Genomic DNA, 72,089 nt, shown 5'->3' with positions numbered 1-72,089 from the left:
TTTATATAACCCGACATTTAAACGTTTTCTGTAAAACATTTTGTGTATGCTGGGCAGTAGATTATCGTAAAATGTTTTTTAATGATATGAAAACGTTTTATACCTATATACTCTTTATATAACCCGACATTTAAACGTTTTCTGACAACCTTTTATAAACTTTTGCGAATGATGTCGAAAACGTTTTGTGTTTGCTGGGAAGGCTTTTACATCAGTACCTCACTTCAAAAGCTGTCCATGCCTACAACATCCCGTAGATTCATAATTTGCAATGGGGCAATTTCTCCTCCAGTCCTGCACACCCACTTTCTCCAGCAGTGGACTTAAATCTATTATTTTTTTATTCTGGTGGTATTTCATGGTGTGAGTAATTAAAATCTCCTTTTAATCGCTTTTTCAAAAAAAATCAAGATAAAATTTTGTATTGTATGTAATATTTGGTATATTGTATAAATGGAAAAAATCATACTGTCCTTTCTCAAAATAATAATACTAATTTGCAACGTTGGGCAAACAATACAATTTTTGAGCACAATTTGGTGAAGAAAATATAAAAATAAATCTATTGTGGCATAAAGAAAAGTGCTTCATATGCAATAATTTTTTAACCTTCTGATGTCATAACAAGCATATTCTAGGCCACGTGTTTGTTATCAATATAATCTTCTTTATGCTATCTATGTCCGGTATCAAGACCAGTTATCATAGGATGGGGAGAGTATATAAACCCGTGGAAAGTCGCTTACCATCACTTTCTCTTCTACCACTCTTGAGGTAAATACAACCAAGAAGACACCAATAACATGAATAGACATACGGCCAGTTTGCTACACTTTGTAACTTGTAATTAATTAAAGGATCTGTTTTCAGTAAATTAAAACTTGTAACATGCTTTTATCTTAAACTGCTTGTAAAATAAAAAGTTTTCATAATATGTAAATTTCGTTAATATGCTTGAGGTTCTTTTTTTCAGTTTCAGAAAGAACCCAAGGAATCTATAACCATGCGTGTGTTCATCTTAGCTTGCTTAGTGGCTGCTGCCACAGCCATTGCTCCTCTGCATAAGGTTCAAGAAAGGATTCCAGGCAAATACATCGTTGTACTGAAGGTAAGACAGCTGGTGTAACTCAAGAATCCTTTACAATGCATTATGTTCTGTGTCACAAAATCATTTTTGTATTTTAAAAGGGCATTTCGTGATCCACAGCATCATCCCCCCCCCCCCACTTTTCTCAACTAAAAAAAGGTGAGATTTTTATATCACTGATAAACATAATGTTTATGTACAAAACGTTTCTTGCCGATTAATTCGTTTAGCAAAGATATCGTGAAATTTGAATTTCGTTCTGGTATACCAGAACGAATTACAACACATTGTCTATGCAGCAGTGTAATACACATAATCATGCATAACTCGCAAACGCAAAATCGGAATCAACTGACATTTTGGGAATAAGTTTTTTCATGGAAATATACTGAAAAATGTCATAAAAAGAGGATGCTAGGATCGCGAAATACTCCTTTAATTAAGAGGTTTACATTTTATGCCTATATCATTGAGTTAATCATTTTTGTTTATGTTCAGATTCAGGAAAGGTTGTTTCCTTGTTATTTCAAAGTATTACTATACGGTAACTGTTATTAGCCCTTTATCGGAAAGCCATATTAGCTGATTAGGAGTGATATTTAGAAATAAGTAGTTTAGGTAACAAATTCAAATTCAGCTTCGTATTTTGATTATGCGTATTTTAATGAAGAGGAACATTTGCAAAATTTAATTTAACTTCCACGTTTTTATTGTATGACTTTTTAGGATGGTGTCAACATGGAGTCTGCTGCCTTCAGTCTCAACACAGTGCGTGCCCGTGTCCAGAATCGATTCAAGGCTTTCAACATGCTGGCTGTCGACATGGATGCTGAAATTCTTGAGAAGGTAATGTAGTTTTCTAATACTTTTGTGCTAGCGACTCAAAGTGTATGTTTGAAAAATAAAGTTTATTTTATCTACAGACTGTTAGTTTCAATTTTATACAAGAGCTATATTGAAGATTATTTTTAAACCAACACTTACCCAAAGTTGAACTTGTAAAAACACTTCTTTAATTCTGTAAACAGGTACGTGGCTTGAAAGATGTCCTATTTGTTGAAGAAGATGGTTTGATGAGAGTACAACAAGGTGCTACCTGGGGTCTTGACCGTGTAGATCAGAGAGCTCTCCCATTGGATGGTGTCTATGCTTCAGATAGTAAGTCGGAATATTCATAATTATATTGGGGGTCAATGTTGGGATGGGCGAAAGGACTCAGATAAGATATCAGGGTATCTTGGTAAAGAGATGTAATAATGGGCTATTCCAGTTAAAATCCACACACCCCAATGAAAGGCATGACCTCAATCCCCCATGGAGTCACTCATTCAGTGAACTCCATTGGAAATTTACACTCCTTGTGGGAAGATTGAGTTTATCCTTTTCATAGGGGGTGTATGGATTTTAACTGGAATAGCCCAATGCAGTTTCAGCAAAATGTCAAATATTAACTTGACCTATGAGCTGGTAATAGACACTGTCTGTCCAATAATTAGTTTTTGCAGGAAAGAAATTGATTTTTAAAGGGAAAGGAAGATTCTAATGAGGTTTGTATGTGTCCATATGGGGTAACCAGAGGGGTTGAGGGCAGATATTCTAATGTAAAATTGGGACCACAAAATTGAACAGTTCTATTAAATACGGGCTGTTTGGATGATCTTTTTTATTTTTTATTTGCACGAGGGAGAGAGATAGAGTACCATCTATCCACTATAATTTTTTGAGATGGACAAGGGTGATGGTGACCCGGGGGATGGTGAATCTCAAAGAGACAGGTAGATTCTAAAAGAGTGTGTGTGCATGTGAGGGTGTTTGTGTCGATGGGGGCGTGTGCTGCTTGTGTACTAGGGAGAAAGAGATGAAAGTTTATGGAAACTATGCACCTACTTTTGGTTGAAACTAATAATGTATTATCCTTATTTCACCTAGATGATGGTACTGGAGTGAATGTATACGTCATTGATACCGGTGTCAGCCCAGATCATGTTGACTTTGGTGGTGTTGGTGGACGTTGTGAGATGGCCTATGATGTTGTTGGAGGAATTGTAAGTATATCGCATTTCATTATGAAAGATCGATGACGTCCTATAAACGAAACTAGTTTCATTTAGGGGGGAGGGGGTAAAAATACTCGATTACGTTTGTACAAAAACATCGGTCTGAAGAATGTGTCATTATTATTATTATATCAAAAATTTCAACATTTCATTATTACGTTTCTGGCAGGGAGGGGGGGGGGTCGGCTGAGAAACGAAACTAGTTACGTTTATAGGACGTCATCGATCTTTTGGTTTGTTCCCTTAGTAGAAAGATGGCCACTTACATGGAGCTTTCAACAGAGAATTTTACACTCCTTGATTGGTTTGGTAAATTATACATAATTATATGAACTTAGCCACCAGCATATAATGATAGAATTAAAGAACAAAAATCAGAACTGGACAGGATAAAAGATATGTGACTTAATCTCCAAAAGAATCTTGATCCTCAGTAAAAACAGCCTTTTGTAGTACACCAAGTTTGTGGTGATATATTTCATATTTCATATGATACTGTTAGTGATTGGTTTTTAAATTATACATATATGAACTTGACCAATATCCGCATAGAATGATGGAAGAAATAACATAAATCAGCATTGGAAAGGTTTGATGAAAAAAGATGAGATTCTTGATTTACAAGAAAGAGTGTCTCGATCTTCAGTAAAAACAACCATTTGTAGTACCACAAGTTTGTGGTGATATGAACTAGAAAGAGGATTTTCACTAGCAAGGATTTCACCATGTTCTTATCACATCTCATATTATAGGGTGGTGGTGTTGACTGCAATGGACATGGAACTCACTGCGCTGGTACCACTAGTGGCTCTACCTGGGGTGTAGCCAAGAACAGTATGGCATACGGTATCCGTGTGCTCAGCTGTCTAGGATCTGGATCTACCACTGGTGTTGTTGATGGTAAGTTTACTCCTGGGATAGTTGAGGGAATGAGAACTTGCTGTTCTTTGCTGCAGCTTTTGGGCTAAATATTTAGGGCTTTTTTAGATGATGAGGTTGTAGATATTAACAACAGAGCTTGAAATAACAGCTACCTTCCTACTATATTTATAAATACGTATTTAAACATACGCACGTGACCCATGGGCATGACATACCAAGACTAGCAAGCGTGACCAAATCATCATGCCATTGAACAGGATAGGAACTCTTTAAATAAACAGCATCAAATTTAAGTATTAATTGAATAGCAAAATTACTACATATGGGGGGATTCCGAATTTGTAATATATTATCAAATAACATTTTGAAAGTATTTGCTGACGGAAAAATATTTATCGACGGAAACATTTACAATGTAATATAAAGTTGAACAAAATAGATTTTGCTGCACAGTGTCGCTTTGTTTACCGCCTTTGCATTCAAATGTACAAATGTACAGGAAAACCACCCGCTATACTATGTAGAAGGTTACGTCGAGACTTACTGTCTACAAGCTGTTATATATGGCAGCGCGGCGGTTGTCACGTGCGTATTTATAAATACCTATTTATAAATATAGTCTAAGCATACTGAACATGCTGAATAAGAAGATATTTCTTCCAATATTTGACCAACACTACACGCCTAGGCAATCTGCTTTTGTAAGGAAAACAAAAATACTGTACTAGCTCAATTCTTCTCAAAATATCCCGTTACAAGTTTTGATAAATAACAGAACTGAAGAATTCGATGGAACAGAAGTAATCGTCAAAATGGTCCATTTTGGGACGACAAAAATATGAAACATAAATTCCTTCTTTTAACTGGATATTCTTTAAACAACATTGTGAATATGCCTAATATTCTTTTGAATGCTAGTTATAGTAATGTCACAAGGTTACCTTTTATGCGCAAAATAGTGCAGTGTGTCAGAAATCTGCCTGAATTGTATTAAAAATAATATTGAAAAAGAATGTCATTACTAAAAACAAGAGCTTGTAGACTTACTGATAGATATAGAGCTATATAGGCCAATATGAAGATATATTAATAAACCTGCGTAGGTGTGTGTGTGCTGCCTTGTAAAGCTTATTGAAAATAATGGTCTCATAATTCTGATTATGTGTTGATTATTTACAACTAATTACTTATGTCACAAAGCATGCATTATGTTATTTGAAATTGTCAAAATTCAAGTTTCTGTCTTTTAATAAAATCAATATAGTGTTGGAACCAAAGACAAAACAGCACATAGACTTACCTGGTTGTATAACTATTATCTTGTCTGTATTGGACTACATTGTTTTAATAATTGTATGAAAATGACAAATTGTTCAACTATCTTCTTGTACTATAGGAATGAACTGGGTAGCCACCAATGGTGTACGTCCAGCTGTTGCTTCTATGTCTCTCGGTGGTGGCTCTTCATCTGCCATGGATCGTGCCGTCGATACTATGCACAATGCCGGAGTTGTCGTATCTGTTGCCGCTGGTAACAGCAATGCCAATGCTTGCAACTACTCTCCTGCCGGAGCTGCTAATGTAAGATCAAAAACTGAATCAATATCCGGGATCAATATGTACATAATTATATTGTAAATAGAATAATGTACCGGACCACCCCCCCCCCCCCAAAGTGGGAAACTCATCTGCCATGATATCTGAGTTTTATCCATTATTATCTAAGTTGTACCACACCAGTCACCACTTACTCACAAGTAGGCCTGGATCGGTTGGATTACATGACACATGTTATATACTGAAAATAGCAACATTCAACATTTTCAAATGTCCAATGAACTTGACCCAGTGATATTAGGCTCAAAAGAAACTTAAATTGTATTTTGATTTCACTTATCACCTTTCAAATCCAATTTCCAATATTGTTTTTTTTAAAGCCAAAATAAATCATGCATAGGGTCAAATAAGTAGCCTCAAAGGGCTGTTTCTTGTGACATATTGGAAACGTAGGAGAAATCTGTAGAAAAGCACTCTTTCTTGCAAAATTATGATTGAAACTTAATTAAGCTGCAGAAACCAACATCATCCAATTGAGGGGGCAACAAGCCTGGTTGAGCTGGAACTAGGGGGCATGCCCCATGTGTCCGTACGATACAACCATGCATAAAGGAGCACCATTAGCTCTATGCTGCATGTTTTGGCCTACGATAGTCAAAAGCTTAATCAAATTACCATATTCCATCTCATTAACACATAGGAGCTAAACATGAAAAGGGGTGCTTATTACGAGCATTTACTGTGTTGAGAAAAGTTAAACTGAAACGTTTCTTTCCAAAATAATGTTGCAATTCATGATAGAGAAAGAAACTGTACTACAATAGCTTACAATAAACACCGTTGTTTCTAAGAGTGTACCTGAATATTAGTCCAATTGTATGCAAAAGAGTACACTGAAAAGGGAGCTTAAACTTAATGTAAGTTAGAAGGTCCTTTTAGGTGCTAATTAGGTCGAATATTGTATTTGCATAACACCATGAACACCTTACATCTATCATGGTACCTTATTTTTATTTCTCTGTTTATTTATGTTATTCTTGTTTCTTAATGTTCAATGTCATTTTATTTAATGCAGGCCATCACCGTTGGTGCCACTGACAGCAGCGATGCCCGTGCTTCTTTCTCCAACTATGGTGAATGTGTAGACATCTTTGCTCCAGGCGTAGACATCACTTCTGCTTGGATTGGTGAACCTGATGCAACCAACACCATCAGTGGAACCTCCATGGCCTGCCCACATGTTTCTGGTAAGCTTACAGATTACTTGAGTTTTAGCTCCCCCTCAATCTCATACCGTCTCCCCAGTAGCCTAAATGTGATGGAACCAATGCCATCAGTGGAACCGTCATGGCCTGCCCACATGTTTCTGGTAAGCTGACAGATCACTTGAGTTTTAGCTCCCCTCAATCTTATACCGTCTCCCCCCAGTAGCCTAAATGTGATGGAACCAATGTCATCGGTGGTACCGCCATGGCCTGCAAATAATTGTGTCCCTCTCATGAAAATGAACTATGAATCCAAGCTTTATGAATGTGTAAAAAAATAAGTTATGAAACGAGAGCTCTACTATATCAAAAGTGTTCCGACTGGTTTTTTTTATGACATCCTGTTATCCCTTTTAAAAACATGTTGCTAACTCTGTTTTACATCTATTTGTTCGAATCCATTAGGTGCTGCTGCTCTCATCCTCCAATCTAACCCAGATATGGCTCCAGCTGATGTCTGGGCCCAGATGGCTGCTGATGCTACCCCTGATGTTGTCTCTAATCCAGGACGCAGATCACCAAACACATTCCTGTATGTGAACTAAAGAACTTAACCGAACTAGACTGAAATGAATCGAAATGTACTATATGCTCAAAGCTAAAATATGTTTGAAAATAATTGAAGACATAATATATAAATATAAGTAAATAAGAACAATATGGACAGTTGTCAATGGGATTTTCTGCCAGAGTTTTGGAACCAGATTTGAATCTTCAAATTTACCTGCATGTATATAATGCACATAGGCTCTATGCTTGAAACATGGTTAAATCTAGTTGGGCATTATGAAGCTTTAGAGCACAGATATTATGTTTAGGTTTGAAAGACTAAATCTTGCTCCAAACACTGTACTAATGGATTCAGATGCAAGTTTTCTTATGGAAACTCCCGAAGTGACCGTCTAATATTTCCTGCAGTTCAGACTAAAAACAAATCAACACTAATCTCATGTATACTTTATGAACTGGAACTATTAGCAAAATAAAATGTATGTATTTGATGTTGATAAACTACATTATGAACCTCCAGTGTTTAATTATTAAGACTACTTGATTGTAAATCCTTCTTCTAAAAAGTAAAATTTACTCTTTGAAAAGAAGTAATTATCGTGAGTTGGACGGCATATTATAAAACACAAATTAAACGAACCCATAGACTCATGATAAACATGAGACTAAAAAAAACCTATTTTAGCCTCGGGTATTATATGCAATGTTGTACTAAAATGAGACAATATAATATATGACGCCTCGAGGTACAAACACAAAACGTCTTTAACACGTTTTAAACGGGTTATGCTTTTTTGATTTTGGTAAAAACGTTGTAATAAAATTAAATGTCCGGTTTTATATATGTCATGAAAACGTTTAAAAAACGTTTTGTATGAAAACACACTACAACAACATTCTTAAAATATTGTGAAAATGTTATTGTAAAATATTTTTTGCTAACATTTTTTGGCAAATATTTTGTCAACACTTACATAATGATAATATTATGCATATATTAAATATTTTAATTGTAAAAAAATCATCTGTCATTTGTAGCAAATCAACAAGTGGATTATCTCTGGTTTTTCGATGAGCCACGAACAAATATAATGTGCTGCGGAGCAGAGATAATGTGACGCAGTGGACCATGGATAATGAGTAAAGAACATAGTGCGTTTCTAAATTTAGAATTCTTTTCTACTTGACAAACACTATGTAAAAATGCAAAATATTAAGGCAAATTTCCAATCCCCCATGAATTTTACTTTTATGCACAATGCCCCAGAAAATCAAATTCACATGCACATCAAAATTCCAAAAAACAAACCAGGCAACTGTTTCATACAGTTATTTGGATTGTACTTTATGATGTAATGAGCTACTATAAACTAAACTACAGCAACAGGTTCCTTTAAATAAGTAATTGATATCTTTGCGGCCATTATCGTGGCCGTTGCTGTTGCCATTGACAATGTCATGGTCATTACGAGGGTTGTTATCAAGTAGTCATAGCAAAGAAACATAAACACTATTCTTTTAATAGTTCATGTTAATGATTAATGACAGAAGAAGCCCGCGTTAAGTAAAGAGCTAGTGAATCGAATATTAAATTCTATCAAAGCCTTAATAATACGATTTTGGTCACATTCTAATATGGTAATTCTTTGCCAAATATCATAAAATAGTATCAGTAACAATTGTCAAGAAAGTTTTCTGGTCATTTTAAGCCAAACTAATGAAGTAAAATGAAAGAAACTCCCTTACTATCTTCTTAGCCGTTTAATTGTGGTGTAATTTGGCTGAATCCAATTACGATTAGATGGGACATGTGTAAACGTTACAAATATGCCAAAAAACATCAAGTTAGAAAAAATTGACCTAACTCATTTGAAAAGATTGTACGTTAATATGGTTTATAGTAGCTCCAAAATAATAGAGCACTGAAAATATAATCTACTGATGATCAAGTGTGGATGACATGCTTGGTATAATATCCGCTTCTGATAAGAAACATAATTTGGTATGCTATCTACAGCTGATCATGTCGTGGATGACATACTCAGTATGTTACCTATACTGGCTACTGTTGATCAGGTGTGGATGCCTGTCACACTTGGTATGCTACATGTATCTACTGCTGATCAGGTATGGACGTCACTATGCTATATGGATGACATACTTAGTATGCTATCTACTGCTGATCGGGGTGTAGATGACATACTTGGTATGCTATCTACTGCTGATCGGGGTATGGATGATATACTTTGCATGCTATCTACTGCTGATTGGGGTGTGGATGATATACTTTGCATGCTATCTACTGCTGATCATGAATGAATGACATATAGTTTGCTATGGGCCTATATCTACTGCTGATTTGGGTGTGATTGACATGTATTTTGCTTGCCGCATTTTGCTTGTCTTAGTTACTCACTTAATATTTCTTCCTTCACGTTGGAGGACTTCATCAGCATTGACTGATCTGGTCATCTGACCCACTTTCCCAGGAAAGAAAGAAAGAAAACGTAATGCTTTGCAAAAAAGGTACTACATTATTCATGGTGTATTATGCACTGACCCATACCAACACTTTTACATTATTGATTCTTCTTTGAAAGATGGAAATTAATAATTTATTGATCGATTTTGTTTTGGCAAATTGTCAGCATATTACAAAAATACATTGATGTGCATAATAAATAGAGAAATTGCACAAAATATATGAAGTTATATAATTATATATAAGACTATTTTTAAAGTATACGTGTATAGGCTTATATTGCATTTAAAACAATGTTGATTCGGAATGAAAAGTGATGACAAATAATCAAGTAGCAAACACGAAACTAATGCAAATTTTACACAACAGAATTTAGATACTAAATTTATGTTTTATAGTTACTCTATCCATTGGTGTTGTTGATTTTTACTGTTTTTCTTCATACATTTCAGTTATTTCAAATGTTATTTTAAAATGAATTAGCTCATTTCAGTTGTCAATTCTTTATTCTCCCTCAGGCATGAAAGGTTGTCAAACAGCTTCATATGACCTTGAACGCCAAGTACAGCAACAAGTGCGTTTTCGATTAATTTTGTGAGAATATCAATTAACTAATGGACATCATCGATTATTCATCACGTTCAATGTCAAACTCGTTGCCATAGATTTTGTCATGTGATTGCAATAAACAAATAAAATACGTTGAAGACACTCTTTGGAACCAATCAGGATTAAAGCATCTCTGTAAATATGGTAACTAATAACTCACGTCTATAGTGGTAATGACCAAGCACCTAGGTTGTATAACGAAAGATAACACCCATATATAGGAGAGTACCAATACATCGAGTTCACATCTTGGAATACTAGATTTATCATGATAATGGTCATTAATTCCAAACTAAAACAAAATTAGCCTATAAATTTTGATAGCTTTATAACACTAGCTATGCCTATCGTTTATAGAATGAATACGGTGGCTAAGTGGTTACGGCCTTGGACTCATAATCTGAGAGCTTGCTCGACGTACGTGGGTTCGATTCCCCGTCCCACCACCGTGTTGCGCCCTTGGGCAAGGCGCTTTGCCTCGCTTGCCTCACCCCACCCAGGTGCAATGGGAAGCTGTTAGGGGTAGTCACAGTCGTTGTACTGATGGACCCTGCGCCACTTGTAGGCTGCAAACGTGGTTCCGACATATTCTAATGACGGCGGAATAAATGTAAAAGCGCTTAGAGGCTGTTTACGGCATAAAGCGCTATATAAATGTCTACATTTATTTTATTATTTATGGTTATAATTATAATGTATGGCGAGTGCATGGGATGACAGGATTCATATTTTCCCAGTTTTAGCCATATAACTAAAACAATGATGCATGTGTACCTCTTAATATAAATACATTGATCTTATAGGAAATAACACAAGGAAGCAAATAATCACATTTATATTTCTATATTTCTACTAATAGGTCTTGCGGTTCTTGAGTTAATGTCAATGATATATCAAAACGATAGTTTTGACGGTTTTCCCCCTCCCGAGAAAATCATGCACATGAGGCAGAAATGACATCCCGTATATCATGGAAATAGTAGATATTATCTACTATTTCCATGCGTATATCAAGTCTTGTGATTTCCTTTCTAGAACCCATACAATTCATCTTGTGTGTCAGCTTTATTTGTCTCAAAATTTAGGTTATGCTGCCCTAAGACCAGCATACCATGTATGTGTTCGAATTGAAAACAATAACAATCAAAAAATAATAACTGCCTGTGCCAACCGCAGATGAGGAATTATTTTGCTTGCTATGCAGACATCCTGACCGTAAATCCCCGATAAACATAACATTTTTTCAAAATGTATACTTTATTTTGATATAAAGATATAGATCCTCTTCTTGTTGATGATGACAATATTCTGTTCGCTCAAAGTTCCATTAATGTCCTGCGAAAAGTCACTGTTCAGCAAAGTCCACTGTACACATGCATTTATATATTCACTCGGTCGGACATCCGGGAACATTATCCCCTTTGCACAAGCGCTCGCATAGCAACCAGCTCGAGAAAGGGAAACTACACGTTCGCACACTGGTTTTACAAGGCTATTTCCAAGGGGGTGACACTAAATTCACGGTTGTTCTATTAGCAACGCAAAACCTATGAAAAATTCCGCTGGTTTACTATCTAGAAAGTGAGGCCAGTTATCGATCCGTTATGAATAATTCATGTTCGACCCCTTGGATCATGTTAATTGATATTGGCAAATAACAACGTTGTTAGTTTTGCGAACTTTGCCTGTTCAATGAGAGTATAGCGCGCCCCAATACATCTGGGCGCAAACCAGGCGAAAACGATCCAGTTTAATGAAATGGCGGACGGATATTCCCATCGGGCACCAGTGATATATTTTTTTCAAAGAAAGTCTACTAATTTGATATGAAATAACATTTTGCAATAGCAAAGTCAAAATTAGGACTTGCGGTCAATAATATGAAGGAAATACGTGACAGAGGCAAGGTGTGAAACACAAGTAGTATTTGAAGTTAAAATAACCTTTGATACCCGACCTGACCTTCCATAGCTTTCCATCATGGCGCCTTATTCGTTTTTATGTATTTCTATATGCTCTCAAGTAAAATAAAATACCAAACTGCACTAAGCAGACAGAATGTTACTTGGCTCCCAGCATGAATTATTGATTTTATACGGAGGTAAAGAAATACACAGTTGCCTGCAAGCCGTGCACCATACTCTAAATACTTCGGTAAATCTGAATAATGGTCACATGTAGACATATCACGTGTTCGGGAAATCACGTGGCAACATTTTAAGATTTCAGACTTGTTTACTAGTTAAATTGTCATTTGTACTATTGATTATTTATCTTTGTTAATTAATATTAATTAATATATCTTTTAAATGCTGATAAATCGTGGTTGGCTGCCCATATTATATGTTAAATTCAATGTTTTATGAATATAATCATATAATTCTACCACGCAGAGGGGGTCACACAGCATAATTTCACACTACACGATTTAGCTAGATTTGGAGCTCTGCATTTCAAATTCACGTCAATTTTAAAGTTTATACACTTAATATATTTAATATAATACTTATTTTTTTGTTACAACAAACTGGAACACGAAATATACTAGCTTATTACCTATACAGAAAGGGATTTATACACATTCACTCAGCAATTTGACATGCCTGGCGCATCAAGACATTCTCTGTCTGGATAACATGACTGTCGCCCTCAATACGTCTGGGCGCAAATTTAAATAACAATAGCTATTTACATATGAATGCGGCTTCATGCTAATTTCTAGCGCCGCTTCCAGGCCTATTCCGTGCTATTTCCCTGACGTCAGTCCGACCTAGAGAATCCTTTGCGTATAAAATCATCGCGCAGAAATGGTGCTGATTTCTCCAAATACTTAACCCCTTGCACAGATGAAGATCTCCAAAAATGATGTTCTTTCACCAATCACTCTCTTTCTCCAGGAAACAGGCTCATTGCTGTATTACAATAGCACATTATTGCTATACACACTGGTTCAAATGTACCTCTTTTTGAAGCACGGCCACCAACATATAGAGAGTCTACAATCTCTTTTCATATTCTGCCTAGAGCAAACTCAGTTGCTTTCACCTTTATACTCACCACAACCTATTAATAGACCATTCTGTCACATTCAGCTTATTTTAGCAAATGGGATTTTCCCAGTTAACATTAGGCAATGCACTTAGATACATCACTTCCTGGAGTGATTCCAATATGATGTCATATTTTGATCCCAATTGTGCAACACAATGAACATTCTAAATTCTATACTGTTGAACCGGTTATATGACATACTTGATAAGCTATATAATACTAACCAGGACGTAAACTTCGGATGCTATAATTGTCCATGGTACATTTGGTGGTCACTTCTTCGATGCAAATCGCGTCTTGTCCATACAGCCCTTTACGAACCAACAACACCGTGACAATGTTCTAACTCTCCATAAGTATACTCTTATTATCGCTGCTTCATTATATAAAATATAAGACGTGTACCTCGTTGTCAAGGCTATAGCGTAGGGAACAGATATTGTCTAATGTATCGATTTTAAAATGCTATAATACCACTAGCAGCTGCAACGTCTGCGTCTTATATTTTATTGTAAGGTGCTCGCGACCTAAAGCCTGTGAATACATACATTACTGAAACGGCTAATCTTTTTTTTTTTACAACAAAATTTAGCCTAGTTTCACCAGTAATATTTGGAGAGACTGTCAGGCAGCGGTATGTTCCTGAGCCTTTGAGGCTAGGCCTTATATTGGCCATTCGCGGGATTCTTTATCCCGGCATTATTAGTAAAGCTTCATGTAAATGATTATCACAAACCGAGTAACGATGAAGCATCTACACTTCATATATGTACTTGCTTTCACGGCAATTTACAATGACCTCGTCAACGCTCAAGATCCATATGATCCGAATGCAGAGACCCCAACAGAATACACGGGACGGACCATATCACTTCTACCCGAGCCTGGAAAAATCACAGAAGAAATAGCTTTCACGGATTTACTGGATATGGCTGGTAAAGCTGGTAATGCTGCAACTATAAGAGAATCTTTGTTGGAAGTTTGTAAGTTCGGAGAGCCTTATTTGGAAGAGTACGACTTTCTTCTACCTGAAGGGGCATTGGTCGACAAGTTTAAAGACGCAATCGCGACCATATGTGACGATGCTGAAGCTGCGCCTATGGACACCGTAAGCGATACCTGCAATGATCTTGTTGATACCATTACAAACACTAACTTCGAGGATTACGTTATAGATCCAAGTAGGTATGAACAAATGATCAAATTACCAGAATTGAATATCGATTTTGGTGAGGATGAGGATGATGAATGGATAAATGAATATGATGATATTCATGGAAATGTTACACAGAGCGCGAGCAAAAGGCGGAAAAGAAACGTGGGTGCAGAAAGCGACTACAAACACGGTACGATACAGACTATGTTTCAGTATTTTACTGATACAAGCAGGTACCCTGACGTTAGCGAAGTATGTTATTTCATTGAAGGCGCCGGAGATACACGACATGTTGTGGAGGAACTATTTTGGCCCAATCTTAAAAACGCGGCTAATGCCTTGGCGGGAGCAGCTGGAAACTATTGTTACGTGAGAAACGATGAAGAATGGGGCACCCCTCCATCAGTCGAAAGTCCTTTCCGTCGCTTTGGCCAGATGATAATTGATTTTATCCGAGAATTAAATGACGAAGGTCGCTCTGAAGTCGACATATGCAGCAACATCGTTTCAAGTATTAACGAAGCGAATTGGGAGCACTCTTTTGGACATTTAGCGGAAACGATGACTTCAAATTTCTTCAGTTGGGTGCTCGAGGATGAATATTTTTGCAGACGTGTTTTGTCAATTCTTGAAAATGCCGACGAAGACGTGTTTCAGTTCAACACTATAACTGGTTACGGCTCAGCAATCGAGCTTTGTGCCCATGTATACAACACAACACACAGTTCTGGAGTAATTGAAGATATTAGTATACCGGTCGAGATCGGTTGGGGAGATGATTCATTTGACCTGAAGTCTTTTATATCTGTATTTGGAGCAGCGTATGGAATGCAAAATTTTAAAGATGGTCTTAGTATTGTCTGCCAATACGCAAATGATGGACTGAGCAGCGTAATAACGGCCCTTGATTTCAACCAGCTATGTTCAGCACTCGCAAGTGGAAATAAAGATTTTGAAAACTATCTGCGGCGCTGCCAGGATGAAGAACAATATTGGATTGACTATTGGGAAAAACACGAACGGTTTCAAGAATTTAAAGAACATCAGACTTATTTTGTGAATGAAATGCTAATGAGTGGTGTAAGAATGCTTCTGGCAAAGTTGGATTCTGACAGTGAATTTTACGATCCTCGCAATATTAACCCATTCCAAGTGTGTCAAATGGTGAATGATAATTTATACACATCCATGGATGATGTAACTGATCGCTTTTTGGCACCAGGTGTTAGAAATGCTTTTCGTTGGGTGTCAGAAAACGTAAGATATCGATGTAATGAACGACAGTGGCGAGAAAACTGGTTAACCTCAGAATTCGTCGATGATCCAAATCTTCATTTCGACAGAACATTAATGCAAATCCTCATGTTCATGGGAAACCACGAAACCATCCCGGAAACCATGGACGACTTGTGTAGTGCACTCGATTTCCACGACCCGTGGAGAGAATGGAGGGCTGAGGAATCGAGTTCAAGTTCAAGGGGAGGAGATTTCCGGCAACATATCGACTCCGTAGTCAACACCTTCTTCGATATGTTCAATGATAAAGATGTATGCACCAGTGTTTTTCAATTACTAGAACAAGATAACACGATCGTGTTTTACAACGTGACAGGCTATGCTGCAGCAGATTTGTGCGATATTCTTGTACAAGCTCATCTTGGCACATTCGACTGGAATAGGTTGCATGTACTACTACTAGACTCATTTACAGAACTCGATTGGAATGCTCCTCCAGATCTTCCAGGGTGGGTCACGCCCTTCGCAGATTTCGGTTCTCTCTTTGCCGTTGCTGTCAATGCATGGAGCCAACCAAAAGTTATTGATGGCTTGGGTGTGTTTTGTGAACATTTAGGAACACCAGTTGGAGCTCTATTAGGTTTTGAAAGTGAATTTGTACAACTTTGCAATGCCTATATCAATAAGGACTTTTCCACTTGGACTGGTGATAGTCTGTCCGCGTGCGAGAAGGTTATTGTGCCTATAGTGAACGGAAGAGATTACCCGGTTAGCTTGAGACCTTTTCCCGAAGAGAAATTGTTTGAGAAAATACAAGGTTATATTGGCATACAATTTGATGATTCTACCACCCCTGAAGACATCTGCCAATTTGGTGCGGATTTTCTCAATGAAGATATCAGTGTATATGACTATTTCTATAATATCATCGAAGAAGTTTTCCTCTTTGTGGCCGATGAATATTTGGTAGCTCTCTGTCGCGATATTGATAATGTCTTAAATCTGGTAAACGATAACGACGAGTTCCCATTCGACATTATAAATGAATTAATCGGTTTCGTGACCGGTTTTGGAAGCATAAGTGGCGTCTGTAATGAAATGGTTGTTGCTTATGACGCGAACGCCTTGCAGGACTACCTCCAAACAATGACAAACAGCATGACGAGCATATTCAGCGATGTAACGAGATGTGAGAGTTTCTTCGATTTCAGCAATATTTGGTTCGAGGAAGTGATGGTCCAGGAAATTTTCACGGAGATCATCGCCCTGGCTGGATTTGATGATTCCAGTGATATGTGCCAGACCGTGGTGTTCTATTTGACCCAGGAGCAAGAAGTGGGTAAGTGTGATCATTGGAAACATTCGAGGTTATTTTCTGGTACATTTCTTCTTCTTCTTTTCTTGTACTGTTTTTTGTTGTTGTTGATACTGGGGGCAAAAAAGCAATAGTAAAAATATCCCTTTTTTACCTTTTCCCCATAATTGAATGTTAATGTTAATAAAAGAAACCACAACCGCGAAATGTGGATATTCAACTAGTATGCCCACCCAGCAGGGCTACAAAGAATCACTAACCGCGAAATATGGTTATCAGCAAGCTTAAACTATAAATTTGCTCCCGAAAGAGGGCATGGTCTGAAGAATGAGGGATATTATGGGGTAAGTAAAAAAAGTAGCCATTTAGGTTACAGTATTGCTTTTTTGCCCCAGTATCAACAAAAACATCAAGGCGACACGATTAGGGTTAGGGTTAGGGCAAGAAAGCAACAGTAATTTTAATGTAACATTGACTAAAATTAACCAATTTAGTTGTTTTTCCAAGTAAACGGCGTTTTACATTGTGACGGATCTTAGATACGTCACTCTGCAACACGCCGGGTAATGTATCAACATCCGTCAATTATGCAAACTTGAGCTTCAAATCTTGGTAATATTATACTACTCACTATCTAAAATACATTGGCCAATTTTCATAAAAATGACAAAATCAACATCCGTCACTGAGTAATGCACCCGGCGATATTTACATTTTCTTCTTCTTCTTCGCCTTCCCCTCCTCCTACTGCTAGCTGCTACTCCTGCTCCTGTTCCTGCCCCTCCTTCTATTGAAATATAACAAGAAAATAATGGATTGTGCATAATATTTTGCAGGAGAGCCAGAGTGTGATGGTGTCTTAGATTGCGCCGGCGAGTGCAATGGTGATGCAACTGAGGATTGTGCAGGCATTTGTAACGGAGGAAGCATAACAGATTGCGCCGGCGATTGCAAGGGTAATACAGTTGAAGATTGTGCAGGTATTTGCAACGGAGGAAGTAAAACAGATTGCGCCGGCGATTGCAATGGTAATGCAGTTGAAGATTGTGCAGGCATTTGTAACGGTGGAAGTGAAACAGATTGCAATGGTGTTTGTAAAGGTAAGGAAGAACAACTACTACCAGTAGTGAGGTATAAGCTGTCAGCTAGTCAGGTGATGTTTTAAATTCCGGGCCCTACATTAAAAAAATAACATCAGAAGTACCTTTTGGTGTTTAGCCAGTATTATATCCGGTATATCCGTGAGCCCAAATATATAATTTCTCGTTTTCGGGACATTTATAATCCGAAAATTATATTGACTCAGGTCACTTTCTGGAAAGCTGGACTTAACAAGGCCATTCATGTACCGTATAAATTGATTCGACGGGTCACATGTAGTGCCACTGGTTCCACCAGAAATTGGTACACCATAAATTATATATCAGGGATAAATAATTCCCAAGCATTCGAACTTATATGTTGTCAAAAAAGTTAGAATTTAAAAAGCGACTTGTGAAATGAAGGCCGTCATTATCTCATTCATTTGTCATGTCTATAGGTGAAGCATTCATTAATGATTGCAACGAATGTGTAGGCGGAGATACCAGAAGAGCAGATAACTTTGGAGCTGATAAGTGCGGCAACTGTCGAAGTGATCCCAACTATGAAGAACAATGGGACTGTCATGGAACATGTCTTGGAACGGCGATAGTTGATCAATGTGGTGAATGTGTTGGTAAGAAACATAATAGACCATCATAATTAGTTTTTCTTCATTTTTTTGTAAAAGAAAATATCACAAGCTCAAGGTACTTGTGCTTTGATGATGTGCGTATAATATGGCATGGCATTGGTCCGTCGGGCTCCAGCGATAAGTACAATAATGTTATATTTTGCCGATTATTATTCTTTAGGTGATACAACATGGGGTTACGCAATTCAAGATTTACAAGGTCAAAGTTTACACAGGGGTCAAAATTGCTTACATTTTTTGAAACCCATACCAAAATTAAGCGACTTATCGTTCCGGGGTTACATGCTAAAAGGTCAAAAGGTCTAAAAGGTTAAATTTGAAGAGCTGTAGGGGCTAAGTAGATAAAATGCTCCAATTTAGAACATTTGAAACCATTTTTATCAAAATTGAAGCAATTTTCTATTTTACCCCTTTTTACTCATAACTCCAAAAACGATAAGTCGTATGATGTGAAAAATATATATTTCCTGAATCCTCAATTATGACGTGAGGAATAATGTGGCAAAGGTCACAGTGGACACACACACACATACAAAAACATTTTGACCCCTGTTTAAACTTTTACCTCAGATATCTCGAATTGCCCAGAGGTGACAATTAATACCCCTCGGAATCTAATTTTGACTACCCATAGAACAAGGAAAAACACTTTAATTGGCAAAATCAATCTTCCTTGCTCTGCCATCGGACTATTAGCAGTTTCTCTAATAAGCTAAATTAGCTCGGCTTATATAATAAGCCTACTTAAAATATCCTTGATAGGCTTTTAGAGAGCCATTCTAGATCACACAGTGCATATATCACGTGCTGTATGGTATAAGAACCAGATCACTTTATCTGCTTCTGCAGATTTCGCACTGAACTTGTGACAAGGGTAGGCCTACGGCTATTTTAAGTGCAGTGAGATTAAAAATCCGTGCAGTGAGAATTAAAAATCCGAGTTTAAAATACTTCTATGCCATTCAGGTTTCAACCGGTCAAATACAACAAGTCTTGTGGTATAGCTGGTGGTTAGAATGATTAAACATCTCGTTTAATCCCAGCATTCCCGGTGATATGGAGCGTGCCCTGTCTACATTGACTCACTGTATCCATGAAATCAAAACCTGGATGTCATCAAACTGTCTGAAGCTGAACGATTCTAAAACGGAGTTCTTTGTTGCAGGGTCACCTTACAATCTTAAACACTTGCCCCAAATTGAACTCACAATTGGCACAGCCAAGATCAAGCCATCTGAGACTGTTCGAAACCTCGGCGTCATGTTCAATCCAACAATGACTCTTTCCAGCCATGTCAACTTCCTTCGCAGATCTATCAATTTCCAATTAAGAAATCTCTGGCGTATTCGTCAATTCATCGACCAGGACACTTGCCACCTTGCAGTTCTTGCGCTCATTTCATCTCGTCTAGACTATTGCAACGGACTCTTCACTTCATTATTCGGCAAAGACCTTACAAGACTACAACGCCTACAGAATAATGCTGCGAGACTGGTTTTTGCAGTTGGTCGCAGAACTGACGCTTCCAATCTCCTAGAGACCTTGCACTGGCTTCCAGTTCGCCAACGAGTACTGTTTAAAATCCTTCTGTACGTCTATAAGTCCATGCAACAACTGAGTCCCAACTACATTTCAGACTACTTTACCGTTTATGTTCCTCCTCGTACCTTGCGATCGTCTTCTGACACTAACCGGCTTGCTATTCCAAGACGCAGCCACAGAATGACTGGCGAAAACAGATTTCACATTGCAGCCGCTACGGCATGGAATACACTACCCGTGGACATAAAATCTGCTGCGACCATATCCGCGTTCAAGTCTATGCTAAAGACTCATTTGTTTTCTTGAACTGTTCTCTTGTTATTTGACTTTTTGTGTATATTTTTGTAAGCGCCATGGTATCTTTGTGAATGGCGCCATAAATGCCTGTAAATGTAAATGATTAAAATTAATCTATATTGGATTAAAGTTTGTATTGTCTTTTAACTTCACTCTGAATAAGGTGGGGACACTGGAATGAGCTTGACTGCAAACGACGGTCGTTTGGACTGCCGCGGTAGGTGTGACGGAGAGTGGATACAAGACACGTGTGATTACTGTGAACCTGCGCCTCTCTCTGATGTATCCTATCCATTCGGCAGCAAGTATAAGGATTGCACTCAATCATGTATCCCACCAGGTTCAGGTAGGTAGTTAACATTTATATTTTTAGGACAAATAATAAGTCTTAAATGCCATTCTGCCAAAATCCTTACAAGAAATAATACACGAATAAATAACAAATACGTATAGGCCCTAGAACTTGACAAGTTTGTTTAGTTGACATGTATATAATACCTTAATCGTTCTACGAAGAACCCAAAATGTTTCTGGAAGGCCAGAAAGAACCATTTTATAGATCTGAAAAAGGTTAAGGCGAAAAATACAAACATAATTTTGAGGTTCTTTCAATTTCCAAGAACCTCTTTCTCTTGACGGTACAGGACAAACAGAAGCACCATTTTATTGAATATTCTAAGAGTGTATTATTTATGACATTAAATAAAACTGTTTATAGTAGTTAATAATGTGCGCGAGTAGTGCGCGGCAAATGCTAAAATACAAAGGGGATGTACCGGGCCGGAGTCCAGTAGCCAGCGGAGGGGGGGGGGCTGAAAAAAAAATGAAAGAAAAAGTGCCCCTCTTACAAAAAATGAAAGAGAAAATCAGGAGGGCAAAGGAGAAGAAAAAGGGCAAGGAGCCCCTTTTCTAGCAAAATTCAGGGCCAAAATAGTGTAAAATACAATTTTTTCCGCGCTACGCGCGCACATTGTAACAATAAAGCCCTTTTTTAAGCCGGATAATGGGCGGAAATAGTGTAAAATACCATTTTTTTCACGCTACGCGCGCACATCATCCCAATAAGGCCCTTTTCGGGAACCTCGAAGACATACAGTCTCTATGTATTGTATGATGCAACTGCAAATTTTTTCGTCTGTGCCCCCAAAATTTGATTTTGCCCCCCCCCCCCGACCAAGAAAGCTGGCTACGCCCCTACCGGAGTCACCGAGCAACATGACCAAATCGTCCCACTGATCTGCTACTAAAACAAAAGAACATTACCGGGACAAATGCGAGCAAAACACGCGAAAAAAAATGTAATTTCAATGCTAAAATAAACAAAATTGACGACAATTATGTCCTAGTCGTGCCAAAGGAAGGTGCATATAGGCCTAGTTTGGCAATTTTGCTTTTATAATACTGAATGGGCCAAAATGGGATAAACTTATGCAAATCGTAAATGTTGTCACAACATTTTCCCTTCTATCTCAGGGGCGGATCCAGGAATTTTTGATAGAGGGGGCGCCTTTTGGTCGACGACGAAAAAATGGTGTTAAGGGGGTTACCCCCTCGAAAACTCAACGGTTTTGGCCCATTGTTTGCTGTTCATGGCCAAATTTGTTCATTGTTTTAATTTCTTTCATTTTTTGTATTTTTAAGTTAGGCTGGCGCCCTTTGCTAGTCAAAAAATAGAGGGGGCGCGCGCCGGCTGCGCCCCCCTAAATCCGCCCCTGTATCTCCCTTACTCTCTTTTTTCCTTTTTTTAATATAAATTATTGCACATTAAAGGTCAATATCTTTTTCAATTGTGTGTTGCCACTCTCAAGTAATGATACCATTTCATTTTTGATTTTATTATCATACGTGCATAGGACTCCCTCGTGCTTATGAAAATGATTGCGGTGAATGTGTGAATGATGCAGACACGGGACTAAATGTCTGTGGTCAGTGTGAGAGTGACCCGGATGCAGATGCAACATCTTGCGAAGGCTGTGATGGCGTTGCAAATAGGTAGGAATGTGAATGTCCGGCCACAGGGAATGTCTTAGCTTTTGTGTAGCAAAGGCGGGAGCAAAAGTAGGCATTATAGAAATAAATTTCCTATCCTTTATACGGACATGATGTTCGCAATCGTGATGTAACCATGGGGTGTATAACAGTCCATCTTGTTCCCTCCCCCCCGGCCTCCCCCAAGCATGTTGGCCGTCATAGTTTCACCTCGCCCTTCCTCCATTTACACTAGACCTACTAAATGCGCATGAGAATATGAGGAGCTAGGAGGTTTCTTACTAGGTGCAACAGCCAGACTGTCACATTGGCTGTATCAAACTGATGTACAGTATAGATAGGGAAAGCCAGGGAACCTACCAGCAGCTACAAGCATCATGTCGCAAACACAAACATTTTATTCTAAAACCTTATAAACATGTTTTGGTTGGTACGTTTTAATAACATAATGTCCGGTGAAAGGTCATGATAAAGTTTTTGAAACATTTCATTCACACAAGCATGTTATGCATTATCATACCACACTTGTGATGAAGTAGGGTCATCTACGGCCTGACAAACCACACCCGAAATTCGATTGTCCAATCAGATTTTGTGTCTGCAAACTAGACCACACCCACTGAATTAGTGCAATATGATGTGATCACAATGATATTTAGGCTAATAATCAGGTATTGATGAGTATGATGAAATCATGCAATTTTGTATCTTAAAACATGGAACTTGCATTAGGGTGCATGGCCAGCATTCTTTTTTAAACCATATACCACATAATAACCAACTCTGTTTTGAACATGATAGAGAATTTAATAAGTTACACACATTAAATACTTATTATGTACTATTAATATTCTTCATCTCTTATCTGTGTTAAATTCAAGTGGTAAAGAGTATGATGCCTGTGGTGTATGTGGAGGGGATGGTACCAATTGTGTTGGTGTCAGCAGAGTTCAACCAAACCTAATTCCAGATAAATTGATTGAGGTATCTATTCTTTACTTCTGTTTATATTAGATATCAATGCAGTATATATATATGTGACCATCCACCACAAAGTGGTAGTAAAGTCGGCTCTAGACCATTTTCTGTTTATTGCAGATGTTGAAAGAATGTACTTTCAGCTTTAAAATGACACCTCAACCAGCTTCATCGGACATCGGGAAGTGAAGTTATGGTTCATCAAAGGTCAAATATTTTACATAGAAATCCATATACTGTTTTGATTGTATCTCAAAATGGAAAATGCGGACTTTACGATCAGTTTGTGGTGAATGGGCACATATGTGATGCGATCAAGCAAAATCAGTCGGAACTCGGAGATATCAAATTTTCAGTTTCTTATAAGATAGTAAAAAGCATTTACAAAGCTGGATTTTGCAGAAAACCCCATTGAAATTGAACGACCAGTTCCAAAGATATGAGCAATTTAACTGTTTTCAAAACAATAAGAAACAAAAGGAAATAGTTCCTTTGTTTGGCTATATCTCAAAATCAATATTTCCGAGTTCCGACTGATTTTGCTTGATCGCATCACATATGTGTACATCCATATCAAAACGATGCACTTGTCGGCTGCTACATGTGTCTCATTTCAAATAATAGCTAAGAATAAATACCAGACTCAACTCAAGTGGAGGTCACTTCAAATCATCTCCAAGTCACATGGTTTATGAATACAGAGAACATTTCTTAACCATGTGACTTAGGGATGATTTGAAATGGCCTCCATTTCAGATAAGTCTCATTATTTATTCCTAGCTATTATTTGAAATGAGACACATGTAGCAGCCGACAAGTGCATCGTTTTGATATGGATGTACACATATATGCTAATAGCATAATGTAGTATTATAATGTAGATTATCGATGCCATGTCTACTGCTGATATTAGATGATAGCTTATTGATGTCACATTTACTGCTGATTAACTACCTGATATTTGTAGTAGATATGGCATTGATAAACTACTGTATACACTGAAATTTTTACGGTGGTTTTATTTTTGCGGATTTCGCGGAAATAAAAACTTGCGAAAACATGATAATTAAGCATTTTACTATATTATTCTATTGAGGAAATATCCATAACCGCGAATTTAACAACCCTTGAAATTGACAATGATACATGAAACTGAAAATATATTCCGGCGAAAAAATATTGGCGTATACAGTACCTGGTATTAGCAGTAGATATGGAATTAATAAACTACCTGATATCAGCTGTAGATATGGAATTGATAAACTACCTGATATCAGCTGTAGATATGGAATTGATAAACTACCTGATATTAGTAGTAGATATGGAATTGATAAACTACCTGATATCAGCTGTAGATATGGAATTGATAAACTACCTAATATCAGCAGTAGATATGGCACTGATAAACTACCTGATATCATCAGTAGATATGGAATTGATAAACTACCTGATATCAACAGTAGATATGGCATTGATAAACTACCTGATATCAGCAGTAGATATGGAATTGATAAACTAACTAATATAAGCAGTAGATATGGCATTAATAAACTGCTTGATATCAGCAGTTAATATGGAATTGATAAACTACCCGATATCAGCAGTAGATTTGGCATTGATAAACAACCTGATATCAGCTGTAGATAATGCAACAAACTGCCTGATATCAGCAGTAGATATGGCATTGATAAATTATCTGATATCAGCTGTAGATATGGCAATGATAAACTGTCTGATATCAGCAGTAGATATGGCATTGATAAACTACCTGATATCAGCAGTAGATATGGAATTGATAAACTACCTGATATCAGCTGTAGATATGGAATTGATAAACTACTTGATATCAGCTGTAGATATGGAATTGATAAACTACCTGATATTAGTAGTAGATATGGAATTGATAAACTACCTGATATCATCAGTAGATATATCATTGATAAACTACCTGATATCAGCAGTAGATATGGAATTGATAAACTACCTAATATCAGCAGTAGATATGGCATTGATAAACTACCTGATATCATCAGTAGATATGGAATTGATAAACTAACTAATATAAGCAGTAGATATGGCATTAATAAACTGCTTGATATCAGCAGTTAATATGGAATTGATAAACTACCCGATATCAGCAGTAGATTTGGCATTGATAAACAACCTGATATCAGCTGTAGATAATGCAACAAACTGCCTGATATCAGCAGTAGATATGGCATTGATAAATTATCTGATATCAGCTGTAGATATGGCAATGATAAACTGTCTGATATCAGCAGTAGATATGGCATTGATAAACTACCTGATATCAGCAGTAGATATGGCATTGATAAACTATCTGATATCAGCTGTAGATATGGCAATGATAAACTGCCTGATATCAGCAGTAGATATGGCATTGATAAACTATCTGATATCAGCTGTAGATATGGCAATGATAAACTGTCTGATATCAGCAGTAGATATGGCATTGATAAACTATCTGATATCAGCTGTTAGATATGGCAATGATAAACTGTCTGATATCAGCAGTAAATATGGCAATGATAAACTGTCTGATATCAGCTGTAGATATGGCAATGATAAACTGTCTGATATCAGCAGTAGATATGGCATTGATAAACTGCCTGATATCAGCAGTTAATATGGAATTGATAAACTACCTGATATCAGCAGTAGATTTGGCATTGATAAACAACCTGATATCAGCTGTAGATAATGCAACAAACTGCCTGATATCAGCAGTAGATATGGCATTGATAAAATATCTGATATCACCTGTAGATATGGCAATGATAAACTGTCTGATATCAGCAGTAGATATGGCATTGATAAACTACCTGATATCAGCTGTAGATATGGCAATGATAAACTGCCTGATATCAGCAGTAGATATGGCATTGAGTAACTACCTGATATCAGCAGTAGATATGGCATTGATAAACTACCTGATATCAGCTGTAGATATGGAATTGATAAATCACCTGATATCAGCTGTAGATATAGCATTGATAAACTACCTGATATCAGCAGTAGATATGGCATTGAGTAACTACCTGGTATCAGCTGTAGATATGGCATTGATAAACTACCTGATATCAGCAGTAGATATGGCATTGATAAACTACCTGATATCAGCTGTAGATATGGAATTGATAAACCACCTGATATCAGCTGTAGATATAGCATTGATAAACTACCTGATATCAGCAGTAGATATGGCATTGAGTAACTACCTGATATCAGCAGTAGATATGGAATTGATAAACCACCTGATATCAGCTGTAGATATGGCATTGATAAACTACTTGATATCATCTGTTTTTTTACATAAAACATTTACATAAAATACATTATCTCCTGACCTTTCAGCAGCTGCACCACAAACCATTTGCATCTGTAATTCTTTATTTCTTTTCTAATTTCAGCTTGGCATTATTGGTGCTGGATTCTCTGCAGATGCCAGTCTTAAATGTTTGTATACTAAAAAATCTGATGATTCGCAGTTTGAGGGTGAACTTATCCAGAGACACACTACCCAATACATTGTCTGCTCAGCAAACCTTGCTGCTGGTAAGGCAATACAAATAAATTAGTTTGATCTTTCGATTGACCATCGATGCATGGTCTATCCTTATTTTTTATGAAATCAATTACTTAACTATTGTTAATTGTTATAACATAAGAAAAATAACATGTATTTATATTGACCAAGATAAATTTATCACTAATTCTGATTAATTAGTTGTTAGTTCATTATAATAATCATCAAAGCAGCATTGACGGTTTTTTTTATGAACAAGGTTGTATTTACAGTGGGAGACCATCTTTCTTTTATAGCTATAATGTCAAACTATATTGTGGGTAACATAATCTGTATTCTATTTCCATGCCTCCCTAGGCCCTTGATGTACTACAATTTAAAACGTCTGGGTTTACTGCAGTTTGGGCATCTAGTTGTGTCTGCAGTCATCAGTGAAAGTTTAGTTCTCGGATGGAGGGTGTCTGACAATTTCTATTATGCAGTCATTACTGCAGTGGATTGTGATTTTTACTTGGTCTAATAAGTTTCATGATTATGAAAGAAGTAGTACTTGTAAATATTATATATATGATTAAATTGTCATTTTATACAGGTGACTATGATGTTGCAGTGCAACGGGGTTCTGATTTGGTCACTGACATTGTTGCATCACTTAAGGTCTATGCAAGTAAGTTGAAACTTTATAATGAACAAAAAGAGCCTTAACAAGTACTGCGTGTGCCATGTTTGGGTATCCTATTTTAAGAGAGCAAAACTTTTCACCATTTGTTTGTTACATTGAATTTAATGAATTGAGCTAGTAATGTGTAGTCCTGCACTAAGTGCTACTTTTCCAAACCTTTTTGGTTTTGAATGCTCATATCTCTTAAAGAGTTATTGTGTGTATAATAAATGTGGGCTAGAAATGACATTTTTCAGAAGTATATGTAGCGCTAAAAATTTTCCAACATAAATTTGACTGATCTTCTTGCTGATATTTATTTTCAGATATACAGATCAACTCCTTTACGCCTGACACTCTAACAATTAATAAGGCCTTGGCAGGGACTACCTTTAATACTGTGGCAACAGCATCAGATAACACAGCCTTTGCTGCAATCCGTGCTTTAGATCCTGATGTATGGGATGTGAAGCCTACGCTTTTGGCTGATACTCAATCAGGTATATGCAACTTACAGTGAGAATTTCAATTGATTGAACACAGTATGATGAACGCCCTGCCAGTGACCATGCACCTACAGTGAAATTACTGTACACATAACTAAATGTAGCGGATGCAATGTAATTGCATGCACATCTAAGGGAACAGCCCAAAAGTTCGCTATAAATGAAATCGAACTTTTGGGTTGTTCCCTAACATGATACACTGTCTTCATTCATTGAAATGCTCAAGGTAGAAAAATGCTGATGATATTGAAATGTGGAAAATCTTACTTTCTTTTACATCAGCATGATTCAGTATTGTGCTCAGTACAAATTGTACAATGTTGCTACAGGATGTCATACAAATTGAACATAAGTACATAGGTATTAGGGTTACAAAATATCTGTTGATTGCTGAAGTTATGTTTCTTTAATATAAACTTAAAACATATTCAATTGATTTTGAACTAGGTGAAACATGGCAACTATCAGGAGAGTTCCTGAGTGATAATGAAATCCAATTTAACATGCGCTACCCAGCCAATTCTGGACAACTGACTGCAAGACCAACAATCAATGGGGTATCATCCCTAAACCGTCAAGTTGATCCATATTTACTGACTGCATACTACCAGGCACCTCAAGTGGAATATGCTAAATTTACACAAGACGGTAGGTTGATGAAGCATTGATAAAGCTTTTGCCTAGCCTAACTCCATCAATCTTATACTATATCTTCCCACAATCTGGGTCATGCAGCAAGTGAAGCAACCGTGCAGATGGGTTAGAAGACTGAAGGATTTAGCCTAACTAAACTTTGCCATGGTTGCTCCCAGATGACTGATATATAATTAAAGACCGAGATAAAAAGAGTTTATCGCGTCTGACGTCATCTGTCAATCAAATTCGAGCATGGTTTGTTTACAAGTGTCGTGATGATGACTTGCTGAATGTGGCGGTATAACCGGGCGCCTTATTGTTAATTTTGCATCTTCAAACATGCAAACCATCTCAAAAGATAGGTCTTCATAGTAGGAAACTTTCTTTGGCGAATTAGGCACCATGTCAATAATGCATAGAAAGGCTGCTTTTTGCCTTGTAAAAGTACGTAATTTTTCGCCATTTACTGCTATTCCTTTTCTCCGATCAGCACCAGATATATTACGCGCTATTAACCTGTGTAAACCAATCAAGGATCGTAATTGATAGTGACATCAGACGCGGTAAATTCTTTTAATCTCTGTCTTTAATTATAGTAATCTACTATTCGTCCAAATGTGGAACTCACTGCAAGGTGGTCTGGCCTTTTGATCACAGATGAAACAATGAAATGTAAAACATTTTTCACCATAAACTAGCATTCATTGGATGCTAGGGAATACATGTTAAATAGTGGCATGCAATGCACAATGGGGCATCAGTAAAGGAATTTAGAGAAAGAAAGACACAATCAGCAAAAGTTAAGAAACCTGTAGGCCTAATAACAAAACACAAGAATCATTTCAATGTTGCTGGTTATGAAATTAAATCTGCTTTGATAATATTATTGAAACCATTTCTTTTTCACTATTTCAATTCTTGGGACCTATTTGATCATTTTGTATGATTCTACCACTATTTTCCTCATTATTGTTAGCAGTGTGTACACTGATATGACTCTATCATTTTTGGTCAGCTGCATTGCTGCTAACCCAAGACTCTGAAAAAGGTCACTTTTAAGCAAATTATTATTGTTATTATTTTTCAATACAGGTGCTGGTTTGATTGTGTCTTTTGATATTGGTGTGGACTACGAGGGCTTTGCAAGTTGCGATGATGTCTTCTCTAATGCTGAGGTGCTTGGTGATGGTGCTCAGTGTCAATGGAGGGGTCCAAGAAAACTCTATATTCCCATTGGTCAAGGCAATAACTTAATTCAAATAGGTATGTAAGATCACATTTAATTCTTTAAAGAGAACTTCAGAGATCCCACAATCCTAAACCAAAATATTCTTTGCACATGTCATTTTTTGCATTTTAAAAATACTTACTAATGTGATAACTACCCAGCAAACACTTTTACTGAAAATGTTCAAATGTTGGGTGCCAAATTGACCAATTCAGCATCGATTCTGCGCCCCCTCCAAGCGATGAAGGTCAAATTTATCATGTGATTTGTGTGCATTTCAGCAGAACACCATTTGAAAGATCAATTTAAGACTGATATAACTTCATTATAACAAAATTAATTAGAGGAAGGTCCTACTTGTGCAAATTTTGCTCGCTCCGCACGTAATTGTTGGTGGAGGGGCACCATTATGTATCCTTTGCCCTGGACACCATAACTCCTAGCTACACACCACTGCACTTTAGAAAGAGGAAAAAGCCATGATTTGGCTTTTTGTGTTTTTTTTTTTTGTAATCTATAAACTCTATTACAGAAATGCGGTCAAAAATGGTTATATTTTGGCCTTATTTGATAATTTACAAAATAATGCCAATATCCAAAAAATGAAAAACTGTTCTTCAAATGGATTACACAAAAAAATACACACAAGCCAAAATGTTTAGCTTTTTGATTCCAGTTTAGGCTTATTTTCTGACTGATAAGAACAATAATTATTTCTTGCAGGGGACACTCTGGTGATTAAGGAAGGTGCTATAACTGCTTTTCATCAAGACTTGAGCCTTGCAGCCAGTGGAAGCATTACCATTGAGGAACCAGATGAGTCCTTGCTACCAGAAGCTGTCATCACTGGTTCTCCTAGACTGCCTAGCTGTGGTTATGTTAAACTAGATGCCAGGAAGTCGCGTGGTGGTGGAGGCAGACCTTTGACATTTGAGTGGTCTGTGTCTAGCTCAGGTGATACAACCAGTGTGTCTGAAGCCCTGGATGCGCTTAATGGTAAGTTGTGTATACTTCACACTTTTGTTTCTTACACACTGAGGTATAGGACATTTATTTTTTGAGGAAAATACCTCAATAAGGTGAACTATTGCATGACATACTTCTGTTTGAAAATCTGCTTGTGCTTTTTTACCAGAAGCCTAGAACTGATTTAAATAGGGTACCCAGCAAACAAAAAGACATTTTCGACATTTGTCGCAAAAGGATAGAAAAGGTTGACAGAAAACATTTAATGTCATATTATATAAGGGTAGAAAATGTTTTCATAGAGTTTTGTGACCTTTATGAAACCATTTTATTAAAATGCATTTACCAAAATCAAAACCCAAAACATGTCTTGTTTTAAGATGAATACCGTCTCCATAATATACTTACATGTAAAGCTGATGTAAATATGTTTTTTTTTATTACAAAACTCCCAAGAATTGAAATCAAGTATTTTGTTTTCTTCATAAACTTTAATTGCACATTATGTTTTCAAACATAGAGGTATGTCCCCAGCAAAAAAACATTTAAATGTTGTTTTGCATAAAGGGTTTACAACATTTTTAATATCATGCAAAAAATATTTTTGCCATCTTGATGTAAAATATTCTAACATAATATTAAGTATTTTCCAAACATTTTTGCCAACAATATTTTTTGAAATGTTTTTGAAACATTTTTGAAATGTTGTTGTAGTGTTTTCATGACCTTTACATAACCTGACATTTAAATGTTATTAACGCGGTTTGACCAAAACCAAAATCCGTTTATAAGTTATAACATGTTTATAACATTTTAAACACATTTTTGTGAATGCACTATTGAACCCTTGTCCATTGAATTATAGAATATCTGCTATAGTATCAACAATTAAACTTCCAGCAAAGTTAGGCATGTTTGTATGTACAATGCTACAAATGTATAACTCAATCACCCTCTACTGAAAGTTGCTAAATTTCCTGTTGGCAGTGGCATATACGAGCGTAGTCAGAACTTTTCAGGAGGAAATTTTCAAGGGGGAACATTTGACAAAAATGGGTGTAAGAGCACAAAAAGTTCTTGAAGATATAAAATTTTTAGGCAAAAAAAGGCCTAAAAATGGGTGGCCAGCATCACATGGGGTGCGATTATGCTTTATTTCCTGGTACTATGGTGTATTTGCTACAAAGCTACTACCTGCTGTGATATGTGGTGTGTCAAATTTATTATTAAAATGAGTTTTCTGCATTTGACTCATGATATGCATAATCAGAAACATGATGACTTTTGTATCTTTCTACACTTAATTGTGTGAATTGATATTAACTAATTATGTTGCATTTTCATATTCAGGTCTTAATGATGGTAAAGGTTCTGCTTTAGTAGACATTGATGGAGCCAACTTAGATGCAGGCACATCTTATACATTCACCCTGGCCATTTCCAACTTCTTGGGTGGCAGTGATACAGCCTCTTTTGGTGTACAACGTTTTGAAGTTGCAGCACCTGAAGTCAAAATCCTTCCACAGGGAATTGATCCAGACAATGTTAAAGTTTCAGATAGGTATGTTAAGTCAAGCTTGGTTAGAGAGAGCGTTCCCTTTGAAGGCTGAATTTGCAGAACCAATGCCTCTGAAAATGTTGACTTATATGTGAACCATTGTAAACATGCAGTTTTTTCTTTGTCTAAAGATATAGAATTGAAAACAATAAAAGTGTTTCTTGATTACTAATGTCACTTTTGTTGAATCTATTCACTTTTGAGCTGAAAAGCATACCCTAAATGGCGTCAACTGAGAAATATCTAATTTATACCCTAAGTGGCGTAAACAAGAAAATGAGCTAATTTGATACCCAAGGTGTCTTTTTGATGTTGCAGACCTATAGATACTAAAGAAAACATGCACAAAGGAACAAGAATCAATTAAAAAGTGGTGATTTTTATCAAATTAGTGCAAACTCACTCAAACAACAATATTACTAACCCTAAACGTCTAAGGATTTGGCTGAAAAAGAACCCCTAAATGGCGATGCCTTCTGAAAAAGTACCCCTTTTTCAAAAAGACGTTGATGATGCTGTGTGGTGAAAAACGTACCCTTTTAGACATTTTTCTTGGACGCGAGTGCGTAGCAAGTCAAGTAGTGAGTGACCCCCCCCCCCCCGGGATGAGGCACTGCAATACATGTAATTATGTCATGCATGACTTTCAAATTCAATGTCAGAATCAACAGAAACCATTGGAAATAAACTTTTTTATTGATAGCTATTGAACAAAACCCTAAAAAAGGATGCTAAAATCACAACCCCATTATGATTTCATCATGATTATGATGGCAATAACATAATCTCAGGGTTAATAGAACTGAAATGTAATAACTCATCTGAATTCCATATGCTACAGATTTGCCCTGACTGCTGAAGTTACATTTTATTCTGCATGTGTGCCAGCAGGAGAAACCGTCTTTGAATGGTCCTGTGATAACGCCCGTGTACCTATGAATCTCAAGACTCAAAACAGCAGGAAATTGTTTGTGAAAGAGAACTCCTTGCCCAGTAAGTATTAGCAGTATGACCTAGCTGAAAATAAAACCAAAAACCCATATTTGTTAGTTTTTTTATCGATCAAATAAATGCATTTTATGGTGTGTTTCTTTCTAGACCGTTGTAAAATAAAATAAGTGTAAATTTCCACTTTTTTATATCTGAAATTGATTAAGCACTGCCTAAAATTAAAACTAATGGACTAAAACAAAACACTTAAACCTGAAAAAGGTATAAGAAAAATAACTCAGCTTCAATACTCCATAATTCCCTTTCAAGCAACTAATAAATATTAGATTTTTAAATTCCTCATCAAATTTTTAACTTATGTTGCTAGGTGGAGAAGACATCCAATTCACTGTCAAAGTTTATAAATCCAGTGATGAGACCGCCTATGTGGAACAATCAATAGATATAACTACTATAAAATCTGAACTAGTAGCCAAAATCAAAGGTGCCAGGGAGTTCACTGTAGGCCGAGGAAGTGATGATGTCGTATTAGATGGTTCCCTGACCTATGACCCTGATGAAGAGGCTAGATCATGGGTGTATTCCTGGGGGTGTACTCAGGTAAGTCAAGGGTTGCTATTATTTCACCTTAAATCTTAAGCCAGTTTTGAAGGAAATTTCTACTCCCCATTCCAGAAAAATACAACACTATTTTTTGCGATTAAAAAAAATATTACCGGTATCAAGTTCCAAATGAAACATAGCTCAATCCTAATCATTCATTTAGTCCGAACTGGCAATAAAAGAAAAAAATCACTATTTTACTACTTTCTTGAAAAAAGAGCCAAACACCATGCATTTTTGGCATATTTTCTAACAATTGAGTCACAAAAATCAAAGACTTGGAACAAGTCTAAGCATTCAAAATCCGAAATTTTGCTATAATATTTTTTTTTGTGTTACATTAATTAAATGATTGGTTATCAGAATGAAACATGTCTTTTACGATAATTAGACTGCATAAACTGAAATTAGTCTTGGTACAAGTCTTTGAGCTTGATTGTCACAACATACGAAAAACACCTTAAAAACACATATTTTGGCCCTTATTTCCAAAAATTGACCAAATATTAAAATTTGACTTTTATTGCCAGTTAGGACTGACTACAGGATTAGGATTTAGCTGTTTCATTTGGCAAAACAGGATAATATTTTTTTAATCCCAAAAAATAAGTTCTGTATTTGTCTGGAATAGGGAGTAGTCTGAGTAGCTCTGAGTCAAAGTCATGTACCAGTCCATGAACAGGATCCAACTCAAAGTGTGAACAGCCTCAGACCTAACACTGTCTTAAACCTTTACCATTTGTTCAACTTTCCAAAATTTCTTACATAAAGAACCTTTGTGACAGACCAAATGCAAGGATATATGACATTGATATACTATTGGATGGCTGAGCATGATACCATAACATATCGCATGAGTCATACAAATATCGGACGAGCCAACGGCGAGTTCGATATTTGTCTGACAAATGCGATATGTTATGGTATCATGCGAAATAAGCCATCCAATATTATCATTATTAGGTTTTCTTAACTCCTAATAACCCTGAAAACATAATAATGTAAATTATTGGACCAGTTGTGTCAAACAAAATGGGCTACCAAGAACTTTTATCATTTTGTAAAAAAACTTTTGGATTTATTATAAAAAGTCTTAGGGGGGAGGGGGAACATATATCTTGTAATGAGTAATGTTCACAAAACTTTGCAAATTCTTCATCTTACAGATAACAGACAACAGTGCCGCCTGGTCATTTGATCCAGATCATCTTGGTGAATTGATCACCAATGTAAACAACAATGATGGTGATGTGTTGACCGTTAAACCGTTAGCCTTTGAAGCAGATAAGTGTTATGAATTCACTCTTACAGCCACCAAACAAGAGAGGTCTGCAACAGCTAGTGTTATTATATGTGCTGTCAATGGAGACCCACCCAAGGTGAGTACTGCATTTGTTTGTTTGTTTGTTTGTTTGTTTCAACAGTTGTTTGGCATAGCTTGTAATGTGTATGAGAATCACTGAAATTTGGTTTTACTGTATATAAACGAATACGGACCCTAATTTTGGAAGATACAATAAAGTTATTGGTCTAGAAACTTGCCTTACCTTAGGCCGTTCACATTATATTGGAACCAACAAAAAGCTGGAAATTTTCATGTGTACGTGTACAACAGATGACTGGCTGGTAAATATGGTAAAAACTAATATTTATGCATGAGTTATAACTTGAAAGTGGAATTTAAAGACATGTCATAGGGATAGTAGTTCTAGTTCTAGTAGTAAACTTCTCCTTCAGTATAATAGATAATCTAATTTTAGAACATAACAGATTCATGAAGGTTTTTGTTTCAAATCCTTCTATATTATTGAGTATGTTTCATATTAGGGGCTAGATTGGTAAAGATCATCTTTAGCAACTATATTTCAAACAAGTGAATGAACGAGCAAGCTCAGTTTAATTAAGTTCCTGTAATTCAAGGTAACAAAGAGTCTCTTTCCTATATTAATTGTTTTCAGATTGAAATTCAAGCGCTTCAAGATGGTGGTAAAGTCAAAGACACAGATGTGATTTTCTTAAGAGCCAAAATATCTGGAGCAGAAGCCGATACGATTACATGGACAACTGTAGGCACTGAAGATGGTAAGATGGTTTATTGGTCTATTCCAGTTGAAATCCATACACCCTCTATGGAAGACTCGACCTTAATTATCCACACAGGGAGTGTAAATTTCAAATGGAATTACCTGAATGGTAACTCCATTAGAAATCTAAACTCCCTGTGTTGGAGATTAAGATCATGTCTTCCATAGGGGGTGTATCAAATTAAACTGAAATAGCCCAAATGTGTCACATAAAGTGAACCATTTTAACATGCATGGTAACATACACAGTTTTACATAACGTGACCTGCTCCCACAAAATTAAGCATAAGGTGAGAAGATACTGTTCATCAAACAACAACATTCAAAAGAAAACAAAATTTTGATTTTTGAAGACAAAAAGCAAGGAGCCATCCTAACATGTTTGGTATGATTTTAAATTGCATAAAGTAAGGATTTCAAATCTAGAATATCTCAGACAACTTTATGCTCATTTTACGAGTTTATTTTCCCAAATTACATGAATTATGGCAATATGAATAAAAAATAGAGTATTTCAAAAGTGACAAAATTTACATTGAATTTTTCTCAAAACACACTAATGATGAGCACAGCCGTGATTGTTGATCTGCCACGCTGTAATGAGCCTGTAACAATAGCCAGTAGGAATTACCCTGGAGGAGGAAATATCCCAAATTTGTCACTTTTTAAATGTTCTCTTTTCTTTTCATTTAACATGTTTAAAATAGTATAACTTGCTACTTGGGGAAATAAAGTTACATCATGCAGAATGATTTGGTCATTTAAGTTGTGTGTCTTTAAGATACTTGCTTTAATTTAAGTGTACGGATACTATTTATGCACAAAATAAATGTAAATGCCCAAGAGGGATACATAATACTAGCATGCAGATGATATTGTTGGTATTGTCAGTTACTGCATCAAATATCATTAACAGTTCACAAGCTCAAAAGTTTGCCAAACTTACCGGCATGTCCAGGATCTTTTCCTGCGGGGGGCTCAGGGGGACTTTCAGAATTATGCGGGGGCTTAATGGCTAAAATCACCAAAAATGACTGATTTGACATGATTTTTAACAAAGTGCGGGGGGCTTCAGTGGGTATGGCATTATCTTTTCTTACTACAAGGAGTACCTGAATTGTTGTTAAATGTTTGGTGCTGTAATTTGAAGGTCTTTTAGCAACAATCTGAAAAGTGTTAGGCCTTAAGCATTTGGCATCATGCACTATAATATCAGAAAGTTTCTGATTTGTTATATTTAGTTTATTTATCATGTTTTATCATATGTGATGCGATCAGGCAAAATCAGTCGAAACTCAGAAATATAGGATAGTAAAAAACATTTACAAAGCTGTATGTTGCAGAAAACCCCATTGAAATTGAACAACCAGTTCCAAAGATATGAGCAATTAAAGAGTTTCCAAAACAAAAGGAAATATTTCCTTTGTCTGGCTACAACTCAAAATCAATATTTCTGAGTTCCGACTGATTTTGCCTGATAGCATCGCATATTGTTCTTTATTTTTTCATCCTCCTCCTCATCGTCATTATTATTTTGCCAATTACCATTATTATTCAGGTTATGGTTTTATTGACTTAACTGATACAAGCAATTTGCTGCCAGGATTTCCAAGAGTCCTTAAAGCTACAGCAAGAGCAGGACATATGATTGCTATGATTGGTGTAAAAAAAGGTAAGAGTCCTTGATCCTGAAGCAGGAGCAGGGTATATGATTGGTGTAAAGAAGGGTAAGTATTGCTGCATGGTGTTCTTATCACAACCGGTTTTGACATTCAAGTAATTCTGCGCTGTCATGTTGCATGGTATATACTGTATACAAGCACGTATCGCTCCCAATACTGCAAGTGGCATATGTTGTAGGAATTATAATTCGAACTCCCATATGAAATTTTTATATCATTTTTTCTTCTTTTGGAAGGATTTGTCCCTAATTGCAGTCAGCAAATGATTAAAAAGCAATAAAAATCAATCCTTTCAACTGAATATTCAAATAGCACAGATTGGTCTCTTAAAGCCATATTTTACCATTTTCAAAAGAAGTAGAATTGTACTTTTTTACAAAATTTTAGTTTTCCACTGTCATGACTGTCAGATATGTCCTCTTTTAATTTTGGCCCAAACAGATGAGGCAATACAAAGAAAATTGGTTAGTAATACTAGCGTATATATGTAGCCAATGTGAGCCACTCCTTCGAATTGGATCAGGCTCTTTTGATATGTCATGACCGCCAACATGCCATGTACGTACTGTGTTATCGAACATCGCGTATCTGTTCGACTGATATTTCCATCGTAATAATAAACTAGAAGGTTTGACAAAACTACAGCACCTAAAGTCTTGATTTTGCAGGATATGTTAGTTTACTCAAGTACATTACAATTGTTTAAAAACAGAATTTTGAAAAAAATTGAGGGCATTCTCATTAAAAGATTTGAGAACCACTCCTTTTCATTGATTAAACAAATGAAAATTCAAATCTTTTGACTAAATAATTATCCATATAAATTGCAGTTGTCGGCAAAAGATTTACAAATGTTTTTGATTACCAGGAGAAAGATCATGTATCAAACACCATCATATCAATATGTATATAGGCCTATACACAGTGGCGTAGATTTCTTTTTGACATGGGGGGTGGGGTAGGAAAAAAGTCTTCAAGTATAGTGAATCCAGCACCTTTTGACGAACGAATAAATTCATGGTACAAATGTGCGCAAAAATTTTTGCCATATTGAAGCTAAACTGGTGAAATATGGTACAAAAAAAATTTGCACTTTGGGGGCTAAAATGACCAAATATGACGTTAATTTGGTCAGAAACCCACACACAGGCGTCAACATTGAGGGGATGATTGTATGGACCCCCCCCCCCCCCCGGCAATATTGGGGGAATTTATCCCCCCGGAATCTACACCTATGCCTTTACATGATAATATATGAAATGACCAACACTGACCGCTGAGTGCACCAAATCCGCGTAAGTTACTAGTTTAGTAGCTTACTTCTTTAGTAACTACTCCGCAACTGGCGCGTATCTTACTAAACTAGTATTTTTGGGACTTGCGCTGAAGCGTATCTGGCGAGTAACTACTTCTTTAGTATCTTCGTTAATGGAGCAGTAAATCCCAATCAGCACCTTTAATATCACGTTTTTAACCACGCGGTCGATTGTTATTCAATTTCAACAATATTATGTCACTAAATACCCGGTACAAACAAAATACCATATCAGTGTATTTAGCGTGCTTTGTAGTAGTAGGCCTATGGTTATGAATGTGATATCTATTTTGTCACACCATGACAGAAGGGGAACACGCGGGAGTGGGGAACTCAGCAGTGTAGTTTTTTTGTAAAAATCCTTTCGGGTCAAAGTAGTTTACGTGTTCAGTCGGGTATCAGGATCAGTTGTAGGAGGGGGAAAAGACAAAAACAAATTGGTGGATATGTGCCATTGTGATAATTGCTAATTTCAATTGTAGGCTTACACCATTTTAGTCCAAAATTACGGTGATATTTTTTGTTTCTATGCCAAAATTCATTTATTTTGCCCAAATAAGGGTAAAATTGTTTACAGTGACATTTTAAATTTTACACTGGGGGTCAGGGGGTGAAAATGTTTAGGTGGTTGGTTTTAGGGTTTTAACATTTTCTTTGTGAGGTTGGTTTTAGGGGTTGTAATTTTCTTTTCTGGGAGTTAGCACCCCCCATAAAGACTACCTTGGTGCTCAGTTCAAATGACCGTGTACGTCATAGATAATAAGCCGCAAAATATGGATCTCATTTTGGGGCTTCTTGTATAATAATGGCTCCCCAATTTTAGTATAAAGGTTTGTATTTTTCTAAAACATCACAAAAAGCGCATGATATTTGGTAGCAATGTCGCAAAATTGTTTTCAATTTGGGCAAAATATCTGACAATCGTGGGCCTACTCTATTCAAACTTTAACCAGATGGTGTGCCCCAGGGGTAGGATGGGGGAGGGTATATAGCGTTTTGTGATAGTGTGTAATTTTGCAGCCCTGCAACCAGGCGAACCGGGAATGGAATAAACAACAGGATAGAGGGGCATATAATTCCTCAAGGGTCAGGAAATAATACTTAAAATAAATCCCATCCAGTGCCAGTCGGATTGGGATAAAGTATTTGGATCTGCCGTTATCAGGTTAAAATAAGAGATTATCATGAGGACTAGGAAAGAATTTATTCTGTGATTGTATCCAGCCGTGTGAAGGGAATATTTATTTGGTACAAAACTTACAATTATTCCTAATTCTTGAAGCTTGGGGAGATCCTGAAATAAGATAATTTATATGTAGGCCTATATTAGAGATAGAAGATATCTTTTTTGCATCAGCTCCCCTTGTAAGGGAAAAAATTTGTAAGGCAAAAAATAAACGCAGAAAGTAATGGGACTTTGACTCTATTGTGAAATTTAAATGGTAGGCCTACTAATTATGCTATCTACTGAAGATACAAATGGAATCGCTAATCACTCTGCATGTGACACGTCACAGGGAATGAATAATGATTGATTGATTGATTGATTGATTGATTGATTGATTGATTGATTGAAGAGCGGTTATACTAATTAACGATGATCACCCCCTTCTATCTTGTCTTGTTCTCCCTTCCAGAATAAATTCCGTCCGTAGGCATACACAAAATGTTTGCGGTGCCGCATACGAGACGCTCTACACGCAGAATGCGAAATATCTTATTATTTACTGTCAAAATCTCATCAATATCAATGATTTTCTCCTCTATTTATGAATCGATTTGCTTACTCGCCAACTTACTCCTCCAACGATGAAGAGTACGTTGCGAGTAAATAACAATAACTGCAGCGTAACTTTACTAGTTTAGTAACTTACGCACATTTGGAAGTCACGAAATTCTGAGATACTCGCCAACTTACCCCGCAAAGATGAAGAGTAAGTTGCCGAGTAAATAAACAATAGAACTTACTAGTCTAGTAACTTACGCCGATTTGGAAGTCTCAAAATGCGAGATACTCGCCAACTTACTAAACTAGTAGCTTACTCCGAAGTTACGCGGATTTGGTGCACTCAGCGGTGAGTCTATTATCAAATTCCTAGGGCTGCCTGTATAAGAGCCTGCTAGAAGGTATGCGCTTCACTAGGGCCCCTCTTGGCAAAAGGAGACTGGGATGCCCATGCACCTCCTATATAACCTACATCTAACATGTGCTAAGTTACATTATGAAGGCATGATTTAAACAGAGATCACTGTACGGAGAAATTAACATATCAAAAGTTTTGGCTATATAAAACGATACTCTTATAAATCCATTTATGCACAGTTCCACCTCCATACACCTGAGTACACACATTTGTCCAAGCACAGTGAGTTTAACAATGCATTGTCTCTACATAGTCTGTGTTTACACTGCACGATTGAGTGCATAGCATCATAAGAGCTGTGTGAGCTTCTAGCTGGTAGGACTACTGGAAAATACAGCATCTGTGATTGGTTTGGTCAAAACCTCGATAGTTTCATTCATTCAATCAGAAAAGTTTTTATATCGAATGAAAGGTACCACTTTCTGCTAAAAACACTATTTTTCATTTCATCAACAGATGACGCAATTCAATGATTATAGCAAGGCGAATGTGGTAAAACTGCCTATTCACACACAATATTTGACCAAGATGCAGGTTTTAAAAGATAAAATCCCGGTTGATCCTTACAATATTTTGCAAATTTTATGTCATTAAATGAATTATTTTGTCTATATACTAGATTCATTGCAATGAGCAATGGCCAATTCTCTTTAAATTGTAAATCTTGTGCAAAAAGTTACTATTTTCGCTTGTAAATATACGAAAGTAATACATTTCATTCGATATTTACAGTTGTAAATTCAATGAACAATGACTTTGCTAAAAGAGCGCTTAGAAATTGATATGTCTTGTGATCACCTACTTCACAGCCAAAGGAAGAGTTACAGCTTTACTGAGTTCTTATTTTGAACTTTGAACTAAGAATGAAGATCAAACCATGGAAATTAGACAAAACAACATTTCATTTTTAATTTACAAATTTCAGGTATTGCTGAGCGTGGTACAACTTATGCATTTCAAATCAGTGTGACAAATGTGGAAGGCCAATCAGCAACTGCTACAGCATATATTTCTTTACGCTCAGGGCCGACATCCTGTGACTTCTCCATTGGTGATTATGAAGCATTTTCTGAAGTGAGTGGTTACAACATAAAACATTGGTATTTATAAGCCTCAACAATTTTCAGCAACTAATAGGCCCTATGCTGCTATATGAGAACCCATTACTGAATTGAATGCCAGTGTCAGTGGTATATCAGGGGTCAGTTTAAAAAGTACTGGTAGGCATCATTTTGGCACAGTTTTAATGGGGCAATTGCGCACAAAATAATACACAAACATTTTCAACTTTAGTCAAAATTAAGTTGTTTTACTGGGCTAAAAAGAAGATTTACAAGACAATGCTGATCAATTTCTGCATGGTAGGTGGAGTTGACCAGCCTGGTAAGATCCATCTAGGGACACTGCTGGTCAGACGAGCTGTCAAGTTGTCACTGTACCAATGATAGTGAGTTTCTGGTTTAGACAGGATAGGTTCTATATAACGGTAAAAATCAAGTTTTGCAGATTTGCCCCTAGTGGTGTCCTAGAAACTGGAGGACAACAAAATTGCAAAGTTGATGCATACGCACACATGACTCAAGGTGTCAATATTATACTGTCGCAAAATCATTTGTCATCCAAAACGAAATTGGCAATACTTGTAACTTCATCTTTTGATTGAACCATTCCACATAAATATCATATATCTACTATTTACAATGCAAATTTTGTTAAATAGGTTGATGTGCTGGTAGAAAACTGTGTTACAGATGCAGATGCACAACCATTGACATACCAACTGTTCACACTGGATGCAGATTCAGTCATACAGTCAGTCTCCGATGCAGTCTCTGAACCACAGTTCAGTTTTGTTGGTATAGCAAGCGAGTTAGAGGATAATACTAGGATATACAGAATGAAGGTGAGACTTAATTTACCCAAGTATTGTTACCAAGAATTCATTGGTCGCATCACATAGTGGCGTATGTTTCCGAGAAAAACATGTTTGAAGGATATGTTACTAATAACGGAGTCGATACTCCTCCACTGTTATTTCTCAGTAGCCCAATTCCATTTGAAATTTAAGTTTTAGGTTCAACTTATTAACCTGTATCTTTAATAGTTTAATAGGAATAACTTTTATAGGATATAGTTAGCTCTAAAACCTTTACGCCACTATATGTGAAATGGAACATTTTGAAAAATCACTCTACACCACTATGTGTTGCGACGGACAAATTGGTAGACAATAATAATTGTCTGTGAAAGTGGCATTGCCAACATAGAACATCAGCTTGTGTTAAAGAATTTATCATCATCATTCTGCAAATAATTTTCATAATCTGATTAGTCTAGGAACTAATAACACTGCTTTTAAGGTCTAAACCAAACCAATTACCTTTTCATTTTCCTTAGATGGTACGTCCCATTCAAGATGTTCTCATAATAAAAAAGGGCCCTAAGTCCAACCTAATGAATTAGCCAAATGATAAAGAGCTTGAACAATAAAAAGATTTGTCAATATTAGCAATTGAAATGATTCATTATAAATCATCGAGTTCATCACATAGTGACAGAAATGAATAATTTAATAAAATATTTTTCACATGGTGATGGATAACTTTAGCAATTTATTACATGTTTGAGATATTTTGCAACATTTTAATAGTGTGGGAATAACTTTCAAAGACCTACTTTAAATAGACATATTAATTGCTGAACATTAATCCAAGATGTTCACATCCATCTCTATGTGATGCACCTGACAAAATGTGAAGTGATCAAGCAAAATGAGTCTCTGATGTTGATCTAAATTAAAAGTCGGTTTTCATTAGATGAGCCATTCTACAGATTTTGCTGAAAAGAAAAGGGGCAAGGAGCCCTTTTCTACCAAAATTCAGCCCGATCATGGGCCAAAATAGTGTAAAATACAATTTTTTTGCATGCTACAACACACACACATTGTAAAAATAAAGCCATTTCTATCCTGATGATGGGCAAAAATAGTGTTAAATACCAAATTTGTGCATGTTTCACGCGCACATCGTCCCAATAAAGCCTTTTTTTTGAAGCTCAAAGACATACAGTCTCTATGTATTGTATAATGCAACATTAATTTTTTCCGTCTGTGCCCCCGAAATTTTATTTAGCCCCCCACCAAAAAAAGCTGGCTACGCCCTTGCTCAGAACAATAAAATAAAAAGGAAGTTTATTGGTTATATCTCAAAATCAATATTCCTGACATAAGATTAATTTTGCTTTATCACATCACAAATGTCCAATAATAAATGCTCCTTGTTTGCAGGTATGTAACACGTTCCAGGTCTGCACTCAGTATGATGCAACTGTTGTTGTGACAGCAAAAACCTCACTCACAGAGACAGAAACAGATGAGTACATGCAGAAACATGTTCTGGAACTTGCATACAAAGGTATGTTAAGGCCAAAAAAAAATTGTTGTGTTGCCCTCAACCGTCCGACCCTAAATCCTGAAAAATCAGAAGTCAAAATTGACAAATGTCCCCTAATTGAAGAAGTATTATTTAATATTTGAGGGGATTTTTAAAAACTGAAGGTTAAAAAGAAAAAAAAAAAAAAAAAAAATCCGACCGTCCGACCCAAATTTCCCATTTTCCCACTTGAGGGCAACACAACAATATTGTTTTTTTGGCCTAATTGACACCCCAATTGTCATCTCCTCTCAGATGCTATTGGCCTGCTAGTGGGTTTGAAGTATGTAAACATCTCAAAAAAAGTAACTAACCCCCTTAAATAATGGCCATTATTCAAAAATTGGCTATTGTATTACAAATCTGTAAAATGCGCTGGAAGCAGAATTTATTTCCACATATTTTGACACCTCATTTGTAGCAATTGTCTAAATATTGACACCGCAGCATACATTTAAGTCAATGTAACCCAAGATTTGAAAGTTGCAGTAAATTCTATTGATTTGTATTCAGTATAATGGAAAGAGATCTGTGTAATGATAGGGGCCTATCTGAATGTTTTTGTATTGTTGTAAGTGCAACTTTCAATTCTGGACCTAACTACATTAAATTGACCAGTGTTTTATTGTTTTCTGGGCTATCGTATCAAATGAGGTGTCAAAATGCGCAGAAATAAATTCTGCTTCCAACGCATTTTACAGATTTGTAATACAATAGCCTGTTTTTAATGGCCGTTATTTAAGGAGGTTAGTTACTTTTTTGAGATGTTTATTAGCATCTGGATCTGGGGTCTGGATGCTGCTGGCACCTTTCAGATGGATATTTGATTGTGAAAGGACCCCATATTTCATTGTACAAGCAATACATTAAAAAAATTCCACGCAGCCCCTGAATGAAAAGTATTTAATTATCTTTGTCATCACTCAAAAAGAATTTTGTGTAAATTTCCATCCAAATTATATGCTATTCAATTTATATTGGTCTTTTATTTTACATGTAAAGTCTGTGGGGCTGAGGATTAGAAATGTACGGCCATATTGAAAAACCTAACCACTGGGCCAAATATTGGGAGGGGGGACCGACCATGATTGGGGGCCATTAAAAAAGAATAGAATATAGAATTGTCATAAAATTCACACACAATGCTACCAGAGTGAGTACAAACATAATATAAGATACTTTTCATTTGTGGGCATCAGCAAAAAAAAAAAGTCCTACCTAAATGATTACAGAACAAAGGTGCACTGCCATCACATCTGATGATTGGCGACCATGTCTGTGTACCTCCTTGTCTACAATTTGTCCTGTTCTGTACTAGTCTCTTGGTTTGAATGTAATTAGTTAGCCCTGACCATTCTCTGATGTTGCCGAACCATTCCTTCTTCTGATAGCCCTTTTGCTTTTTCCTTCTACCCATGTCTACTTTTACAGCATATTATCATTATTGTAGTTATAAAATGTTCAAAAAGTGGTATAGTGGTAATATTTACTTTTGATTGCTGAGTTAAAACATATTTCTTTGTTTACTTTGTGTTTTTCAGGTGACTATCTCAAAGCATTTGCTAACCTTGGACATCTTGCCAATATTCAAAATGGTGGATCTTCAAGACGTCGGCGCGACACTTCAAGTGAGTGCGGAGAAGCTGCTGAAGTCGACAGTGATATAACAGCAGAGCAACTTGAATTGATTGAGTTGACATTAACTGAGACAGTTTTGACTACTAGTAGCGCTCAGTTATTGATTGACAATACAGCTTCTTTGTCTTTGTGTAGCATGACTTTGGCAAGTCAAAGTAAGTGAAAATACAATGGATCATTCTAGACACAGCATAATAAATTTGATTGGCATTTTTTGGCAATATGTTAAACGTGTAACTTTTTTTTTCCTGAAAATTCTATGAAATTGTTTACTTTATATACGAGGGAAGAAAATAGATGTGTCTCATGTCCCACGCGCATTGAATTTCTGATGGTGAAAACATTCAAAAATAAAATTTTATTTCACAATTTTTATTCTATTTTCAAAAAATTGCCATTGGCAAAACATTATGGGCCAAAAACTGGTGAGTTTCAAGGGGGTAAACCCCATGAACACCTGATTTACTGATAAAAAAAATGCATACCACATTAGATTTCTAATTCCCATGGGACATGAGATAAATCTTTTTTTGACCTAAACAAAATAACAACATTTTTTTCCTTCTTCCATAAAGAACTCAATTTAACTGTCCTGGCCAAGGTTGGGTTGGATAAAAAGAAAATTATTGGACCCAATCTCTTGGTATATTTAATTAAGCTCTTTTTGTCATATATATGTGTTATCATTTGTGATATACCGTATTTGAGGCAAATTGTATAAATTTCATCCATTTGCATTTCATTTAAAAGCAATTTACATGAATGAACTTCGCTTTCAGCTGCAGACTAGTTTGTTTGGCTTATAATTGACCAAACATGAAACTTATATCATTGTGTTTTAATATAAAATGGCATGCACATACTTGCATGTTACATGTGTGACTGACACAATTTACATGAGTGTAAATTAGGACTTTATTGATGCGTGCATTAACAAAAACTGAATACTTTTGAATTTTTGCCAATTATAAGCCGATCAAACTTTAAAAACTTATTTCAAAGCTATATTTACGAGGGCTGGTCAATAAGTTCCCGCAACTATGATGTATCTCCGCTCATGCATGACTTGGATGGCTGTTACTTGCGCTAAATTCAAGTTTGTACTTTTGTCTTTCAAAACGAATATGTTTTAGCGATGCTGAATGCTTGATTACGTAATGACATTAGCATAAACACAATAGCGTATGGGCACTGCCTGATTTATGGTGAAAAGTAGTCAAGAAAATCTCGCGCCAAATTGAGGTATTGTTACATAATTCCAAATATCTCGAGAATAAAAGTATAGAATCTGGCACGGTTTTTGCAGCTTTATAGACCGATAACATAGGCATGATGCTGGACTCTTTTTAGACATATACCATTTTTCTTAAAGAAAAGAAATCGTGTTGAATATCTCCAATTTTGAGTAGGCTTTATCACCCATTGTTCTTTACATAATAAGAGATAGAAAGATTAATCGATGACAAAATTTAACCAATGGTACCTGGTTTGATTGGGTATCTACTGATTATAAAAAAGGGAGGTCCCAGTGGTGAAACCATAAACATTTCTTTCTTAATGAACCCTTAATTTCAAAAGGTCTTGTTTTTGTAATTAAAGTAGCACACCATAGAGAGGCTCTGGATTGAATAAGAAATTTGAATTTCGAAAGGTGTGTCTAATTTGAGCATAAGACTTGGTATAGCAATTCACTCACACAGCTACTGTTCCGCAAACCTTGTATTAGTCATATTTTTAGCGCGTTTTTGATGAATTTTTACTTTTTTCATACATTTTGGTACTTTCAATCATGCATACCATCAACGCATGCATATTTCTATTTTTGTTGCAACAAATTCTGTTGGCCTGACTATGATCTCTAATACCATACCAATAACCATATTTGGTTTTGTTTTATTTTGGAGATAATTTGGATTCTTTCTTCTGCCGTGTGGGCTCTTTTTCGCGATTTTCACACCATTTTTGCTTACTGTTATAGGCCTATTTTTGGTGAAGTTCAAAGACGGTCCCTTTCCTCATCTGTTGACGGATACATTTCTTCTTTCACAATTATCAATTGAATATACTCAGATTACCTCATACCAAAAATAACGCTTGTAAACTGCTTTGGTCCTTACTTCTGCTTCTTTTTATTCCACGTTAAGTCAAAGCCAATTCAAATTTCTACGCCAATGTTGACAATTGTCAGTGTACACATAGCAATGACTTTATGCAAATGAGATTACGTAATTAAAGGTACTCTGATACTAATTGTTGTGCGTTTTTAAAGACAAAGGTACAATCTTTATTGATCGTAAGTAACAGTCATCTAAGTCATGCATGAGCGGAGATAAATAATGGTTGCGGGATATTATTGACCAACCCTCGTAATAAGCACTGTGAAAACTAAAATAATGTGTAAAATGGAAATGCTTTCAAAATTGACATGTTTTCAATATCATATTGTAAAAATAAAACCAAACCCCTTTCATCATTTTTTTTTCATTTGTTCATTTCAGTTGACTTGCTCGATTACTACCTTGAAATGATTGCAGTGTATAAGGATGCAGGAGAAACAATGCCACAAAGTTCTTTAGATCTCATCTTGGAGAAAGTCAGTGAAATATGTAGTGGTCTTGACCCAGCTTCCAATGCAAATGATTTGGACAAGTGCAAGTAAGAAAAATATGTGTTATTTTATGCTGCAAATCCATCTGTTTAGATATGATTTTGATATATATTTGATTATGGTATTCTTTATAAATCTAACAAATTGTCAAAAATCAAAAACATATATGTTCTTTGGACTTGGATAATAATTTTAAAATGTTGCATGAAATTGATTGAAATGTTTTGATTTCTTAAAATAATTTCCATACAGAACTGTTCATGAGATGCTTCTTGGCAGTTTAACATCTGATTTGATCCTTGGAGGTGGTGTGGTACAAGTTGTTAACAATGATGTTACTCTTGGAATTCAGAAAACTCTTCTGGATGGAGAATTGAACTCAAAAACTGGTGCAAATTCAGTTGTTATTGACTTTGGATCTCAAGTCGATGGAATGTAAGTTTCATTTTAATTTGGCTTCAATGTATCCATCTCAAATGGCAGTACCAGAAAAGGATTTTCAGGGAGAGAAGGGAAAGATACAAAATTTCCTAAAATTTTCCTGAATTATGACCCAAAAGAGTGAATTTTTGGTGATTTGTTGTCTGTTATGATGATGTTATAAGCAAATTCCTTCACCGGTGTGTGACTGCTCTTCCTGGTTATCACATAAAAAGAACTAGGTCACATGTTGCTACGTGGCTTGATCGGCGAATGAGGTGACAATATGATGATGATGACATGATTCAAGCCAATCAGAACCCCACTTCTGTGCCAAATCAGCAGACTGCTGAAGAACCTTGCCAAAAACTTTAAGTTAACATAAGTTTAACATATGTTGTTGTTCAATCTTTACTATAGGTTTGGAGCAGCTTGGTCATGTAGTTCTGGAGATGCATGTTCTGGAGTCACACTCAAGATTTCTCATTACAACACAGATGTGGATACATACTCCAAGACTACTGATGATAAAAACAACAGAGCAGCTGATATCATTGACATCAAGTTAGCTGATCCTGATTCTGGTAGGTTCAGTTTTTAGAATACCCACATTTTTTTTTTCAAATGCTTGAGGTTAAGTCCAATTTCCTGATTGGCATATCTCAAAATTTGCACCTTGCACATCAAATGTAGCATGCAGATATTGCAGTGATTCAATGTTGCAATAAGAAATACTTTTGCCCACAAAGTAAAACAACAGTATCTACTATGTCGATTATTTACTGATACTGCTGTTTGAGGCTGATATTCTATTCAAAATAAGTCTTGCACAATTATTGGAACTCTGAGTGTTTTTACTGACATCATGCAGGACAGAGGTGTGCCATGATTGGTTGCTGTCCTGCACAGTACAGCATTGGCAAGACATCAACATTCCGAGTTTAATTCTGGTGGTGACAATTATTACCAATTTATAGATGAACAGTTAAACTGTTTGCGTGTGTATTTTTTTTGTTTTTTGCTGTTTTTTGTTTTCTGTGGAACATGCAAAATGTCCAAATATACTTATTTGGGTAACAATATTTTACAATTATATTTTACACAATCAATAACTCATATCTTTTATTGCTCCTTTACAACTAACAGATGACCAGATCGATATCACTGGTCTGACCACGCCTGTAGAGCTCACCTTCCCTCTGACTGCTGGCTTGACCAATGTAGAATACTCCTGTGTCTATTGGGATACAACCAATGAAGCCTGGTCTACAAGTAGTGTTACTACCACCGATTCTGGAGATGGCAATGTCATCTGTGCCACTACTCATCTGACTGTGTTCACAGTTCTTGGTACACCCATTCCTACTATCATTCCAACTACTACAGGTTAGTGCTCTATCTGTCAGATCAAATCAAATTAAATCAAAACAAATTAATCATTTTAATAAAAATCTCACATTTTGACACAAATACAGGAGCTAAGACCTTGATTTCCATGCAGTATTATAGTTCATGAAGTACATTACGTGTGAAAAACAGAATTTTGAAAACAAAATTGATGGCGGCCTCCTCAGCAAATGTTTCAATATTGCTTGGATTGCTGGATTATCACTGACACCAGAACCCCGGGACCAGAACGCTCCATAAAGTCAATCAAAATTCAGATTTTTGCATTTTCGGAACAAGCATATAGATGTTGTTATAATTTAAGGAAACAAATGGCATGTGTGAAAGTGGAGGGGGCAAAGCGGGCACTTTCCCCCTACCCCAATTTTTTCTCCCCCCCCCCAGTCAGGACAAAAATCACAGAAAATGTTTGGCTAAATTGACATGATTTAAGGACAATTATCTGATTCTTCCCCCCCCCCTATTCACTTTGCTGAGTGATGGGGAAACCACTAACCCCAGAAAAATATTTTAGCGCTGCCACTGAACCTACCTATGCTAGCAGTCAATACTGGAGATAGCAATTTACACTTACAAGATATGAAATGAAGATATCAAGATTATGAAATAAATATGAGATAATAATTATGATCATAATTATTGGCTTGTTTATTAATGTTGATTATTTGGCATTGCAGTTACACAATATACCTGTACAAACTCTCCCATAATTCCTTTCAGTGTAATTACAAATACATCTATATCTGCTATCCATAACCTGATCAGAACATTACATTCAAATGTCTATAGCTCATCTACTTGAATTAAACATTACTTTGAGTGTTAAGATTTGAATCTTTCCTTCTGTTTTTTGTTTAATCTCTGTAGGAGTACCCAATGCTGGAAATGGTGGGCTCCTGTCCGTCAATGGTAAGTGTGCCATAATATGTAAAAGCATGACAAGGTTCAGTTGTATCTGCTCCCTATTCCAGAAATATACAGAACTAAATTTTTGGGATTAAAAAAATATTTTCCTGTTTTGCCAAATGAAACATAGCTAAATTGTGTGTACTTTCATAAAAGTTGTTGAAAGTACTCAACATTTTAAATCCGTACATGGCAAAATATTTAAATGTTAAAATGCAATGTTATCCTGCTAACCTGTTCATAAAACTTCTTTGCTAGAATGATTGATGAAGATGAAACATGTAAAATTTACATTTGGTAAATTTTGGTCTTAAATTGGCTTTAGTTAGATGCCCAGCTCACTATTGGCTCTCCTTGAAATACTCATACTTCATAAATAAGAACAAAATTGACAAGTTTAAATTTTCTATCACCATGATTACTGTAATAATCATTCTAACCACAAACAGTTTTTGTGGTGTCAAAAATTCAAATCAAATAGCACATGGTGGTTGGGATTCTGAGGCCCATAGTGTTGTTAGTCTCATAGAAAAGTTTGAGCTACGGTATAGGCCTAATTCTCCTGGACAAAACTGCTAATGTGTACAGTGTACCTATATTGGGGATCTGTGCTTGACCTACATAATTATATGGCTCTAAAATTAATCAAAAGACCTCATCAGTTCACATGATTTGGGTCTACTCCCTAGATCATGTGACCGGTCAACCAATGTCCCAGATAACTGAAGAAGAGTTTCATGGATGTGACTCAAAATTTTTGTGAGTAGAGACTTTGCTGGTGTGAATTAGTTTAACTTACATGTAATCTTCATTATATCCCATTTTGGTTTCTTTCATTTTTCCAGGTTATCTGTTGTGGGTCATCATTGCTATTGCCATTCTCATTATCGTAGTTGTGATTGTAGTCTTATTAGTTTGCATTGTCTGTAAGATGGGTAATCGCAAACGTGTAAGTCCCAGCCCTGAACCTGGTGGAACACCACATGCCATACATGCTGAAAAGGGAGAGGTTACACATCCCCATCAGCCTGCTGTACAACAAGGGTATGGTCAACCTGGATCCAGTCAAACTGGCTATGGTCAGTCTGGGTATGATCAACAAGGTGGGCAACAAAAACCAATGCCTTCTGCACCAGGCTATGACAGCCAACCACCAGGAGTGGTTCCAGAACATCACTTCTCAATAAGGCAGTTGTCGTCAAAAGTGAACTTGTAGATTTCTTTACCAAACTAAAGGACAGTTTTTAAGCTTTAAAATGACACCTCTTCCATTAATGTCGCATGTAGAATGGTGATTTTTGTGACAAATAAAGTTCAAATTTCTTTTTATTTTCTTTATTTTTCGGGGCACATTTTCTTTATTATCTTTAAATGTGTGTTTCTGACAACTGCCGTGTTTCGATGTGATGGGTCACATATAATGACATGCCAACTGTGTCATAAATTTATAAGTCAACATGTTTTGAACATTGATGTTTTTTCTTAGGGAGAATAACCATCAACAACTAGACATTAAATAATATTAGGCCTACAGTTTACCAACAGCTTGTTTTTTTTGCATTTTCGTTTTGGTATCCCAGTAAACACAAAAATGATGTTATGGTTTTGGTCAAAACTTTTGTAATAACACTTAAATGTTGGGTAATATAAAAGTCAGGAAAACATATTTAAATGTTTTTCTATGAAATAACACTATACTACTATCGCAAAATATTTTTGGTAAACATTTGTGCAAAATATTTTGTCAATGCTTAATAACATTATGTTAGAATGTTTTACAGCAAGTTTTCAATCATGTTTTCTCGATCTCATTGCAACATTTTATAATCTTTAACCCGACATTTAAACTTTTTCTGTAATAGTTTTGTGTTTGCTGGGATGACATGTTTTTTAGTTAAATTTAGTGTCAGAAAATTAACATGCCAGCTGTTAGACATGGCACAAATATACTGTTATAAAATAAGTACATACTACTGAATGTATTAGCATTTGTTCTCAGAATGTGTGATTTATATCATTATAAAAAAAAACTTGTTTGTGATTAGCATTTTAAGGGAGGATCCCTATTTCTAGATATTTTACCCACCATGCGCTGCAGCTGAAACACTTACTTAGTTTATATTGTGTTACTGTATTCGACCTAATTAATAGCATCCTGTTACGTGGGCACACGCCACGTCTGATTTTGTTCCATAGCACTATCGTTGCCCAGTTAGGTACTGATGACTGACTCTATCATACATACACTGGTGATGCAATAAATTGTATCAAGCAGATAATAATTAACAATTGCATAGTGTTATCATTTTTCATTTAATTAAAAACTAGAGCACTATGCAAATGTTCAGGGTGCCATAGAGCCATTGGTACCTATTGGGCACCAATAGGACCAAATTAGATGTTGTGCCTAAGTCATCTGAAGGTATGTTTTAATTAGTTTAATAATTATCATATTTGAGAGTCAAAACTGGACATTTTATATGTAATGTTGTAGTTCAAGAAAATAGCAAAACTAGCCTTAGATCAAATGTTTGCAACTCTGTGCCAAGATGTTTTATGCTGTGACTGAACTATATAGTATGTATATTAGTATCTACCTCGAGTCACCGACACTAGCTTTGAAGTTTAGCGTGTTCTGTGTTAATTTAGCTAAGCATTACTTGGTGTGTGTACATACTTTTATGCGTGCAATCAACGTGCCGCATATGTAAACGCAAGAAACTACGCTAAGCCAACACAGCACATGCTGAACTTCAAAGCTAGTACCGGTGACTTGAGGTAGATATACAGACTATAGCTGTGATTCTCTACAATTTTTATCCTAAAAGTGTATAAAGGAATGAAATTAGGTCGAATACAGTGATATTGATTGTGCAATATCATTATATATTAGTATATTGTAGGAAGAATCTATTTTGATAAAGAAGAGCTTTTTAGTTTGAAATTTAGTTTGTAAAGACAAGCAATATAAAGACAAGTTTTATTGTCTATATCTATGTAAACTTTTATATTATTGATTATTATTTATATCAGTTTATTATTTATATCAGTCTTTTGAGAGGTACAATAAATCAGTGTATTGCATAGTGTCTTGGAAGTACCCGGATACACAGATGATGTGCGCATGTGTACATTTGACTGATTGGTACTGGGTTAGATGAAATAAAGTCAAATTCAATTTATTTTTACCAAGTTAGTCTGATATAAATAATAATAATATTATTGAATGTTTTTTTTTTCATGTGATACTATTAGTTATCCCCTGTTTGTTCATGCAAAATGAAAAATATCACTGGATTGAGGTCGTATCACACAAGGACGCAGAGACAGGGGTAACAAATTTATCATTCAGTAGACATGAATTTACTATAGACCTAAACAAATAAATAAATAACACCACAACTCTAAAATAATCAAGTTTTACTCCAAACTCTCCCATGCATGCTTTTACAGTTTCCTGTCCTACCACTACTGCCTGACCATGCAATATGGCGCGCCATTGCCAACACACACACAAATTTAGTGTGTCCCGCAAGGCAGCGGGTAAATTGCCATCTTTACCGCATACGTGATCAGCACGGTTAAAATACTCACACAAGTATGCAGACCAGCTGGTTGCCTGTGCTAATTAATATGGCTATATATTGTACTGTCATTTATTAAAACTGAACGATACAGAATTATATTATTTGGCTATTAACCAATGAAATGTTGTTATTCATGTCTACTGAATGATAAAAGATTAAGAATATATTGCACTCGATAGAAAAATATTCTTGTATCACACTCAAAGACATTATTCAATATTTAATACTAGTATGTAAATATTTGTATAGAACAATTCTTTTAACTCATCTCAGCAGCTCACAGCAAGTCAAGGCAAAGACCTGATGAAGTATAAAACTTGCAAATTAGAATTATTATTAAATACTTAGATTAAGATTAAGAAGGTATATGTGTGATGTTATGTGTAGAATTAATCAAATTCTGTATGCCGATTTGAACATAAGTTTGAACTCTGTGTATAATTATTCTACTTACAAAAGAACATTCATATAGCAGCCACTTTTGCCAAAAAAAATGCATATAAATAGGTTTGACTACAAAAACGATTCTCTTCTAAATGCATCTACGCACAGTTTCCACCTTGATACACTCGAGTACATAGATATTTCCAAGCACAGCGAGTCTAGTATCTATGCAGTCTGTGATTATACTACATGGTTTAGTGCATAGCTTCATAAGAGCTGTGTGAGATCTAGTGGAAAATAGGATTCTGCGATTGGTTTTTGTCAAAACTTCAAGTGTTCCCTTCATCCAATCGGAAACTTTTTTTTATGTCGAATGAAAGCTAACACTTCCCCCCTAAAAACACCTTTTCCTCATTAGGTCAACAGATAACACAATTTAATGTTTATAGCAAATGTGAATGTGGTAAATCTGTTGAAAATGACCTATCCAAGTACATTTGTTGACCAAAATGTAGGTTTTAAAAGTCAAAACCTCAAGTGTTCCTTACAATATTTATCAAATTTTATGTCATTAAATGAAAGAGCGCACTTGCCCATATACTAGCTTTATTTCAATGAGCAATGGCCAATTCTCTTTAAATTGCAAATCTTGTGCAAAAAGTGATTATTTTCACCTGTTTTGTCATATGGTTGTAAATTCAATACTGTGACTTTGCTAAAGAGTGTTTACAAATCTTGGCAGCGTATATAGGTACACCATCCAGTGGGCACAATTTGACATCAATTCCACGTTGGCACATCAACTCATTAATCATCAACCCGATTTAAATTTCAAATCTGGTTGAAATTGTGTCATCTTCAATCAATCACCAACCTGTTTTCAACTACATTCCAATGTAAAGTTGACATTGGGTCAAGACATGGTCGAAATTGGTTAAAAATGCCAACAAACATCGACATCGATACAACATACAACATTGATTGGATGTCAATTTGATGTTCAATACAAATAGTTAACTTTAAAATCAGACCGTTATTTCAACCTGTTAATTCAACATTGATATCTCAACCCTATGTGGGTCACTGTGATACACATCTTAGTTTCAAGTATTCGAACCACTGGAGTAATTGTTTCGCTTTTGAAAACAAATGTATATTAATGTGAGTTGTGTTGTGTTTCTTGAATAAATTGGAGATAGCTACAAAATTAGATCATTGTCCTTATATTAAACAATTTGCAATTTTTTTGCCTAGAGAATTACATATTTTTTAACATATACATAAGGATGTGAGTCAGATTGTGACAAATAAATATTCAATTTATCAGTAAAAAAGTGGCAGATTTGATTTATGTATGGACATCCACATCCTTTTTTGTTTGTTTACAGCAATAATGACAAGTGTCAAAATGGTGCACTGTTGGTTTGAACTGGGCCTTTTTCAAAAAGTGTCCAACCTGTCAGGGGGGCACATCTTCCTTTGGACACCATCTGCATCTCACAAGTGTGGTATGACGCAGCCATATTTTACACATTTGGTGTAGTCGGGCCTCCCCATCTGACTTGTCTAGATCTGCCCCTGTTCAAACTACTTCATATTTCCCCCACTTTCAACACACATTTGCAACTGTTTAGAAAGAGAAATGGTATGGCCCAACATCATGATCACAGCACAAGCAAAGTGGCAGAATAATGCGAGTCCTTGAAGTCCATGCTTAAATGCAAAATAAGCAGCTTTTTAGTGAGATGGCTCATTAGTCTTAATGGTTTGATGAAATGAATACAATAATTAAACCTATCAGCAATGTTTCTTAGTCTGAATTACAGTAGAAGTATCAATTTCATGGGTATATTAGTTTGCACATTGCCAATGCTAAACATTTTGCAGGGATGTCAGATCCCAAGAAATTAACTATTACCTCCAAAATTGTCAAAATGCGAAAGTTTTGAATTTGTTGGGAATAATCTGGACCCCTTGCAAAATTCAAGAAATGAAATATCTTGTAAAATAAAGCCTGAATCAATAGAGAAGAACTAATATATTCATAGCACTAAACCTTATGGCATTTGGTAGGTCTATCCTGATATTTCTAGCCATGGGCACTTCCCTCGCCCTGTCCTCTGTTAGTAAACACGATTCATTGCCTATTATTTTGTCAATGGAACATGGCTGATTTCATGCCGCAATTCTCACATATTCAGAACTCCCAAAGCCAGCAATACCAGATTGGAAGCTATGAAACTAGATGATTTAGATCCCAAGTGACCGAAAAGTGAACCTTAAACTGGTAATGCACCATCGATTTCAAGATATACATACACAGGGCAGGGTTATACATACACAGGGCAGGGTTAAAACTTACAACCTGATGCTGTCAAGATGAATTTTGAATAAAATAAATACCATTTCAGCGCATCAATCGCCAAATTGCACATTTTTTGCTACCTAATTTGGTGGGTTTTTTTCTTCAGAAAATCTATATTCTCTCATCTTATTTTCATGCATCACCCATGCCTATTAGTTACGAAATAAAGGATAATGCAGTATCCTTTACACCCAAATAATGTGTCCGAGGCAGTAAAATCTTAAATAATGGGCGAGGCTCAGCCAAACCCATTATTATTTAAACGCTTTTACTACCGAGGACACATTTAGGTGTAAAGGATAATGCTGAACCCTTTATTTCTATTCTATTACCACAAAACAGTGTGATTTAAAGAGAAAGTATCAAACTATTGCCTAAATATTTTAGGTTGTTTAATTCTAGGCAGAGCGTGTATGCGTATTGCGGAAATATTGTAAGTGTAACCAAGCGTAATGCTATGCGTAGAATATGTTAAGGTGCTTGACCCATTATTGTGACCCATTATTTTGAATAATGGGTTGTGAGGGTAATAGAATAAGTGTATAACCAGTTGGTACACACATGCAAAATTCATACTGGTAATTATTTCACAGCCCAAACAATTTGATATTGATTAGTTATGAGTTAATTTATTCACATTTCAACTCTATACATATCACATAATATGATATTTGTGTCCCCATGTATTAAAAGAGAGCACATCAAAGGTATGTATAAACTTTTCTACTCAAAATTGTCTCCATATCGTTAAAATACATACTGATGTGACATGTTCTCTTTTCACATGACTGGGAAATTTTAAAATTTGGTTAAAATTTCTAATCAACTAAGGCTTAATTAATTTATAAAGTATTCAGTTCTTTAGTTCACATATAGGAATGTGTTTGGTGATCTGCGTCCTGGATTAGAGACAACATCAGGGGTAGCATCAGCAGCCATCTGGGCCCATACATCAGCTGGAGCCATATCTGGGTTAGATTGGAGGATGAGAGCAGCAGCACCTAATGAATGTAAACAAATAGATATAAAACAGAGTTAGCAATATTTGTTATTGTGTCCCAGAAACAGTGGCAAAGGTTTTTTCCAGAGGGGGAAACCAAGGGCAAAGTAACTTTCGGGGGGTGACATACAATATCATAATGACCAGCATCCCAATGGAGCAAGGGGAGGAGAGGAAGCAACATTTTTCACAACACAATGGGGAAGCTGCTCCCACAGCTATGCCACTGCTGTTCATAGAGCTCTAGTTTCATCTTTCCAACAATAATTCTAAACATTTATAATGCTTGGAATCTATACATTTTTCTATCAAATATCAAAGTTCTTTTCAAGTTCTGTGTGATTAGAGGAAGGGATGCATGGAATGAGTTATTAGAAACTGGATGTGCTAGGTGTGGCTTCAGACCCAACTATTGGTTGACCGCTGGCCCTGGCAAAACCGGCAATTTAAAGGCCCATTCAGTGATCCCAGCGAAAGTGTTAAAAATTAAAGTTGTGTATAATTTACTTCATAAGGTCATTAAAATAATCAATAAGAATAATTTTGAAATGAAAATAAAATGTGGCCAAAAACATCGAAAAACAGCAGTATTGAAAAAGTTGAAGCCCATTTAAATTTTACGTTAAGTAGAGAAAGTTACATTTTAATGTAAAATGTCCTATTTTTTCTTTAATATGGGGCTTTCGGCTTAACCACTAGCAGGCTATGTTGGTCATCTAATACTAACAAAGGTGCAGTAAACTGAATTTTGATGATTTTCATGATTTTCTGAATGAGCATATCACTTTAACCATCATTCTATTTTTGTCCCCTACATTCTTCCAATGTCCATTCTTGAGTCAACTTGGTGTTTGCAGCTTAAAATTGAACTATTTTGATTTCAGACCTTACAAGGCCTGCTTTTGACGCAATTGACTGGTGAGCTTGTATATGCCTGATAAAATATATAACATCATCAGTGTAAGGTATATTTTCAAACTTGTATCACAAGTATTTGAGAGCAGATATGTGAGCAGGGCAAGGAAATCCCAGCTGGTCTATGTTGCATTGGGGTGACACTGGAGGGGGTATCAGTTTCACTCTAGATACGTTGACAGGCTTTAGAAGTCCCACTGATGGTTTTAATAATGGTTTCAGAGTCTCTGAGACAAATTGCACAAGAATGAAGGCAGGGGAAGGCAAAGTATGTGTACATGTATCAACTTACCAGAGACATGTGGGCATGCCATGGAGGTTCCACTGATGGTGTTGGTTGCATCAGGTTCACCAATCCAAGCAGAAGTGATGTCTACACCTGGAGCAAAGATGTCTACACATTCACCATAGTTGGAGAAAGAAGCACGGGCATCACTGCTGTCAGTGGCACCAACGGTGATGGCCTGCATCAAATAAAATGATATTGAACATTAAGAAACAAGAGTAATAAGATTTAAAAAAAGGGATCCTGATACATGTAGATGTATGGTATTATGCAAGTACTCAACTTAATTAGTGCCCTTTCCATAATTAGCACTGAAGAACTTTTCTCAATATACATTTGTTTGAAACCCCATTTCAGTGTACTATTTTGCATACACTTTACATAAACTGAAATGAAATTACAGAAAAGCAATCTAGTCATCATGTTTTAATAGCTGTGATATAATATTCTACAGTTTACTTCTGTATCTTCACTGCAGCATTATTTTACATGGAACATGGTTCAGTTGACTTTCATATCACAGTACAGTAAATAATAAGCATCCCATAAATGCCTGGGGTTCTAATTGGGTTGAATACAGTAATCTGAGTCTTGAGCTTTGACTACTGTGGACAAAACATGGAGCATCGAGGTATCGATGCTGCACCCCCGTATGCAGGGTTAGTTCAGCCATAGGCATAGCATCAAGGGACATAAGAGGGAATATGCCCCAAATTGCCTTAAGGGAGGTGTAATGAGCGTGAACCTGGTTTGGATGCAGAGGGAGTGTGCCTATAACAGACACAGCCACCAGAAAAGGACCAGCTCAGATCGCGCGCCAAATAAGTTTGCAGTCCAGAAATTTCATTTTTTTCTCAGCCTTGCAAAAAATAGGCAGAGGTGGGAATCGAACCCGGGACCTCGGTGTTGTAAAACCTACTGCGTACCACTGAGCCAACTTACAATCAGCTATGAGAAGTTTGATAGTAATCCTTGATATTGCTGAATAGAATAAATCAATACTGATAGGTCTATTTATCTAATGTACGATGTTATTCAAATTGGCCTATAAACTAGGAATATAATGTGAAATGACTATCAATCGATCAATCAATCAAGTTGTCAAGTTATCAACAATCAATAATAAACCGACGTAGGCCTATCATGGAATATTACTAACTAGGCCTACTAACTAATATACCAAATAAATAAAATAAATAAATAAGTCAGTAAATAAATAAATAGGCATAGGCCTAAATAAATAAATAAATACATAATGCAGAATGCAGTTAGTATTTTAGTTGCAAAATTCCAAACATTCTATTCACACATTCTATTATAATTTTCTGCTATACACGCAAAGGACCTGTGCCTTTAATATGTCCGCGCCTAATCAATAATGAGTCTTTCACCATGCTCACACACCATGTTAAACTATTGTATCCCTGCAAGTATAGTACTGACCAAGTCCTAACACCTCAATGAAATGGATGCTATAACGTACCCAATCAAGCGAACATATCAAGGTCATATCAGGGCGTTATACAAAGAATGGTCAAAGGTCAACGTTTCCAAAGAAGTATAGTAATAGATGTAGACACAAGCTTTCGTGCGGGAAACATAAACACATAGTCGTCAGTCGTGTGGTTTTTATGAGATTTGATACGGCGCTGAAGTCTATTGGCTGTCCCAAAATCAGTACCAGACCCGGTTTCCAGACGGCAATGTGTGTTGTTACAAGGAATGCAAACTCATTTTATCAATGAGTGAACCACATAGAGGAATACGACATCTATCGTGAGCCAATCTGCATTCTGTTGCCTGCAAAAGCCGACGATCAGGTAAAATTTCTAAAAGCAGCGTGACTAGATATTTGCGTTAATTTCATGATACGTGTAAAACGCATTGAAAACGCCAAATTGCAGTCATAAAATATATAATATTAGTAAATCACCCAATCGAATGTTAACGTAGGTATGTGGAAAAGAACTGCAATAACAATAACAAACTATGTGCCCAAAGAGTTGTCTTTGGCATGTCGCTTTTTTGAAATATGACCAAAAATATCAAATTTTGGAAAAACGCCCCAAAATTTAAAACAAACACGAACCTTCCAAAATAAATATATATTTGCACTCGGCGGCCCAGTCACTACCTGCCGCTGTGATTTGGGGTAACTCATTGCTTCCCCTCTCCAGATACCGGAACTTCAAGGTCGCTCATACCCCAGCCCTTAAGCCCCCAAAGTTATTAATTACAACACATTTTAACATTCTTTTAAAGCTGCTATCACTGGGTTATAAGTTCCTTGGCTATCTGTGAATGTTGCTATCTAGGATAGCATGTGCATGTCCTAATGCTGTTTAGGCCTACTATGTAGGGGTGAGTTCTGACTTCCTGATGTGCTATAACTTGAATCGTTCATTCAATATAAAATTTAAGAAAGCCTAGAGATAATAGAAAATTTATGTTTTCCAAGAATGTTTTGGTCCTTTTCAAGTTTGTGCATTATTATTTTTACAAAATATGTATATGTGACATGACCTGCTCCATGGGGGCCAAATTAATTAAAGGAGGCTGTTTAGAAAACTGAGTTACTAATTATTACCTTATAAAAACATTAAGCTATCATAATCTGAAGGTGTCTGGCATACTTAGATCAAAGGTTTTGTGATGTGTATTTTCTTATGTATTTTATTCTTTTTACTCCATTTTTTTGCCTTTATCTCAATTTCAAATTTGCCGCTTTTGGCCCCCATGGACCAGATCATGTCACATTATGGTTTCAGTTTTTGATCTTACATTAGCAGCTCCGGCAGGAGAGTAGTTGCAAGCATTGGCATTGCTGTTACCAGCAGCAACAGATACGACAACTCCGGCATTGTGCATAGTATCGACGGCACGATCAATGGCAGATGAAGAGCCACCACCGAGGGACATAGAAGCAACAGCTGGACGTACACCATTGGTGGCTACCCAGTTCATTCCTATAGTATAAATAAGACAGATGAAAAATTCTTTGTCATTTTCATACACTTTTCGCCAGCCCATAGGGCTGGTATCTAATTCTGAGATGGGATTTGTGTACACTAAAGATTAGCTTAGATTATAGTCTTCTTCTATTGGTATGAATTATTTGTTTTACTTCTTGTTTTTGATGCCTGCTAATTCGATTTGCAAGGAAAAGAAAGTATGTTTTGCCGTTTCAACGAACGAAAACGATTGAGTAATGCCAAAGTTATGTTTGAATTAATTATGACTTAAAAAGTTATCATAGGTTAGACCTACACATATAAACATAAACTTGTTCAGCAATCAGCATATCCAAAAAATGACATGGTCAACAATTAGTAATTAGCGGGGAATGATCACTGGAACAAGGTCATATCAGTGGACTACTGAGCATAGCATGATGTTTGGTTGCCTGTGAGTGCATAATTGATATGTTGATAACGGAGTCTACTCCTATCCTGTATCGTTTTATGGATAAAATTGACTCAAAATGTTATTGATGATATTCTTGCTATCTTTAACAGAAAACACACAATGCAGACTATTACAGAATGGATAGGTAAGATGCCATGTCCATAGCTTTGCAGTAGTTTCGGACTAACAATCAACACATTCAAAAAATACAGTTTAAAAGTGAAGATTGTAGTGAATGATCAGTCCTTTATCATGTACTTGCCACTATCTACTTTATATAGTAAACTATACATTGCGAAATAATATAAAATCATTTTAAAATAAAATGTGCATGTAAGTTGAGTTTACATAGCGAATTAACTAACAACTGCAGTGTATTTTTTGATTTTAATAATAAGCATGGGTAAAAAGCAGTAAAGACAAAAAGACAGAACAATTTGGAGTAATATTAAAGAGTTGACAGGAGTTATATATAGGAGTTAATGTTTTTTGCTGTTTCAGTGTGCATGTTCTCACCATTGATGGTTTGGTGAACTGTCATGTAACATGGATGTAAGCGTGATCCTAAAAATGCCTTTCACGGTGACCCAAACTATTTACAAGACCTCTTCTGCATTGAGGCTGGCCTTCCTTTTAAAGGGAATTTTTATTAAAATTATGAAGTTAATATTTACAATCGAGTAAGCATGGTAAGTCTATCAGCTTTGTGTTTAGTTCCAAAACTATATTGATTTTATTAAAACACCAAAACTTGAATTTTGACAATTTCAAATAACATATTTTATGCTTAAAATGTGACATAATTAATTAATTAAGCATAATACATTATCAACAAAATCAACAAAATAATAATCAGAATTATGAGACCACTATTTTCAATCATTTGTAAGCATCACAAGGCAGCACATAATGTACTTACTACTTACATGATTTTATAAATAAAATCTTCATGGGCCTATCCTATCTATCAATTAGTCTTCAAGCTCTTGTTGTTAGTATTAATGACATTTACTTAATATTATTCTAAGGCATATTTGTGGCACATTGCAGCAACCATTTTTTGTATAAAAATGTAATAGCGTGGGTTAACAATTACAAATAGCATGCAAAAGAATGTTAGGCAATACCAAGATGTCACCATGTTGTTTAAAAACTGAAGTTTATCCAGTTAAAAGAAGCGATTTATGTTTCAACTTTTGTCATCATAAAGTGGACCATTTTGACAATTATTGCTACTGGTATTTCACCAAATTCCTGAGTTCTGTCATAATCAAAACTTGTACAGGGCTATTTTAAGTACTGAGCTAATATTAAACATGTGTGTATTCACTAAAAATCATATTGCCCTTAGGATTTTAAATTATGTTTTTATCAAAACTCTTCAGAACTGTTGGTCAATTGTTAAGGTTAGCAACTATTTTAAACTGTTGCAATTTGGTAGTTCAGGGGATCTTGCGAATGGCAGTGAGCTTTGGCAAAAATTGCATTGATCATTTCATACCGAGTGTGCAGAAGAATTCAAATATCACAGATATACTTTTGTAGGTGCTGTGGTTCTTGAGTTGTAAAGAAGGCTGAAACAACAGCACTTTTGTAAAATGTACAAAACTCATTAACAGCAATAAATCAAACAAGTATATGATTATTTTGTAGAATGAAGTTTTGCAAAACATCAAAGTTTTATTTTTTAATATATTGATTTAGATAATAAAAATTGATTTTTTTTTTTTTGCTTCGACCAACAATACATTGTGTACCCTTAAAGCTCTGTTGTTAATATCTACAACTTCAACTTCTAAAATAATTAGCTAAGTAGCTAAGTGTAGCAAAGTATACGAGGAGTAAACTTACCATCAACAACACCAGTGGTAGATCCAGATCCCAAACAGCTGAGCACACGGATACCATATGCCATACTGTTCTTGGCTACACCCCAGGTAGAGCCACTAGTGGTACCAGCGCAGTGAGTTCCATGTCCATTGCAGTCAACACCACCACCCTGTAATATGAGATGTAATAAGAGCAACTGTTATGGAGACATCCTTGCTAGTGAAAATCCTCTTGCTCTTTCCTTCTATCATTCTATGCTGGTGTTGGACAAGCTCATTGTGTTTAATTAAAAAAATCAAAGCTTGTAAAATTCTCTGTTGAAAGCTCCATGTTAGTGGATATCTTTTTACTAAAAGTATCATAATGAAATGCGATATACTTACAATTCCTCCAACAACATCATAGGCCATCTCACAACGTCCACCAACACCACCAAAGTCAACATGGTCTGGGCTGACACCGGTATCAATGACGTATACATTCACGCCAGTACCATCATCTAGGTGAAATAAGGATAACAATAATTATAATCAGTTTATAAGTAAATGCATTGACTCCATTAACTAACATTTTCTCTCTCTCTCAGCTACACCACTCGTCCCATCCAGAACCTTACTCTATTCGATTCACCTTCTTACATTGGTTCACAAAAACGTATAGTGGGCAGATAAGATGACATCTACGCTCTCCCTCATGCACACACATGTAAAGGAGTATAACCTTCCTATGCAAATCTGAGAAGGCTAAAGTGTGGGTACTAAGACCTTGATCCCAATTTGAGGGGAAGAATATTTAAAAAAGAGCTGTTTAATAGGAATCTGCATTTTCCTATCCCCATTTTACCTTTTAATTATTTGCCAAGGTGGTTGTCATCTCCAACTGCCCCCATGTGGCTACACCCCTGCACACACAAACCTTATTTTAAACCTTTCCTTCCTCTTAACTGGTTTACAATTAATTTTGTTTCCATGAAAAAGTAATAAGTGGACTGACAGTATATATTAAACCTCAAACTCATAGGTCAAGGTGCTATTTGACATAATTTTTGCTGAAATTGAATCACTAAATAACCACGATTCCCCGATTCCTCTTTTGATTTCTTCTCCCATCTTAACATTAAACCAAATATTCCGACTTACTATCTGAAGCATAGACTCCATCCAATGGGAGAGCTCTCTGATCTACACGGTCAAGACCCCAGGTAGCACCTTGTTGTACTCTCATCAAACCATCTTCTTCAACAAATAGGACATCTTTCAAGGCACGTACCTGTATTATAGTGAAATTAAAAAAACTTATTAGAAATGTTAAAGTCATGATGATTTGTTTTGTTAATAAATTTTTTAAAACATGAGTCTAATGACAGTTTACACAACTGTTCCAGTGTATAGCACTGGGATCTCACAAATGCTCATCTGTCTGGACAAAGTTCTTAACCCCAATATGCTTCATACTCATTTAATGACCTTTGACTTTATTGGGTACAAGAATTCTTACTCCACAACTTCTGGTCACATTTTGAAATATGACTGTTGAATAGAAGTCAGTGAATGCCCATGGAAATGTGAACACGGTGGTTCATGGTGCAGTATTATGGTCATCAAAAAGAAACAAGTGGAATCATTACCTTTTCTACAACCTGTGAGTCCATATCGACAGCCAACATGTTGAAAGCTTCAAACTTCTTCTGGACGCGGGCACGAACAGTGTTAAGACTGAAAGCGGCAGAGTTGATGCTAGCACCAGGCTGAAACAAAAGAAGCAGAAATAAAATTTGCAGTTTAATGAAAATATTTGAAGAGTTTTTCCAAATTATACTTTTTTAAAGAAAACTTGGTATAGAACACCGCAATGGCTGTGGCAGTATAGCTACTACACAGAATAAAGATGAATACACATATGATGTGCATATATATTTTTTGGGGGAAGGCTTTTAAGGCACAAGCCCCTGGGGTAAAAGTAGTGGAGGCAAAAAAGAAGGGGCGAGAAGCAGGGCAGCAGAATGAATTCTTAAAGAAAAAAGGCGGAAAGAATGTCACCATGGTCAAAAGGGTTTTGTAAAACAAATGGAACATTTACGAGTGGATATTCATACGTAGTGGTAGATAAAATGATTAAAGAGTTTAACTTCAACACTACACTATTTTTTCGCTCACCTGGAACGTTTTCACTAATTCGACTAGCGTCTTCAGCAGATGGTGATGCTGTGATGGTATCTTGTCTACGACGTCATTCTGTCAATCATATGACGTCATCAGTGAAGGTTATCCCGATCGTAGACAAGATACCATCACAGCATCACCATCTGCTGAAGACGCTAGTCGAATTAGTGAAAACGTTCCAGGTGAGCGAAAAATAGTGTAGTGTTGAAGTTAAACTCTTTAATCAAATGGAACATTCTTTCTTTTTGGTCGCTAGTGCCTATTATCCTTTTTTTGTTCTTCACTTTTTCAAACCATCGGAAAAAAATTGGGTCAACCTTTTCAGGCTGTTGAAGAAGGACCGGCAAAATTCACTTTTTCTCCAGCCCCCAGGGAGGAGTGGCCTGGGTACGCCACTGCACATCGTAAAGGATTCTTGAGTTACACCCACAGAATTCTCCTTCTCTAATTCTGTGGTTACATCAGCTATCTTACCTTTAGTGCAACAATGTATTTGCCTGGAATCCTTTCCTGAACCTTGTGCAGAGGAGCAATGGCTGTGGCAGCAGCCACTAAGCAAGCTAAGATGAACACACGCATGGTTATAGATCGTCAGTTTTCCTACTGAAATCAAAAGAGAGAAAAAAACATTATTGAGAAGAAAAACTTTAACTGAACTAAATACATATCAGTACAGAATCAAAGAAGTTTTTAGTTCAGTATCAACACGATCAAGAAATATGAAAACTTCTGGTTCAACAAGTTTTTCATGCACACAAATGGTGCTAATTTGTGGCAGAAGAAACAAGGCTACCAAAATAGAGTATCAGCACATCAATCAATGGACAGGCATGTCACCCTCCTTTAGATGTATCAACTAACTCTTAGATAGAGAAGTGGATGGATCCAATGCATAGCACATCATCATCATCGGTGTCTTTACCATGTTTATAGCCTGCCAGGTTTAAATGGTAGAAGAAATATTTGAAACAAGCTGAATATTGTTTCAAACAGCAAATTATAGTGTGTGTTTTTGCTGATGCAAATTACTAGTTAACGAGCATGTCTTACCTCGAGACCAGCTGAAGAGAAAGTGAGGACGATTGCTCCTTCATGATGCTTTATATACACTTCTCTTGGATGTACTATCTCCTTAAACATCCTAAATGGATATAAAGATAAAAAGAAAGAAGATTAAATTGATAATGCAATCTTAACATATGGTCACATCCACTGCTACTAATTGTTACGAAAGAGATTATTTTATAACTCATTGAAGTAAAGAGTCGGCAATGAGTGCTGTTGAAACAATTTGTCAACAATTTAAACAAAATTTGGGATTGGTTTCTTTATACCACAGTAACTATAGAAAATATATATCACTATACTAAAAGTATAGACCTGTGTCATGCATGAAAATAAACGAGAACTATTTTTTGTAGGCCATCTGGAAAGGCTGCTTTAAAATTACTGAAAATGACCAAGTTATATAGCAAAAGAAAGAAGATTAAATTGATAATGCAATCTTAACATATGGTCACATCCACTCTAATGATTGTTACGAAAGAGATTGGAGTATCATAGCAAAAAATATGATAATTTATTTTATAACTCATTGAACTAAGAGTAATGAGTGCTGTTGAAAAAAATACACATTGTCAACAATTTAAACAAAAATTGGGATTTGTTTCTTTAAAATAATTCTTTGAATCTTTTGGTGCTGGTATTTTGTATGTTGAACTTCTGACATATGTGTAAAGCAATGAACATAACTGATTGTATTTGATAGATGGGGTTCTATACCTGGTGTTTTGAGTATCTGCTGTGTAGTGAATCCTTCATTGCATAGACATGGGTGATGCATTGAAACAGAACAAGGAACTATTTTTTGCAGGCCATCTGGAAAGGCTGCTTTAAAATCACTGAAAATGACCAAGTTATGTAGCATAACAAAATTGCATTTGGGGGTTTGAATTAGTTTACATGTTTTCTTTCATTATATGGCATTTTTGTTGAAATATTTAATATTTAATACCAAAATTCATCTACACAGCATTGCTTTACAGTAAATATTCGCCCTTCTCATTTATCACTGTCAGCTTTGAGAGCACACTGCCATCTAAAGGTATTTACAGTTCTGCTATGTTGGCTTTTAACTGGGAGAGTTCTAAATATAAGAACATTACGCAAGAAATTAGCAATGTTTCTGCTTAAAATTGTAGGCAACTAGTGACATTTAACAATAAAGCATAGAAAAAGGTGGAGGATATTTTTGGGGATACTTGGCAGTAATATATTGGTATGTACCTTCCCATTATATCTTCCTCAATTCCCTCCCTGAATAATGTTACTACCGTAAACGTTTGCCTAATGACGCTATGGGCTCCCTTGACATAAACTGGAATTTTAGACACAAACTAAAAGTGCCCTACCATAAAAAATCCCACCAGCAAACAAGGGGACATACCCTTAATTCTTTTTGGGATTTTAAGAGGAGGGAGCTCTCTATTTGTACATGAAATTTACCCCAAGCAAAGATCTCAGGTGCGCCATTAGGTAAACATTTACGGTATAACCATGCAGGTATAAACCCACTTGCTTATATAAGCCCAACCCTTACTTTCAAAATATTATAGAAATAAGGGCAGTAATGTTGACTTGATAACATACATTGAAGTCTTAAAGGGAACATTAAAAACTTTCGAAATTTGTATGAGTAGCTTCCCAGTAAACACACAACGTTTTACCGGGCAAAAAAGGTTTAAATGCCGGGTGATATAAAGGGTATAAAAATGTTTTAATAAAATATTTTTGAAAGTGTTAATTGTTCACAAAATAATTTGCAAAAATATTTGCCCAAAATATTTAACAATAACATTTTAAAAACGTATTCAAGGTAATTATAACCCTACATTTAAATGGTATTTGAATAAATGTTTTTAGAACATTTTTGTGTTTGCTGGGTTATGCAAGAACAAAAGGGTTGTGTCTGGACTCACACGGGATTGGAAATGCAATGCGGTATGTGGTTTTTTTTTCTTCTCCAGAATGATTTTCAAATAGTTTTGCTGGATGTTTCTTCAAAAAAGTTAAGTATTTCTAGTTCGACTCTGGAAAATTTCGATTTCTTTGCAGTGCACCAACAATCGACAAAGAAAACATTTTACTTGGCCAAGGGCTAAAGTATGTTTTAAGTGAAAATATACAAGTAATGACACACAATGACACTCTTCAAAAAATTGGAAATAACTGGGAAATAAATTGAACTTTCTTTTGATCTAGAGTTGTAATATTTATACTAAAATAGATGTATTACAGCTTTATGTAAAGTGTCTTATTTTGTCTTTAAAATAGATGTATTACAGCTTTATGTAAAGTGTCTTATTTTGTCTTTATAAAATAGATGTATTACAGCTTTATGTAAAGTCAGAGGATGATTTAAGCACTTCCCACCACACCACTGTGTTGACTTGCGGTTAGCACAGCTGTGTGAGTGAACATGACACCACTGCGCGCACATTGCATTGACGGACATGATTAAATTTGAATTTGGACTGATATATTTACAATAAAAACGAATTCACAATGCTAGTCGATTTCACATTTTATGTTACCTACAGAAGGTGTGAATTATCCTTCATGTATACATCACTTTAAATCTGAAATCGACCAAGTAATAATGACACACGCACAATTCTTAAACAACATCTTTTGCACAGAATTCAATGGGATTTGAAAAGTAAAGTGGCAGTTGAAACTCTGGTGATAACACGTTTGCAGTGCATGATGGGGCTTCCTTAAATCATGCTCTGATGTAAAGTGTCTTATTTTGTCTTTATTACACAGCTTTCAGCTCAACGGCTAGCAGGCTACGTTAGAACATCCACGATACTATATGTAAAGTGTCTTATTTTGTCTTTATTACACAGCTTTCAGCTCAACGGCTAGCAGGCTACGTTAGAACATCCACGATACTATATGTAAAGTGTCTTATTTTGTCTTTATTACACAGCTTTCAGCTCAACGGCTAGCAGGCTACGTTAGAACATCCACGATACTATATGTAAAGTGTCTTATTTTGTCTTTATTACACAGCTTTCAGCTCAACGGCTAGCAGGCTACGTTAGAACATCCACG

At 36.0% G+C, this 72,089-nt stretch overlaps 3 protein-coding genes across 3 annotated transcripts; 2 read left to right on the top strand and 1 right to left on the bottom strand.

Annotated features, from left to right (window-relative positions):
* Positions 1-1,873: 1,873 nt before the first annotated feature.
* LOC140151836 (aqualysin-1-like) lies at positions 1,874-7,790 on the top strand. The gene is made up of 7 exons (XM_072174161.1): positions 1,874-1,933; positions 2,116-2,245; positions 3,017-3,132; positions 3,897-4,044; positions 5,423-5,607; positions 6,659-6,830; positions 7,254-7,790. Exons 1-7 carry the CDS (start codon positions 1,895-1,897, stop codon positions 7,391-7,393), a joined length of 930 nt encoding a protein of 309 aa, XP_072030262.1. The 5' UTR covers positions 1,874-1,894; the 3' UTR covers positions 7,394-7,790.
* Positions 7,791-14,042: 6,252 nt separating this feature from the next.
* Positions 14,043-55,055, top strand: LOC140152871 (uncharacterized). The gene is made up of 28 exons (XM_072175397.1): positions 14,043-17,231; positions 18,044-18,307; positions 18,748-18,924; positions 20,945-21,127; positions 22,635-22,773; positions 23,652-23,754; positions 27,180-27,324; positions 27,888-27,962; positions 28,283-28,456; positions 28,910-29,110; positions 30,191-30,361; positions 31,050-31,322; positions 32,643-32,853; positions 33,692-33,843; positions 34,169-34,401; positions 35,571-35,783; positions 36,363-36,486; positions 38,047-38,160; positions 42,555-42,703; positions 43,350-43,532; positions 44,916-45,042; positions 46,602-46,853; positions 49,197-49,353; positions 49,559-49,741; positions 50,147-50,310; positions 50,873-51,112; positions 52,001-52,042; positions 52,885-55,055. The coding sequence occupies exons 1-28, from the start codon at positions 14,222-14,224 to the stop codon at positions 53,253-53,255; spliced, it is 7,830 nt and encodes a 2,609-aa protein (XP_072031498.1). The 5' UTR covers positions 14,043-14,221; the 3' UTR covers positions 53,256-55,055.
* A 4,005-nt stretch (positions 55,056-59,060) lies between these two features.
* Positions 59,061-69,099, bottom strand: LOC140152870 (aqualysin-1-like). Its single transcript, XM_072175396.1, has 9 exons — positions 69,024-69,099; positions 68,448-68,576; positions 67,439-67,558; positions 66,951-67,080; positions 66,195-66,310; positions 65,833-65,980; positions 63,358-63,542; positions 60,583-60,754; positions 59,061-59,376 (listed from the first exon to the last, which is right to left on the bottom strand). Exons 2-9 carry the CDS (start codon positions 68,550-68,552, stop codon positions 59,237-59,239), a joined length of 1,116 nt encoding a protein of 371 aa, XP_072031497.1. The 5' UTR covers positions 68,553-68,576; positions 69,024-69,099; the 3' UTR covers positions 59,061-59,236.
* Between the last annotated feature and the right edge of the window lie 2,990 nt (positions 69,100-72,089).

The sequence above is a fragment of the Amphiura filiformis genome, chromosome 5 (genome assembly GCF_039555335.1).
Source record: "Amphiura filiformis chromosome 5, Afil_fr2py, whole genome shotgun sequence".
Taxonomy (NCBI): domain Eukaryota; kingdom Metazoa; phylum Echinodermata; class Ophiuroidea; order Amphilepidida; family Amphiuridae; genus Amphiura; species Amphiura filiformis.
This window is presented reverse-complemented; position numbering and strand designations above follow the sequence as displayed.

Bases quoted from the DNA above. Each gene is read 5' to 3' on its own strand.
- LOC140151836 (XM_072174161.1), top strand. From the start codon at position 1,895: ATGCTGGCTGTCGACATGGATGCTGAAATTCTTGAGAAG. The intron at 2,246-3,016 runs GTAAGTCGGAAT...TATTTCACCTAG, and splicing joins TGGTGTCTATGCTTCAGATA to ATGATGGTACTGGAGTGAAT. The intron at 5,608-6,658 runs GTAAGATCAAAA...TATTTAATGCAG, and splicing joins CTCCTGCCGGAGCTGCTAAT to GCCATCACCGTTGGTGCCAC.
- LOC140152871 (XM_072175397.1), top strand. From the start codon at position 14,222: ATGATTATCACAAACCGAGTAACGATGAAGCATCTACACTTCATATAT. The intron at 42,704-43,349 runs GTGAGTGGTTAC...TTTGTTAAATAG, and splicing joins ATTATGAAGCATTTTCTGAA to GTTGATGTGCTGGTAGAAAA. The intron at 49,354-49,558 runs GTAAGAAAAATA...ATTTCCATACAG, and splicing joins AATGATTTGGACAAGTGCAA to AACTGTTCATGAGATGCTTC.
- LOC140152870 (XM_072175396.1), bottom strand. From the start codon at position 68,552: ATGCGTGTGTTCATCTTAGCTTGCTTAGTGGCTGCTGCCACAGCCATT. The intron at 63,543-65,832 runs GTAAGTTTACTC...TTTATACTATAG, and splicing joins TACCACTGGTGTTGTTGATG to GAATGAACTGGGTAGCCACC. The intron at 59,377-60,582 runs GTAAGTTGATAC...TACATTCATTAG, and splicing joins GGCATGCCCACATGTCTCTG to GTGCTGCTGCTCTCATCCTC.